The sequence below is a fragment of the Fundulus heteroclitus genome, chromosome 9 (genome assembly GCF_011125445.2).
Source record: "Fundulus heteroclitus isolate FHET01 chromosome 9, MU-UCD_Fhet_4.1, whole genome shotgun sequence".
Lineage (NCBI taxonomy): Eukaryota > Metazoa > Chordata > Actinopteri > Cyprinodontiformes > Fundulidae > Fundulus > Fundulus heteroclitus.
Genome location: NC_046369.1, coordinates 31,127,793 through 31,193,304, shown reverse-complemented (window position 1 = coordinate 31,193,304; position 65,512 = coordinate 31,127,793). Strand labels below are relative to the sequence as shown.

General features: G+C 41.7%; 3 protein-coding genes across 8 annotated transcripts; 2 read left to right on the top strand and 1 right to left on the bottom strand.

Annotated features, from left to right (window-relative positions):
* The first annotated feature begins 8,471 nt into the window (after nucleotides 1-8,471).
* On the top strand, nucleotides 8,472-12,525 carry srd5a3 (steroid 5 alpha-reductase 3). Its single transcript, XM_012855383.3, has 5 exons — nucleotides 8,472-8,745; nucleotides 8,879-9,030; nucleotides 9,101-9,286; nucleotides 9,370-9,495; nucleotides 12,177-12,525. Exons 1-5 carry the CDS (start codon nucleotides 8,522-8,524, stop codon nucleotides 12,434-12,436), a joined length of 948 nt encoding a protein of 315 aa, XP_012710837.2. The 5' UTR covers nucleotides 8,472-8,521; the 3' UTR covers nucleotides 12,437-12,525.
* Nucleotides 12,526-16,012: 3,487 nt separating this feature from the next.
* On the top strand, nucleotides 16,013-21,341 carry tmem165 (transmembrane protein 165). The gene is made up of 6 exons (XM_012855382.3): nucleotides 16,013-16,411; nucleotides 16,747-16,972; nucleotides 17,056-17,231; nucleotides 18,309-18,491; nucleotides 18,575-18,680; nucleotides 19,700-21,341. The coding sequence occupies exons 1-6, from the start codon at nucleotides 16,268-16,270 to the stop codon at nucleotides 19,774-19,776; spliced, it is 912 nt and encodes a 303-aa protein (XP_012710836.2). The 5' UTR covers nucleotides 16,013-16,267; the 3' UTR covers nucleotides 19,777-21,341.
* A 3,827-nt stretch (nucleotides 21,342-25,168) lies between these two features.
* clocka (clock circadian regulator a) lies at nucleotides 25,169-61,208 on the bottom strand. Of its 6 annotated transcripts, none has more exons than XM_021312200.2 (22): nucleotides 60,932-61,204; nucleotides 40,297-40,516; nucleotides 40,102-40,193; nucleotides 38,468-38,527; nucleotides 37,524-37,672; nucleotides 37,355-37,446; nucleotides 37,182-37,271; nucleotides 36,968-37,088; nucleotides 36,749-36,862; nucleotides 36,539-36,657; nucleotides 34,674-34,756; nucleotides 32,716-32,822; nucleotides 32,468-32,615; nucleotides 31,571-31,646; nucleotides 31,351-31,492; nucleotides 31,173-31,264; nucleotides 30,968-31,063; nucleotides 30,117-30,272; nucleotides 29,802-29,969; nucleotides 29,473-29,660; nucleotides 29,098-29,317; nucleotides 25,169-26,280 (listed from the first exon to the last, which is right to left on the bottom strand). In XM_021312200.2, exons 3-22 carry the CDS (start codon nucleotides 40,119-40,121, stop codon nucleotides 26,095-26,097), a joined length of 2,427 nt encoding a protein of 808 aa, XP_021167875.1. In that variant the 5' UTR covers nucleotides 40,122-40,193; nucleotides 40,297-40,516; nucleotides 60,932-61,204; the 3' UTR covers nucleotides 25,169-26,094. The 6 variants fall into 6 exon arrangements, with proteins under 6 accessions (XP_021167875.1, XP_012710832.1, XP_012710833.1 ...); XM_012855378.3 differs by having other exon boundaries at nucleotides 31,351-31,495; nucleotides 60,932-61,203; XM_012855379.3 differs by lacking the exon at nucleotides 60,932-61,204 and adding an exon at nucleotides 60,676-60,776 and having other exon boundaries at nucleotides 31,351-31,495.
* Nucleotides 61,209-65,512: the final 4,304 nt, after the last annotated feature.

The window sequence follows — 65,512 nt, the reverse complement described above, 5'->3', positions numbered from 1 at the left end:
AGTTTGAGCTATTTTGTAATGAACGCTCAAAAATTGCAGCCTCTGTGGTGGGTAACGCTGACAGAGATATACACCAAAGGAGTAAAAGCTGAAGGTGCAGCAAAAGTTGACCTTACAGAGTCTAAACTCACATGTGCTAAAGCTTAATATGCTGCTCTTTTCAAATTATTAAGTAAAAAAAAAAAAAAAAAAAAGTATTTTCCCCCACTTCACAATCATTTGGTACTTTGTATTGGTCTCTCTCATAACAAGACAATAAAATGCAGACAGTGTATGATACAACATGCAGAAGTGCCAAGAGTACATGCATTCAGATGGATTACCTGATTGGTATAAGAGGATTTTGAAGAAAGAAAAGGAACCGTCTCTTTTTCTAAGAAAAAAACATTAGGTCTTTCTGTTCTGTTCTGAAAATCGTAATTGTATATACATAAAAAAAGATATCACCATCCTATTTTACTCAATTCTGGTGTGTCAGTATAATACCGTATTCTGAGTTGAGAAAAGTAACTTGTGTTTTTATGAAAACTGTTTGCATCCAGTGGCTGCATTTTTTACAGTTTACACTTGCTCCCGACATGAGAAAAGTGATATCTGACAATTAGGAAGGAGACTTGGTGTTCAGGTGGAAAACTGGGCCTGTCCACATATTTTCTGGCTTGGTCACTTCAGCAGAGGCTGTCGACTAACCTGCCTATGCTACCCCATACCATCACTTCCTGGAGGACTAATCATGCCAAATTATGTTCTGGAAAAACCGATAACAGAAACATTTTCCCACTGTGTTTGCTTTCGTTCTTTCCTTTCAGCCTCATGTGATCGCTCTGACCTCTGGTCCAGACTCAGACAAGGAAAAATTTTTAAAAAAAGTACAATTTTATCTGAAGGCCTTAAAAAATACAATTCAGGACTTTAGAATGATTGTTTTTATGTTTAATTGTTTGTTTGAACACAATGAAAGATATAAAAAATAAAAAAAGACAACGGATTTGGAAAGAACAAAATTGTTAAAAACTGCCGTCTTCTCATTCAACGTCTTACTCCTCCTGTGAATTCTTCCATGAAAATTGGACCAGAAAATTGGAAAATTGAAAATTATAGAACATTAACCATTACCTGCACATAACTCCTCAATAAAAATATACGGACCAACATGAGGCGGCATTTAATACAGCAAGTCACAATCATCGTGGCTTGAATTAAATCCACAGGGATGTGAAGAGTGTGCTCTAAGACCTTTCTTTGATTCCCACAAGGAATCATTTTAGGCCTCATTCTCTTTAGATAAGGATTAATTTATTGTCCCACAGTGGGTAAATTCAGGTAGACAGTGGTAAACACGCAGACAGTTACACATAATTATTAGCCTGTTCATTAATCATCCTTCAGAGGTGTTTCCAGATCCTGGCCTTAGATGTCTGCTGGTGACATGCTTGGGCACATGTTAGGTAAAACTATGAAGCCAATACAGAACAACTTTAGAGAAAGCCGCTCTTGCTTTCGTCACAGCTGCCTTAAGTCCTGCATTAAATAATAATACTGCAGCGTGGGACAAAATGGATTTCTCGTTTGTTTATGATAGCACAAATACAAATAATTCAACTTGCAGGAGATCTAATGTCTCTATCTAAATATTTGATGAGCACCTCCTTCCTTTTCTGGTTACATTACATTAAGTTGCAGATCTTCTATTCTTTTAACCTTTTTTTTTTTGTTGCCCAGCTAGCTCTGTCTGTTAAAACTGAAATATTAATTTGGACACACTGCTCATTGTAAATTTATTCAAATCCTAGCGTTTTGGGGGAAAAAAAGGAATCAAAGTACAGTTAGTTCAGCAACAAATATGCATTCATGTCCACTTTTCATGCTGTCATTTGATCTAATTGTGAGTTTTTGTCAGGATTGGGTTTTTTTTCTTTTCTAGCTATAAACAATCTAATTAGCATACAAGTGCAGGTGGAAAATTTCGCATCTTCATCTTTGTTTTACATATATAGCGTTTTTTAGCAGAACCTTTAGAGATTTGCTATGGTGTTTTTTTTTTCTTTAACGGAAGAAAAGATTGATGAAAGACTGGATCAGCCTTTTTCTGGAAAGGAGGGTCCGTCGGAGAGTCGAATCTCGGATTCAGGAAGAGCAGTGTGGTTTTCGTCCTGGCCGTGGAACACTGGACCAGCTCTACACCCTCAGCAGGATTCTGGAGGGGGCATGGGAGTTTGCCCAACCAGTCTACATGTGCTTTGTGGATCTGGAGAAGGCATTCGACCGTGTCCCCCGAGGGATCCTGTGGGGGGTACTCCAGGAGTATGGAGTACCGGACCCTTTAATAAGGGCTGTCAGGTCTCTGTACGACCGGTGTCAGAGTCTGGTCCGCACTCCCGGCTGTAATTCGGACTCGTTTCCGGTGAGAGTTGGACTCCGCCAAGGTTGCCCTTTGTCACCGATTCTGTTCATAATTTTTATGGACAGAATTTCTAGGCGCAGCCAAGGTGTTGAGGGGATCCGCTTTGGTGGCCTTAGGATTGCGTCTCTGCTATTCGCGGATGACGTGGTCCTATTGGCTTCATCAGGGCGTGATCTACAGCTCTCACTGGAGCGGTTCGCAGCCGAGTGCGAAGCGGCCGGGATGAAAATCAGTGCCTCCAAATCCGAGACCATGGTCTTGAGCCAGAAAAGGGTAGAGTGCCTTCTCCGGGTTGGGGAGGATGTGCTGCCCCTAGTGGAGGAGTTCAAGTATCTTGGGGTCTTGTTCACCAATGAGGGGAAGATGGAGCGGGAGATCGACAGGCAGATTGGTGCAGCGTCTGCTGTGAAGCGGGCGCTGTACCGATCCGTTGTGGTGAAGAGAGAGCTGAGCCAAAAGGCGAAGCTCTCGATTTACCGGTCGATCTATGTTCCTACCCTCATCTATGGTCATGAGCTTTGGGTCGTGACCGAAAGAACGAGATCCCGGATACAAGCGGCTGAAATGAGTTTTCTCCGTAGTGTGTCTGGGCTCTCCCTTAGAGATAGGGTGAGGAGCTCAGTCATCCGGGGAGGACTCAGAGTAGAGCCGCTGCTCCTCCACGTCGAGAGGAGCCAGTTGAGGTGGCTCGGGCATCTGGTCAGGATGCCTCCTGGACGCATCCCTGGTGAGGTGTTCCGGGCACGTCCCACCGGGAGGAGGACCAAAGGAAGACCCAGGACACGCTGGAGGAACTATGTCTCCCGGCTGGCCTGGGAACGCCTTGGGATTCCTCCTGAGGAGCTGGCCCAAGTGGCTGGGGAGAGGGACGTCTGGGCCTCCCTACTGAAGCTGCTACCCCCGCGACCCGACCCCGGATAAGCGGAAGAAGACGGACGGACGGATGGATCAGCAAATTTAGGTAAGACGTTCTCCAGCCGGGGTGAAATGGAAGAATATCCACTGTTCATTCTGTGGTTTAACCGTAAAACAAATGATATATTTATTTAATCCAACGTCACAGCATAATTTCATACATTGTGAACTGTTCAACATTATTTACTGGGATTTCATCTGGCATACCAACACAAAGTAGAGCTTAATTGTGAAGTGGATGTGAAATTATACATGGATTTCACATTTTTCCACAAGTACTCTGAAAAGTGTGGGCCCGCCACCTTTATTCTATTACCCCTTACAAAAATCCAGTGAGATCAATTACCTGGCAATGTTAGTTGTCAGTTGATAAGAATCAGATGGTGTACAAGACTTGCTCATGACAGTGGAACTGTGGGGTATGTCTGTTTCATCCCAGCTAAAAAAAAAAAAAAAAAACTCACAACATGTTGCACTTTCATACCACGATTATTTGTACTGGGGAACTATTGCGTAAAATATTTATCATTATATATATGTTATATTCTTAATTAAAAGGATGTTTCCCTGTGTATATATTTCCAAAAGGTACACCAATTAACAGCTGCACTGTAGAGGGCTTTGGGAGAAACTTTGCCAATGCAGTTATACAAACTAGTATTAAAATAACATGTTGAAAAATTTTGTTTTGAAGGAGGTTTTGCATTTTTTCTCACCATTGATGGGTTTGTGCGTCTCATATCGCTGGTTCGGATTTTAAAGGTCAGAGTCCCACAATTCAGTGCAGAAAGAAAGGCCACAAAACATTTACTTGACGAAACACAAATAGGCTTAGCGAGGGAAACCAATTGTGTGAAACGTTTACATTGTTGAGAGAGAAACATTAAAGTGGGCACAGTGGAGATAGAATCAGGGAGAACAATACCGCTAAACTGCAAGTCTGCACCACTTTCATGGCAAATGGGTAAATAAAAAACACATACTAAGATAGTATTATTACTTTTAATAATAATACTATTATTAAAAGTACTAATCTGTGATAATGTCCCATTTGCATTAACGTAGTAGAAAATAAACATACATGTGTTGATTTCACTGATAGTTCTAGTGTAGTGCTCCTTGCTGGTGTGGAGGCTTTAAGCAGCTTTAAGTTTAAAAAAAAATATTAATTAGGAAACAATAGCACTTTGCTTCAAGGTATATGTGTGGCTATGTGTGTCTATACTTATTTCCTACAAAATAGGAATCCACTTGTGATAGACAGATAGAAAGTAAACATAGAAAAAATGTAATTGAGCCAATAATGAAACAATGTTATGTGTGTGTGTGTGTGTGTGTGTGTGTGTGTGTGTGTGTGTGTGTGTGTGTGTGTGTGTGTGTGTGTGTGTGTGTGTGTGTGTGTGTGTGTGTGTGTGTGTGAGAGAGAGAGAGAGAGAAAGAGAGAGAGAGAGAGAGAGAAAGAGAGAGAGAGAGAGAGAGAGAGAGAGAGAGAGAGAGATTTCTTGAAAACTCTAGATCTAAACTAGTTGTATCATGAGACAACTGCCTCTGATTGGCAGTTTTTAGTGTTTTTCAGAGATAAAGATATTTGGCTCAACTATTTTCAAGGGGAAATGTGAATTGGAGCTAGCTACCAACACCCCCAAAAGAAGAGTTGTTCAAGAATGGAGATGTTTGTTGCATCAGAAGCTTCCCAAAAATAAAAAAGAGTGGAAATCAGAAAGTGTCAAGAGCTCCCGCTACAAACTAAAGCAGACAACAAGCAACAATTGTTTCTGACTACTTCAGTTTTCCCTCCTGTTAGAGCTTGGATGTAGGAATGAGGTTTGATCTAATTTAACCATGTTCCATTTTCAAGTTCAAAAGCAGATATTGCTCCACCTATTTTTATATCAGGCTTATTGTCAAGAACCGGACTAAACTCACACGTATAACCGGCACTGCTGGAAAAATCATTGGTCTGCCCACACCCAGCCTTTCTGAACTCAATAATAAGGCCATCACACGCATTGCAATCTCAATAGCACAGGACTCTATTTTTCCAATGCAGGGGTGTCGCATCACACTGCCCTCAGGATGCAGATACAGGACATTAAGGTGCAGTGGGGCTCGTTTGGGGAAAAGCCTGATCCCCTCACCAACAGGCCCCATTGAGAATGTCATGTGTTGATATGTTGTGTCCTGGTCTGTATTTTCATGATGTATTCTGTGTCGTGGTGTTAAGTTGTTCCCTGTATTGTATAGTGACTGCTTTCAGATGTGGTAGGAGTCCAGGGGCTGGTGTATGAGAAAAAAATGTCCCATGTGGACGATAAAAAAGAAAAATATCAACTGGACTTAGTTGTTTTCACACTCAGTGACTCATCATACCACTATTAGCAATGAGAACAACCAAAGACATTATGTATCAAAGTATTGCGTTAAAGATTTATTATATTAACGTCTTCAGCAGTGAAAAGAAACATTACTACATTTTAATATGTAAAGCATAATGCATTTTGAGATCAGGGTCCAATTTAGAGGTTTGTCTAAATTTACACAGGAAAATGTCTACTTGTGAGTAAAAACATCCTTGAAGTGCATCCCAGCAAATTAAACGGCCACAAGGAATACAAACTGAAAGAATGAATGACACAACGCAACAAACTGACAATGTCCGAGCCCTCTCCCTAAAATGTCTCAGTGTGATGGTACCTGGAAAATGTGTTTATGAAAAGTTTGGGAACTACGATTGAAACAATCAGCACATCTTTGAGGGCCACATGAGGCCGGGTCCTGTTTTTTTGGCACAGCACAAAAAGAGAAAAGGACATTGGGGACATGAAAAAGGGGAGCGAACAGGAAACTGTCCACATTTCCTCAGACAGGATACCGTGCTCCTCCAAGAGGCATCCTGGAATCTGCTGTCTCAAAGGCCCCGCCAAGTTTTCTGCTCAAACAAACCAACCTTGAGGGTCGCATTGTTAAGAGGGAACACACATTGGTGAAACTGTGAGAACAAGCTCACCCGGAGCTGAGGTTGTAAATGATTTCCATTTATATGTTTGGTTAGGTGGATGTTACAAGATGTTTCTCACTCCCCACTTCACACACAGACACACATACACACACACACACACACACATCCTTGTTTAATGTACATAGTGAGGACCGTGCCTTGTCTTCCATAGACTTCCATTGATCTTCAAGCCTTTCTCTGGCCTAACCCTGACCCTAACCCTAACCTAAACCTAATTCACTCCATAGTGCTCAGCCTAACCCCTAGGCCAGAATAACTGACAACGGTCCTCAGTTTACTAGTAAAATGAGCAAAAAGTGTTTATCGCTCAGCTGCAAGTACAAGAACACACACACACGCACGCATGCACACAGATCCACTGATCAGTGGAATAAAAAGACAGTGACTTGGTTTGACCCATCCTACTGCTTGACAGACAGTCCTTGCTCCACTATCAGACTCTTCGATCGAAGTTGTGCTTGCATTCTGTGCAGCTGATCCACAACATTTCACCCTCATGTTAGAGCATTCGATGGTTTGCAGGAAAATTAAGCTATGTTCCCCTGTCCACTGTGATGTCATCAATGCAAATACGCACTAAGCAGAAAAAAGCAGTTCTTACATTATTGCACTATTTTTCCTGTATTGTGTCATAAAGCTGTGTTTTTATCATTGATGTACAAAAAGTTATTAATGGAGAAAAAACACAGCTGGGAGGTGTCTGAAATATTAACACTTTGGATTATCCAATGTTACTCGTATGAATACAGGGTGGGGGGGTCGGTTTTGATTAAAAATATATGTCAAAGACGGCAGAGAAAAAAACTACAGGAAGTAATACTTTTTTTAAGTTTATTTGAAGCCTTCTTCTCAAATGGGAAACTTCTCTTGATTTCTTCACCTTGTGAAATGTTAGGCTAAATGCATAACTGCACAGCCTCTGTTTTATAATTATACAACCCAAGCTGAAATTAAACTGTATTTACCGCTACTGTGACATTTACACCCTGAATAACAGGCAGTAAGATAACTTGATAAATGTTATCAGAAAACGCGACCACACCACAGCTTAGAGGAAAAAGGATTTGAACCTCAGGTTGGAAGATGCTTGAGAAAAAAAGATGAACTGAACTTCTCATGTTAAATCTCCATCAAGTCATGCACTCAGGGGACCGATGCCGTTGAGCAGAGCACATGCATCCTGGAAAAGTAAGTTCCCCGGTTCAAATCCCACAGATTGCCACTCTGGGTCCCTGAGCAAGATTCTTAGCCCCAGAATGCTACCCAGGCATCCTGCAGTGACAGGATGAAGAAAAAAGAGAGGGGTAAATGCAGAGATCAACTTTAACTGGAATGTAGAAAGATGCAATGACGAATAAAGATTACTATTATTATTCTTTGAAAGCAAATTTCAGTGCCTTGCAAAATTGTGCTCTGGTCAGATGAAACTGAACATTAACTTTTTGGGCTACATGCAAAACCTCGTCTGTGGAAAAAATTAACATTGCACACAAAGCGGAATACAGCATGCCTACAGTGACTGACGGCAGTGGCAGCTTCATGCTGTGGGGAATGCTTTTCTTCACCAGAGACAGGAAAGCTGGTCAAAGAGGATGGAAAGATTAATGCAGCTAAAAACAGGGAATACTGGAAGACGGTGAGTGGATGGGATGGTTTCGCTCAGAGCGAATTTGTGTATTAGTATATCCCTGTTAACGTGCCGCCCTAAATCCAAGTGGGAACTGCCAAGACTTGAAATTGATGTTCACAGGTGCTCCTCATTTAATATGACTATTATAATATAATATGAGTTATTTTTTTTAAAGAAAAATGGGCAAAGATGTCCCTCTGAAGATCTGCAAAGCTAGTGTAGACATATCCCCAAAACACATGCAGCTGTGTGCGCACAAACGTCAGATTAAGTTCTGCAAAAAAATTCAGACAATATGTGTTATTTCTGATCCCCTGAAATCGTACATCACAAACGGTTTCAATAAAAAATTAATTTTGTGGTTGGAATGTGACAAAATGTCAAAAGAAACTGTGTAAAACAATGTAAATTGCTGTTGAGTATCCAGTAGCAAGGGCGCCCTCTGGAGTCCCAAACTGGAGTGACAGCGGAACCAATGACACCACCTCCGTTTTCCACGCGGTCGCTTTTCTGCGTTGCACAAAACAATGCCCACGACCAGCTGAGCACAAGCATGACCTGGAGCTCAGTCAGCCTTAGTCTGCTCGACAGTTTCTGGTTATTTCTGGCTCTGTGTTTCCTTGTGGCTTTTGCCGCTCACAAAGCCTCAGCTCATCTGTCGCGAGGCTACCGGAAGTCCAGCTTGTTTACGTTGTTTCAGGATCTGATTCGCTACGGGAAAACCAAACAGAAGCTGCACCGAGCAGAGTGGCTGCGAGTGTTTGACGTCCCGAAACGGTAACAGTTTAAAAGCAAAACCGTGTTAATCACTTACTGGTGATGTTTTAATTGTTAATTTGCTGTATTAAATAATATCAGTGTTTCTAGTGAAATATCATTAGCTGCTAACCAGCCTGTGTTGCTCATCCAGGTGGTTCTGGCACTTTTACGCCATCTCTGTTTGCTGGAATGTTTTCCTGCTGCTGTCGTCTTTTGCCTTCCTCTACCAGCTGCAGTCTTACCCACCGTGGCTGACTGGGATGCTGGAGATGTTAACAGGTGTGCCCTCCTCCGGCGGCCAAGGTAAACGGACTCAGCTCTGTGAAAGCCTGTGTTTCCTGTCTGCTCCTCGCTGATGGCTCCCTCTCCGTAGCCCCGCAGCCGTCCACGGTCCTGGTGCAGCTGCTGCTGTGCGTCCACTCCCTCAGGAGGCTGCTGGAGTGTCTGTTTGTCAGCGTGTTTTCTGATGGGGCCATGCATCTGGTGCAGTATTTGTTCGGTCTGGGGTATTACGTTGTGCTGGGATTGACTGCGCTTTGCTCGGATCGCATGGCAGAAGGTGGGATTCTCTACTGATCCTCTGCGTATCCTGCCTCACGCTGTTCTGCCGTGGTGCTGTAAACGCTTCTGCTGCTTGTTTAGGTCCTGGCTCCTTTCGCTCTCAGTTGGATTGGATTCATCTGGCTGGGTTTGTCCTCTTCATCATGGCCTCTCTGCTGCAGCATCGGTCTATGGTCCTGCTGGCCAGACTTCGCAAAGGAAAGTCAGGTCAGTCTGTGAAGGAGTTTGTAACTCCAGAACTACAGACACATCTAAACAGATTGAAGAGACTTGTGGTGTCGGTTAAGCAGTCATACACTGCTGATCAAAATCTTAAAACCAGTTAAAACATTTAAATTATTTACTTTTTGCAGGGTTGGATCTTAAGAAGGTTCTATGTAGAGTTTCAAAATGCAAAAAGAAGAAATGGGAACAAGAGACTAAAAGTTGCGAGCAGGCAATTTATTGAAAACAACAATTTAGGCTGTTCATCAGCTGATCAAAAGTTTAAGACCACAACTGACTCAGTAATGAGGAGCTCCATCATTATTGTTGATCACTTCAGAAAGTCGTTTTGGCATGCATGATGCAAGCATTTCCAAAAGGCTAATGGTAATGTTGCTCTAAGCGGCGAAGACGGCTTCACGAAGGGCATCCGTTGTCTGGGACTGATGTCCATTTTTGTAAACTTCCGTTGGCATCCGTCCCCAAATGTTCTCTATTCGATTAACATCAGGGGAACATGCAGGGTGTTATTCTCCTGGGAAAATGTCTTGTTCATATGGGAATTGTAGCGTTGTCCAGCTAAAAAACCCAGTCATTGCCACACAGACGAGGACCCTCAGCCATGAGGGATGCCCGCTGGAACATCTCCACATAGCCAGCTGCTGTTTGATGCCCCTACACAACCTGGAGCTCCATTGTTCCATTGAAGGAAAAAGCCCCCCAAATCATGATGCCGCCCCTTCATGTACAGCTCTTTGAATCTTCTTGTTACTGAAAAGTGCTTTATAAATAAATTTGCCTTGTCCTCCACTGTGCCGCGTTGAAAACATCTCAAGTGGCATCTCCTTGTCATGCCAGTGATGTTGGAAGCCATCGGGACCATCAAGGTTACAAATTTGTTCTCGTCAGAGTATAAAACTTTCTTCCACCTGTGAATGTCCCGTGTTTGGTGCTGCCTTGCAAAGTCCAAACGGCCGATTATGTGGCATTGAAGGAGACGTGGCCTTGGAAGTTTCTTGTTTTTGAAGCTCTTCCTTCGCAGATACCGTCTGATGGTTATTGGCTGCAGTCAGCACCAGTAGGGGCTTTAACTTGGGACGAGGATGGTTCCGTGTCTTGACCGACAGCCATTCAGATCCTCCGGCTCCGCGCCAGTGAGATTGTTTTGGGTCTACCCCTTGATTTTTTTTGTTCCATAACCCCGAGGATCTTTTAAGAAATGCAAAATGACTGTCATACTGCGTCCAACCTCAGCACCGATGGCACGTTGTGAGAGGCCTTGTTTATGCAGCTCAGCAATCCTACCACGTTCAAAGACCGTAAACGTTTTTTCCTTTGCCACCAAGAGATCTTCACAGTGTGAATACTTTACAGGAAATGACCTGGAAACCAAATTTTTGGCTTTTAAAGGCTGTGGTCTTAAACATTTGATCAGCTGATGAACATCCTATTTAAACTAAATTGTTGTTTTTAGATTACCTGGTCACAACTTTTGGTCTCTTGCTCCCATTTCTTATTTTTTTCATTTTGAAGCTATACTTAGAACCTGGGAAATGTAAATAAATGCAAACTGGTCTTAAGATTTTTATCAGGAGTGTATGGCGTGTACACATAGTAGAAATCTGGCACCCATTTGTCTTGTTCGTTGCTTTGAGATTCCATTTGTTGTGAACTGAATTGAATAAATGAATCCAGTTATACTGATTTTGTTGCCCCGCACATCAAATCAAAAATGAAGGAGAGAAGCGGATTGATCCCGAGTCGACTGGCTCATTGCTGCGTCTCTTTTTGCGTCTGTTTCTAAAGGCTCCCACATACTCAGCCATACTGCGTCTACGCTAAAGCCCATGCGGATGTCCGCGGACTCTCAAGTACGCACGAGTGTGTGGGCGCCTTAAATTATCTCTGCGGCTCAGACTAAACCCCTGGCTGGTCCTTTGCCAGGAGCTGAGCCGTACTGTAAGCATCCACCAAAGATCAGAGAACTTGTCTTGAGTAGATCCACATTTAGTGAGAAACACACCAGGAATGTATTATCACAGCGCCTCATTTGTTCGGTAGACACCTGTAAATGAAGTCTGTGGAGTAAAATATTCATCAGCTGGTGCCTTCATTCAAACAGCCCCACCCGCTCTTTTAATACAAGACTGAAAGACGAAATATATTCATCATGCTTTCCAGCAGAATGTAGTTAGTTATTCAGTTCCTCAGATAGTATTAATACATTTATTAATAAGAATGAATCAAATTCCGGTTTGTTTATTTCAATCATAAGATTGGAAGACGTATTGAAGTTAAAACATAAGCCTGACAACAAAGACACGGTCGATGGCTTTGCGAAACATACCGCGCTGTCACAAGTAGGCGTAGGACAGCCTCCATGAATCTACATCCTCACTCTGCACTCCTACCCAGCCACTCTCACTCGCTGTTCACATTAAGGAGTGGGTGGAAAACAACGTAGCAACCATTATCAACACGAGAAAAGACGTGTTCTCACTCATTCACTACCAGAACTCCTATCTGGCTGTTGGCTGGAGAGATTTTACAATAGAGCTGACCTGAGTTATTCAAACTTTCAATTATCTCATGCAACTGCTTTGAGAAATTTCTGCGAAGTCTAAATGCACAACCTAAAATTGTAATAACTCTGTGATTTGAACCGTCTGTCTCTCCTTTTTTAGGAAGAGTAGAGACTCTGGCTCACACCGTGCCAGAGGGAGGCTGGTTCGAGCTGGTTTCATGCCCACATTACTTTGCTGAGCTGCTGATTTACATCTCACTGGGCTTCGTTCTGGGCGGACTCTCATTCACCTGGTGGCTCGTGGTCCTTTATGTGTTCTTCAACCAGGCACTGGCTGGACAGCTTTGTCACGACTTTTACATTAGCAAGTACGAGTCGTACCCAAAGCACAGAAGAGCATTTATACCTTTTGTGCTCTGAGCGGTCTGGAGCGCTAAATGGAGAGCATGCACTGATATTTAGAGAAAACACAAGAAATAAACCTTTGATTAGTGTTGTTGTTACAGTCAGAGCTTGTTCTTTACATAACATGAATGCTTTTATTTAATGCCAGCATATCTTTGCTTTTTACAGGATTCCATCATGTTAAGGTTCAAGTTCAAGCTTATTTATAGAGTCAAAGCAACTGGAAATAACCAAAGTCTTTTACATTAAAATAATAAAACACACAAGGCCATAAAAATCACTTAGCCATAAAGCATTACTACAATTGGGGGGATGGGTTCCTCTTTTATACTAAAATAGAACCAGATAAATTTGGAGCCTACCTACTATGCAGTTTAGGGGCTACAACTGTAGAAGCCGTTCAGAGAGATCTGGAGAACACATAAGTCTGCAGGAGATCAAACAGATGTACAGTAACTAGAAACAGGAAGCCAGTGAAGAGAAGATGACACTAGGAGTTATGTTCATGCTTTTGGGTCAAACTTTAGCAATAACTCACTTAGGTTTATGTCCCAAAGAGAGGCACATTCACAAAGTTAGAATATGAATCACTTTTCATATCCAGGGCCGGATTTAGGGTTAAGAATGTGAGCCTCTGGGCTGGAGCTGTATTTTGTCCTTGCCTAAACATCTTTCTCTAAAGCAATGAAAAAGAAAACAATAAATTGATAGATATATATTTTTTTAAATGCATCTTTTATGTGAATACATTAAATTGTAAGAAAAAGACTTTGTGTTTGTCCTTTTGTAATAAAAAAAAAGCTCCTTATAAAAATGGCACCATTTTTAGAAATACAATTATCCGTAGAAAAAATGATCTAAATTGTTAAAGTATCTATGCCAGCATTACATCTGCCGATCTGACATAGGGACTAAAATACACCGCACAAAAAGGGGAAGGTGTTTGAAGCTTCCTGTTGTTGCATAAGGTCCGACGTTTAGGTTTATGTCTGCCCCCGTGCTCTTCCAGAAAGGTTTTTAAGCAACAACCACTTTTTAATCATCTTTGGGTGGCAGTCCCAAAACTAATAACACAATTTCAAGAGTGTTGTTGAGGTATATAGCCATGATGGAAGTTGAAATTAAGGGCCAACAAAAATAGAAATATATTCCCCCTTAGCATTTTTAATCAAAACCAAATAATGTGTTATTCCATGTTTTTTAATGTTTTTTTACGCAAAAAATCAACTTATTTGGTATGTAAGCACATGATTCTTTTTATGCCAAAAAAAACACAAACATCTAACAGATGACAACGCCTCACTGTGATATGAACTGATCACTCTTCTTTGGAAAATATTGTGTTTGTAAAACATGAACTAATTAAAATATACAATATTAATTATAACTATTTTGAGCCCCACAGAACGGCAGGGCTCTAAGCTGCTAGCTCTGGTAAGACCTGCCAAGCTCAGACCCAGAACGCACCTTTTATATAAGATTTTATTAAAAAAAAGGCTCAAAGCTTCCCATATCTATAAGTGTGATGGTGCAACAGGGTCCAACGATATTAACTCCCTTGCTGAAAATGAAGAAACTAGAAGCTGTCCGAGCTTTAATGTCTAAAAAACAACCAAAAGGTGTTAGATTTCTAAAGAAGATGGAGCCTAAAGGAAGCATGTAAATGGAGAATAAAATTGGCCCAAGAACGGAGCTTTGGGGAACTCCAAAAAAGATGGTGCTCTGATGTGCCACAACCATTTTACTACCATGTCTGTTTGAACAGTGATCCAAACGAAAGGAAGGCAGCTGTGAGGTCTAAAAGCAACACCATGTTGGAGTCTCATGGATCACTAGCTCATCAAAGCTTTCTTATATGCATTGAATAAGTTGTAATTTCTATTTAATCTCCATACAGCAGCACACTGTGCTTGTTATTGTAACAATGCTTATTTTTTGGATTGGTCTCTCGTCAACAGACCTGCTTATTTGGAGATGTTCTTATACTTTGGAAGATTCTGTTGTTTGCATAGGATTACAAATTTTGAGAAAATGAATTTTAAAAATCAAGATACAACAACGGCATTTCCCCAATTCCACCAGTCGTTATTCTAATCAAGTATTTTAGGGTGAGTAGATCCAGACAGGATTGCATGCCAACTCTGTCTTCACACTACCTGGAAGTAACACCTACACCGGAGAGCTGTCAGCTCATTTGCACCCAGCGTTCACGTGAAACCGAGGAGTAAGCCGAGGACTCCGGCTCACATATCAGTGACGTGACATGTCTGTTCTGAAGTATGACTAAACGAGAAACGGGTCTTTCATAATAGACTAATGGAGCTGCAAAAACTTTATATTATTGCATCTTTACCAGATCCGTTTGCAAAATGGGTCTTATTTAAATGTTTTTTTCTTTAGTGATAAAGGTAAGTCATTTGTCACGCTAAAGCATCATATTCTCACAGAAGTCTTTAAATTCACTTTGAATAGACCATACAGATTTGTGGTATTTTTTTGCTGTCATGATAAAAGTATGTTGAATTTCAGCATTTCTTTGGGTATAAATCATACTCCATCCATCCATTTTCTAACACGTCTATCCCTTGTGGGGTTGCGCCTATCTCCAGCTGTCAACGGGCGACAGGCGGGGTACACCATGGACAGGTCGCCAGTCTGTTGCAGGGCAACACAGAGACAAACAACCAATCACGCACACACTAATTAACCTAACAGTCATGTTTTTTGGACTGTGAGAGGAAGTCGGAGTACCCGGCACAGGGAGAACATGCTAACTCCATGCAGATAGGCACAGGGCAAGGCTAGGACTTGAATCCAGGACCTTCTTGCTGCATGGCAACACTACCACTACCCACTGTTGTCATAGCCTTTAAAAATCAAATACTGATACAAAAAATGGTTGTCGAAAAGGGTATTTCACAAATGCTTTCAAGATTCATTGTGCTAAACAGTACACAATATTTGATCATATTTTGAACCCCAAATGCCACATTTATTGATGTTCCTATGGAACCAAAAGTGGAACAAAATACTTAAAATAGCAAAAAATAACGATCCTGACCATAATAACAGTTACTGATGTCTGTAGACCTCATTAGTTAGTTTATTTACATAATTTCTATACAGTGATTGCATATTCATTGGCAACCCATGATGTCATACTCTGAAACTTGTTTTATTGTTATTGTAATGGCTATACCTGAACATGACTTACATTCGCAAACACCAATATTGCTTTTATTTTCAATATGATTTTTTCTTAGTAATAATGCGTAAAAAGTAAACAACCTTTTAAGTTTATATTAAAAAAAATTATTCTTGCAGTCTTTGGTTAAATAGTGATGATGTCAATTTTATATTTGTGCTTTGAGAATTATTTTTTTTAACTAATTCACTTTATTATAATCATCATAAGCATTAGTTGCGTTGTTTCTCTTCTATAGAAAATCAGCCAACACTGATAAATACTTAACTTTTATCCCATTTAAGCTTTGTCTTCATCACTCACTTTTCACAAGTTCCCTTTAAATTTGAGCGAATACCGACAAAGAAACCGTCCAATCACCAAACTCTACGCTCAAGTCGTCGTGAAGTACGTAAGAGCGTCATCCTTCTCGCTGTCCAATCAGATGTCGGCTGGGCTAACTCAATCCGAGAGAGACATTGGAACTTCCTTTTTTTTTTAGTTGGCCCAGTTTCACCGTGACGTGTAAGACCGGGGAGTCCGTCAAACCGAGCACTTTGTCAAAATGAAGTTTGTTGGTGTTGTTCGCGGAGAAATTAAGTAAGTTCCGGGGGAAGAAGACAAGTCGCTCAGCTCGTGTTGGCTCGCTCTCGGTCGCAACAATGCCTGCGCTGGTGGGGAGAGGAGATGGAGGCGCTAGCGGACGTCTGCTGCTGTTGCCGATCGCCGCCGCGTTGTTGCTGTCGCTCGGAGTAGCTGCCATTCAGGAAGAGCAGAAGGCAGTCCAGGAGCAGCCCCAGCAGGAGGTAGGAAATGCACTTTATGATGATTTTGCCGGCGGATGTGAAAGGAAGGTTCTCTGAAACGGCTAGCGCCTCCGAGTTAATGCTAACCATGCTAACCAATAAATGTCAGCGTTTTCCGGGTGTCGGTGTTTCTGGAGCGGCCCGGTTCCTGCTATAGTTTCCAGTTAACGTCAACAAACACATTATTTAAAGAGCAGACGACTAAGGATTACGGTCCCACCGGTACGCATAGTTTGGCGTGTTTTGTTTACCGTGTGAGTGGATTTTTGACCCGCAGGATGGATTTTTCTCTCTATAAGCTCTGTAACCTGGCTGCTGTTATCTTTGATTCACAGAAAGCCTCCACTCCCCATCCCGTGGGACCGATCGTCACAGAGGATGGCTCCAACAAGAGGAACATGGGATTCATCCACGCCTTCGTGGCTTCTTTCTCAGTCATCATCGTCTCAGAGTTGGGAGACAAGACGTTCTTCATCGCAGCCATCATGGCCATGCGTTACAACCGCCTCACCGTGCTGGCAGGGGCCATGCTGGCTCTGGGGGTTATGACCTGTCTCTCGGGTTCGTCTTTTTAGCCTGCGCATGCCATAGAGTTGTCGTGTTGCTCTGTCTTTTTAAAAAGGTCCCGCCTTCTCTCTCTTCAGTGCTGTTCGGCTACGCCACCACCATCATCCCCCGGATCTACACGTACTACGTGTCCACCGCGCTGTTTGCCATCTTCGGGGTGCGCATGCTGAGAGAGGGGCTGAAAATGAGTCCAGATGAAGGGCAGGAGGAGCTCGAGGAGGTGCAAGCAGAGATCAAGAAGAAAGACGAAGAAGTGAGTACAAATTTGCCCGTTCAAGAGGACGCCAATTCCACAAGAGCGATGGGAACGTGAGGAATCGGTCGTCGATCTTCTTCTACACACAAATGAGCACACAGTCCTGCAGGCCGGTTCTCGGCGCTGAATGTATCCTTAGTGGTTGCTTGAGAGAAGCGTCTTTGCAGACGTTGACCTGGAAAACAGGTTTTGTGTCATTTGTTTCGTCAGTGCAGAGCAACGCAAGCTCATTCAGCTGAAGCCAGATAACTTAAAGGAGTCACAACCTGGTATTTTACATCCACAATCCTTCTGAAAATGTCTTTAATAGAAGTCTCTTACGCAATACGTAAAAAGTTACAGAAGGAACAACACTTGCCGACTTCACCGCAGATCAGTCCCTGAGCGTTGGAATCGGCCCTTTGTCCAAACGCAGGCTGGATGCCATCATCGCCTGGTATTGTCCCAAGTTAACGAAGACCGGGGTGTAAAATGTGACGCTCTTTATAGAAAGAGTTGCAGGGAGTCACCGGAACGTGGTTATAAGATGAACTTAATCCTCTGCTCCATGGTAGTTTGGTCCACAGAGACAGGAAAGCAGAAAATATTTGGACGTTTATTACGCTAGCGTCCGTCCACGAGTGACGTAGATCTAGGAGGAGCACCTAAATCTCGCTTTGTGGAGAGCGCGCTCTTGTGGGTCTTTCTGGTTTAAACAAAGAGTCCAAACACACACAAAAAAACACAAGTGACTTTCACACTCTGTATTTTCTGGAAGGTTTTAACTGAGGCCCGACACACAAGCTGTAACACGAAAGGGTCAGATTTCCAGGTGACGACTCCTATTAAATACTAATCAAGGCGTCCGCCGTTGTTCAACATTTCTGTGAAGATGGGTTGTTGTGTGCTTACGTTTGATAATTGTCTTGGTTTCTGGACCGTTCAGCAAAGCCTGCAGTTAAAAGCCTGAATGGGCCACTGACTATAGTGGAGGTGTGAGGTAGCGGCGTTCACATGCTCCAGACAAGGAAACCAAGGCTTTCACGTGATGTTTTGGTTCTGATCCTCTATCATCTAATATCTTTCTGTCTGCAGCTTCAGCGCTCAAAGCTGGCTAACGGCGCTCCAGACGTGGAGGCGGGAACAGGAACCTCCCTACCTCAGTCAAAGTGGCACAAACTCATTTCACCAATCTTCATCCAAGCCTTCACGCTCACCTTCCTGGCTGAGTGGGGGGACCGTTCTCAGCTCACCACCATTATTCTAGCTGCCAGAGAGGTTCGTCCCAGCGCACGGGTTAACACATTAATAATCTAGTGTTTCATTAGAAGAGTTTTATTCTTTATATGCTTAATTACCAGGATCCCTTTGGAGTCGCAGTAGGTGGCACGATTGGCCACTGTTTGTGTACAGGACTCGCCGTGATTGGAGGAAGAATGATTGCTCAGAAAATCTCCGTGAGGACAGGTGAGACGTTTTCTGTCACTTTAAGAGGCTGTGGTGCTTCCATCGTAATATTTCATTTTCTTATAATGCCCATGTAATTTTGTCTCGGCGCTCAGTTCTGCAGCAGTAAGCAGAAAATAAGCAGCTGGCTAGTATATAGTAGAGCGAACCATTTTTTTCCCCTCTCCTTTAATTTGTAAAGGCATTAGAAACCACGCTGTAACTAATAACACAGACTATGGTGGAGCTCGACTGAAGCTGACAAATACAGCAACAAAAAGTAGGAATCCGTTTCAGCCCGTTCTGCTAGAGTTGATCGCTAAAGAAAATAATCAGCTAAAGTACCAAAAAGGCTGAAGTTCTAATATAGGAAGACATTTGCAATGGCCCGATATTTGTTTACGCTCTGTTTTGCATGCGCCAGATCCATGTTTGTTATGAAACAAAATGTATTTAAGTATGGAATGATCCTTTCTCACCAATACGTTTCAGCTCATTGAAGAACTTTAGGCACCAAATTTTTTTTTTCACCAAGTTCTTGTACAATTGTTTCATATAAAAAGCTTTATGTTGAGAAAATCGTTAATTATTTATAAGTTAATATTGCCTATATCAGGTCGGCAACCTCTATTACCAAAGGAGCCGTTTTGCTCCATCGTCCACCAAAGAAAGGTTGTCTGGAGATGACATGGCTTACGAAGATTAAAAAGCTTAATCTTTATTTTTGTTTACCTTTTTAGAACAATAGATTTCTCTAAACAGAAGTGCAACATGTCGGCTTACTTAAAAAAAAAATGAAATGAAATGCTGAACTAGGCAGGCCCGTTTAGTTCTGAAATTGTTCTATTTTTAAAAGGAGAAAAAAAGCTTTGTTTAGTTTTTATTTTGTAATTTAGAGTGAATTGATCAGAAGTCTAATTTTCCTGTACATTTGGAGAAGTGAATAAACTCCACGGTGCACAGATTCAATCCATCGTCCATTTGAAAAAGTCTCTGGCCGTCCACCTAAAGCCATTTTTTTTTTTTTTTTGTTTCCACAGTTACCATCATCGGAGGGATTGTGTTCCTGGCGTTCGCCTTATCTGCCCTGTTCATCAAGCCAGAAGCTGGGTTTTAATTGGTGTGTGTGTGTGTGTGTGGGGGGGGGGGAAATGAAACTGTTCATTCTGTAAATAAGTGTAAGATATGGCTGATTTGCTGTAAAGAGACTTTGGTTTTGGACTCTGTCGTCCCATTAGCTGTTCTGGCCACGTTGATTATCAGTTATTTGGCTCATGGTGGTCCAGGCTCCTCATGTAGGAGACAACCCGACTTTCTAAGAAAAAAAAAAAAAAGGGAAGTCCATCTTCTGTTTAGCTCCTCGTCTGACCGGCTTTTGCTTTGCTCAACTTCTGCCTGCATCAGCCGAGTTCTTGGGAAAACAGGATTACATTCCCTCACGGGTTGAAACTTGCACCCATCACGCTGACAGGAGGTGCAGCATCTCACTCTCAACAAGATGTTTCAACCCCCTCAAAAGGCTCCGGATTCATGCCAGGACAGAAACTCCTTTCAGCCTCTCATATGGTCCGCTGGTGGAACAGGCGGCAGCCGGAAGAGGAAGAGTTCCTGCGCTCTCTGTGTCTCCAGCTGAACGTGACATGCAGGACTTTTCCCCACTCTGTAGTCTAAATGTAGGCGCTCAGCTCATAGCATGGTACAGTACAGACCCGGCGGAGCTCCTTCATGCCGTGTTCAGGTCTGCTGTAAAAATAAAGAACTGCAGAGTATCGGTGTTGATGCCACTAATGATGCTGTACTGTACTGTGTTGTGCAGAAAGCCATGAGTCTGTTGCTTTTAAATGTTTAGGAGAAGCTCTTTATATTTTAATATGAACCTGTTATTGACTGTTAACCAAATATTTGTGATAGATCTACCAGCTGCTTCATGTGAGCATTAGAGTTGGACTCTCTTATTTCTAGCTTCCACTAAAAGATGTTTTCTTTTGTTTTCCTGCTCCATAGTTCTAAGTTGACCTGCTGCAAATAAACTGCAGTAGAACAAAGGCACATATTGATGCCTTTTTCCCATCTTAAGATGTTTTATTAAAGGTGAAATATGAGCGTCTCTCATAGTATGACAAGGACCTGAATCACTTTAATACCTCTGGATCAGCTAAGCACAGTTTTTGTACAGTTTTTACATATTCGCTTGTGTTTCCAAACCAAGAAACTTCTCACAGATTCTTCTCCGGGCACGTTTTGTTTCCGATTGGTTCCCAGCACAGATAAAGTGAGCTGTTCCTGCTGGTAAAGGCCAGTCATCACCACCTCAGGTTGACTCTTCCTCTACTCTTGATACCACTTCCTGTGTGCATCACACACAGGAAGTAACAGAAAAGAAACGAATCCATCGGGTAAAGAATCCGACTGACCCACCAGAAATCCCTTACTACATCAACACAATGAAATTTGTCTTTTATTTAAAGTTGTGTATTTATTTAGGTTCATTTCTTTTTAGCCATTTCTTCGGTAGACAGAGTGGGAGGCTTCTGTGAGCTGGGTGTGAATTTTCTTTTCGTTGTCAATGAAGGGGCTTAAGTTGCGCTGTCAATATTTGACAGGCTCAACCCAGCTGTGAAATACTTCTGTTTGTCGTTTGATTTGATGAATCGTCAATAAACTTAGAATGATTCATAAAAAGGTCTCTCTCGTTTCTGGGGCGCATAACTTAATCCACATCCTGGAAACGGGACAGTGACGGTCTCAAAAAATGTGTTCCTCAATGCTTTGTGGTAGGCCTACATTATTTTCAGTTTCCATAAAAGATGTTGATAAAAACTTTACTGATGCGTGTCTCTGTCCTAATGCCAACGAGCTAGTTTATTGGCACGCAAACATTTCTACCCGGGTTAAGTTTTCATATTGAATTAGATTTTTCCTCCTCAAACTGAAGGCAACAATTCCTTATCCATTTAAGGCTACACAATATTTTTGTTTACAAATCAATAATGTTGCTCAGAACAACATAACAGACTATAGTGACATTTCCCATCAAACTCTTGTTATATGGGTGGGATCATTTTTGTCCATTCAAAGGTATAGGATGTAGGGAAATTATATTTTTCTACAACGCCACTTGGATGAGCAATTTAGATAAACTAAAACAGGACGTGCAGCTTAAACCTTCTGGTCTTTTTTTATTGTACTGTATAAAGCTCTCAGTTTATGCCACATCTTGTAAAAAGTAATAAACACCCACTATAGAAAATAACCTAAACAATAATTTTGTGTTTACATTGCTACTGGTGTAACTGGTGCTGATAATTTACACAGTCAGGGATATACCGGTAAGCACAACTAATTACTGCATATAGTTATTTTGGATTGGGAAAGCAAAATACACAACACTCCCACTCACCACGTTGGTGGCCAAAACGGATTCATGCCCACATTCCCAAATGCTCTAAAATGACTAGAGGTTACAATGTTCTTTCACTTTCAACAACTTATTTTTTTTTCTTCCAGATTTAAATAATAAAAAAAATAAAAACATAAGTTAAAAAAAGTTCATTCAGATTCAGAATTTTGACAATTTTATGTGCATGCACGTCAGATTAAAGGCTGTTGAGGATGGAAACCATAACATTTCTATCTTAGTTATATGTATTCTGCCTGGTTGATTTTTTTTATTTTATTTATTTGTTTGTTTATTATTGTAATTGCAACTTAAGGAAGGAGTTAAGGACTAATATTTATATATTTTGTGTATCAATACTTCTCTGTGCAGACACAGAAAAAAAACCTCTCACCTGGCTTATTTGTGGACAAATATGGCCGTTCTTGATTTTGTAGAACGCTATAAAATCACAAGTATATACCTATGTGTCTTTCACAGTAACAATTTCCTATTAATGAAATCCAAATTATGAACCAATTGCAGAGTTTTACCCTTTCATATACCAGTTAGGATACAACCATCTCTTCAGCGAGGAGTTGGGGAAGTAGCTCTGGTTTGTTTCTCCTGGATGTCACAATCAGAGCCATTAATACAACGGAGAAAGAATCTGATATTTTCCCATTTATAAAGGTTTGATTGCCACCGTCTTCTGCTTTGATCAGATGTTTTACATTAATCTTTATGTCTCTTGTCATATTGTCTTGTATTTTTGTTGCTCTCTTGTAGGCTAAATGAGAGCTTTATTTCTGTTCTTGGAGATCAAATAATGAGACATGTGATATTTTGTGATACAGAGCAATATGAAGCATAGAATTAAATGGTTTGTTCAGGGAATATTTAAATGTACCACAAGTTGTAATCAACTCATTGACAGATTTCATATGTGGATGACTAAAGTGCAGTCCATATTTTCTTCACACACACATATACACACACACACACATATATATATATATATATATATATATATATATATATATATATATATATATATATATATATATATATATATATATATATATTGTAACGTTGTTGTTGTTTTTTTCATTATGGAGAGACTAAAAGGTTTAGAAAAAATGAGAGCGAAGTTAAAGTGTTATAACTCAAGATAAACAGTAGGTGGCAGTAGTGGGATTTCCTAGACCTGAAAATCGTTTATAGGGGCCATATAAGAAATTAGTTATTTGCTGAATTTAATTTTAAAAACACATAGGATTTTTAATTTTATCATATGGTAAAGCTGTAACAGACAATATAACCAGGTTTTGCAGTTACGGTAAATGGCCATTTAAGTCGTAATTATTCCCATTTTCTCACATTGAAACCACAAAATAAAATCTATATTGTTGGGATAAATGGTAGATCTACACAAAACAGTCTGTTGTAACAGGACATTAACACTTGGTTATTTTGTTGTTTTGTTTTACAAATGAAAATCTGAAAGGTGTGACATGCATCTGTATTTGACTTCTTTGTTGGAAAGCTTCTCTTACTGAGAAAGACAGAGAACAGTTACTTTCTGTTTGTCACTTAAAACCATCCTGAGAGAATACATCAGCTGTAAAGCATCACATTACAAAATGGGTACATTTTTTTTTGTATGAATGAAACATTTTGAAATGGGCTCGACTTCTGCAAGAAAAGAAAAATCTCAGTTTTGGAACTAAAGTTAAACGTACGCTACATAACTAAAAGTATTCGGCCAGCAATCCAAATCACTGAGCTCAGGTGGGACTGTATTTCATCAGTTAAGGTTAGACTCCTTTAATCCAATGAAATCAACTCAATGTTACAGCAAACCAAGAGCCTTTGGACTATTTCATTCTTCAGAACAGCTTGGGTTGATAGCCCCTTCCTGCTTATAACCAACACTGGTGTCTGACCTCACAAATACAATTATTGAAGAATGATAAAAAAAAAAAAAAAAAAAAAAAAACATTTTTAAAAATCAACCCTCAAAGCTGCTACTGGTGCACACTGAACACAATGGATCAACGATGGAACTCACTCTAGTTCAAATGTGTGTGAAGACAAGACAGACAAGCCAACATATTAGGCAGTATAGTGTATATTATAGAACTAGTGGCACACTAACTTCAGGGGATGCTTTATGGTATCAGAAGACATCCTATAACAAAGGTGGAGCCCTTTGTGGCCATTCGCTAAGCTCATGGCATCCCTCCTCCTGGCAGAGGAGGCCACAGAGCTGTGAGCTACAAACCATCTGCTGGTGAATAAGATCAGGTGGTGAGGAGGCTGTCAGGATTAAGCCAGCAGAGCCAGAACGATTCCGGGTACCAAGAGGGGTCAGTAAAAGATTTCCATCCTCTAGGTCTCTAGGTCGTGTGAGTGAGTCTCAATGTCCTCGCCAGCCTGATGATTCAAACGCGTTCCAGACACTGACCACACTGCAAATGAAACCACGGTCTTCTGGGAAAAGGCACCAAGGGAATGGTTAAAGGGTCTGTTAATACTGAATCAGAACTGTGTTTATGCTGCCGTGTAAAGAAAAAAAAATGGCAGATAAAGTTCCAATATTTTTAATTTATGTGTCCTGGTGTATGTTTTCATGTATATGCTAACAGCTTTTGCTCATTTACAGACGTGCTAATTATCTCACGTTGGTTGAAGATTGCCCATAAACGTCAACTTCCAGCCTGTAACTGGTTTCTTTTCCAGCCTCGCCCCATATTTAGCGCCACCCCGTGTCCCATCAGCTCTGACCAGCTTCCCTCTCCATGCTGAATTAAAACATCCCCACAGCACGATTCTTGCAGGTAATCCAAAAAGGTCAATTTTGGACTCGTCTTATCAGACCACCTTCTCTTGTGTCCCCTACATGGCTAATAGTGCCAATGGTCGTCCTGTCAACAGATTCTCTCACCTGAGCTGCTGGTATCTGCAGCTCCTCTGAAGTGACCACAGGTTTCATGGCTGCTTCTCTGATTAACGCTCTCCCTGCCAGGTCTGTCAGTTTAGGTCGGTCATTAAGGTTTCGTGTAGTTAGATGATTGTGCAAACGTGTTTTGTAGGACATATTTCCATATGCAAAAATCAAAAGATCACAGGGTAGAATTTCCTTTTAAACATTTCTATATATTTTTTTTTTCAAATGTGGAACATAGCATCTTGAACAATTATACAGACACCAGAGATGGGAGATTGAAAGATCTTCAGAAAAGAAGTGAGACAAATAAATTAAGATATGACTGTGACGACAAAGCTTACTGCAGCTTTCATTTAGCTTCATCTTGGTAGTAGGTAGTTTTCATTTCATGAAAAAAAATGACAAAAAAAATGTGTCTGTCAGTCGGTTGATATAAACCGTGTGGAACATAAAATGTCAAGGATTAAAAAAAAAAAAAAAAAAAACGGGACACAATACAGAGCTTCAGCATTGTCTGCTAAGCAGACGCACAAACATCCCCGCGGGAGAGAGACAGTTGGAAAACATCAGCCACTGAGCATTTCAGATCTTTTTTCTTAGAATCCTTGAAAAAAAAAAAAAAAAAAAAAAAAAAAGCATATTCAAAGCTGCAAAGAAACACTATGCATTTCATGCATCATATAAAATATTAGGTCTTTCTGTTTCTGTATATTTACATTATATGTTACACATGATATACTGTACAGTTAAACTGCCATCTACACCACATTCATAAAAATATTTTCTGACCCATAATTATTTTCATAGAGAAAAACAGGAACAGCTAAATAAGACCATCCAAACCTCCGGCTGCTCTGCTCGAAGATGTTGAAGATAAAATCTTAACTCCATAGTGATGCAAAGCTAAAGGCGGAGTCACAGCGAGCCAGGCCCCTGTTCTGCTCAACTCTTCCTGTTCAGAGTTTTTTTATTTTTACAAACACCAGATCCTTGTTAGAAGAGTGGACAGCCACGCCCTCCTCCTCCCTCCATGTTCTCTGCAGAACTAATGATCACTCCTTTGTTTAAAGACTTCCATGCCTGACTTTGGTCAATCTGACTTCAGCCGGCTACTGCGGCTGAGTGGACGGGCGGTCGGACAGGCCGTCTGAGCGGTGAGCAGTCAGCTGCTGCTGCTGCTGTAACTGTTTCTGCTGCTGCTGGGCCGCCGCCGCGAAGGCGCTGTGCTGCTGCAGAGGGAACGGGGCCTGAAGGATCAGCTGGGTGGGCTGGCTTCCATGGAGGAACCGAGGAGTCTGGAGGGGCAACATTTCAGTTAGTGTGGCAGAGAAAGCTTTCTGTCGGCATTTAATGCAAGATGTTTGAGTAACATCTGAACAAAGTAGTTTGTAACCATCTCACCTGTTGGAGTTGAACAGTTGTTAACGGCTATATTAATGTTAATAAGCAGTGCTCGGATACATTCTTCTCACACCTTAAACTTTTACAGATTTTTTGGGATAGCAACAACAAAGCTTAATGTTTTGGCTTTTTTCTGACAGACAAACATAATGTAGCAAGAGATTGTGAAATGGAACATTTTAGTTACATCAGTGCTTAAAAGTGTGGTGTGTATTTGTTTTCGGACCCCTTTACTCTGATACCCCTAAATATAATCCATTGAATCCTTCAGAAGTCGACTATTTAGTAAACGCAGTCCGCCTGTGTAATCTCAGCAGGAACACAGCTGTGCTGTGAAGACCTCAGCAGCTATGTTTACATGCACAGATCGGATTGAAATGTATTCGGACTAAAGAAACAATATTAATTCAATTGTACCGTTTATATGGGCTCACAATCAATTAATCCTTTCATGAAGTGTGTTTATATGTAGCCTCGTGAGAAAATTTGGAGCCGTTCACCAAACGAATGTCCAATCAGCGTTGGCTTTGAGGCGGGTTGAGGTGTGACGCAACGAGGAGCGACAGTTCAGTCTAAAGAACATGGCGGCTTCAGCCGATGAAACTAGCGTTAGCGTGGCTATCGAGCAAGTTTTATCGGAATTACAGAGTATTTCTTTGCTGAGCTAACGAGCCTTTACCTGCAGCAGCAAGAGTAGCTTGGCTTGTGGTTGTGTTTTCGTCGTCACTCTGTTACGAGCGACGACGAATCTGATTGGTTTATTTGGCCCGTCTATCACCAACATAGGCCAATCAGCTAACCAGTATTTTCGCTCCTTCCCAAAATTACTTCAACGGAAGGTTTCCAGATGGATATGCGAAGCAAATCTATCTGGCGGAGTCAGGTAAGTTTATATGCACCTTTATTCAGAATAGAACCATTCTGACAAATATCACTTAAAAAAACATAGAAGAAGAACTTCTGTTTTTCTGAACAACACATAATAGTAAACAAAGCAGTATTATACGAGTTCATTTGTCTTTCAAACAGCCAGGATGGACCTGCACCAGGTTCTAATTACGGTTGAAACATTACTAAATATATAACAATTTTGAGCTTTTTATTTTACGAATAGAAAGGTTTATCGGGAGCTCCGACAGTTTTGCTTCCTGACGTATTTCCGCTACTCGCCAACGAAGAAATACGTCACGTTTTATACGTCGGGCGTACATGCGCACTCTGGTCAGTTTGCCACATTCAGAATAACTTGAACCTGACAAGCGTTTATATTCACGGATTATCAATCGGCATAAACCATCCCTCTCATTCGGATTACAATTTCACTCCGATTGAGCTCAATCCAATCACAACACTCCAATTGGCCTTTTATTCCAATTACAGTACTTTTGTCCATGTAAACGTTCTTTAGAGAAACTTAGTTAACAAACATCATCATGAAGATGAAGGAACACAGCAGACCGGTCAGGGAGAGAGTTGTAGAGATGCTTAAAGCAAGTTTAGAATAGAAAACCACACGAATGAAGCTCTGGGCATGGAACAAAGCGCTGTTCAATTAGCTTATGTTCAAAAATGGAAAGAGTACGGAAGACCTGCAAACCAACCAAGAGCTGGCCCTCCACCTGCACTGACCAGCTATTAGTAACCAGGGAAACAACCAAGAGGCTAATGGCAACTCTGGAGTAGATGCAGAGGTGAACCGCTCAGGTGAGCAACCCTGTTCCTTATCAAAGAGCAGCAGGAAGAAAGCCATTTTTGAAAGAAAACCATAATCCAGTTTGCATTTGTGGAAGAAGGCCGTCTCATCAGATGAGACCAACACCGAACGGTGCTGAAGGTGCTAAAGCTGGACGAGACACGCCCTCAAGACCTGTAGCTGTAATTGAAGTGAAAGGTGGTCCTACAAAATTCTGACTCCAATCCGGTGAATACAAATACACACCATACCTTCAGATTTTTGTTAAAAATATATAACAGAAAAACATCTAGAAATTTTAAGTTTCATTTGTCATTAGAATTATGGACTACTTGTGACGGTCTATTGGAAAAAATTCCCACAAGTGAAAATGAAGACGGAAATATTAACATGATGAAATGAGACAATGTTTGGAACGGCACTGTAAAAAATGTTGTCAGCTGGCTCATCTTTTATGAGATAATTTAAAACTAGGGCTAGATGATATTTCAGTAACGATATATAATCGATCGATAGACGTATATCAATGATAGAAAAAAATAGTCAATAAAAAGTTCAATACAATAACAGTTTTCCTTCCTTTTGCATTCTAGTCTTGTAGATTAATACTACAGTCATTACATCCTACCAACAAATCACAACACAGACCCAGGAACGCTCCGCACCAAGCTCCGCCTCCTTTAAAGAGTTCAGAGAGCACATGTTCTTCTTAATTTTTTAAAAACTTGCAGTTTTGGTAAAACGTTGGTTGAATAAAGGGTCGAGTTTGTATCTAAAAATGGGTCGCTAAGCAACAGCATAAAATGTCAAGGGCTGCACTTAAAATATATGTTTTGAATTTGTTGATAATTATCTATATCGATCAATATGATTTCTATTTTATCAATATGCTTTTTCTCTATATCGACCAGCCCTATCTAAAAGAGAGAAAAAGACGTGCGGCCCACTGATGAGTGATCATGCCATCTGAACTGAAATGTGAAGTGAACGATGACCCCAGCGGCGGTGCAGCGCATACCTGCAGGAACTGCGGCTGCTGCAGGGCCTGTCCTGCCTGCAGGGCTGCAACCTGGGACTGCTGCTCCTGCTGAGAAATGCTGATGGTCTGAGTCTGGCCCTGCTGAGGAGCGAAGGTCGTCACCACCTGACCCACAAACATGGTTGGGGGGACCATGACTGCCCCACATGGCATCTGTCCCGTGACCAGTTTAGTCAGCAGATGAGGAGCTGCAGGAAACCTGTGAAGCGGGAGCAGATCAGACAGTGTTAGCCTGAGCACAAGAAAACGGGCTCAGAATCGTTCTTGTCGCCACTGCAACTGGAATGGGAGCGATAATCCTAAGGACCGGCCGTAAAGAAGCAAAACTGACACCTTAACAAGCAGATTCGTCACCTTAACTGAGCAGCACGGTCCTGCGCAAACGTCGCCACAGCAGGCGTGCTGGGTCCGGTATTTTGTGCCAGGCTTGTGGAAATCTGGACCATGTTAGCTGGGCTTTGCTGCGGGATCATCATAGTACTGTAGATGGGTCCGGGGAGGGGATTTTGTTGAGGCTGCAGAGTGAGTGTCGAGTGCTGAGGCTAAAAAACGAAAGCGCCTGAATCAGTGACGCGAGTTAGAAATAAATTGATGGAAAGATCTTTAACAGTCATGGAAGGAGCAAAGGAGAATGAGTCGGAGGCTGTGTGTGAAATGCATTAAAGTTCTTAAGCTTATCGGACCTGTGAGAGCTGGGACTGGTTCTGGACTGCGTGCTGTTGCTGTATGCTGTTATGTAGAGGCGCTGCAGGGACCCCCTGGCCTTGCATGCCCAGTGACCCCCCCTGCTGGCCATAGGGAGTCTGAGCAGAGCTGAGGTTCAGTCCGTCGTCCGCTTTCTGTTGGAACATCTGAGACAAACATCTCAAATTCAGATATGAAATACAAATAAAAAGGTAGAACCATCATTCATGCATCCGAACAGCAAAATAATCACATCTAGCTGGTTTTACGTCTACTTATTTCCAGCAAACGTCTAAGCATCAATGAAGCAGCACCTGCAGACTCTGGCCCTGCACCCTCTGCAGCTCCACTTGGATCTGCCGCAGCTCATCCAGCTGCCGCTGGATGTTGTCCTCGATCACCCTGGTTTTCTTCTCCAGCTGCTCCTTCAGGTGCTGCATGGCTTCCAGCTGGTTGGAGTACTGCACCGACTGTCAAACACGTGGACAGAGAAACAATGCGGGGAGACCGAGGCGCTAAACGGCTGCTGGCTGCGCAGAGAGCAGACACGCTGCAAACCAGACGCATTCGCCCCTCAGGAACCGCTCCACGGTTCGTCACATCAGCACCACAAACTTTCAGCTATTATAATGGAATTTGATATCAGAGATAGACACACATTGTTATTGGCTTGGCTTAAAGGAACAATGTTTTGATCACCTGAATGAGGGTGAGAGTTAAGGTGAAGATTGGCTGGAATTAATCCTATTGCTGTATTGTAAGTTTTTGAGAGTTGGAACCTAAGGCCTCCTCCTCTGTTTAAGGTTGGTTTCTCTCTCTTAACGTTAAGAGAGAGATAACAAGTCCAGTTGCCTTGTTTTTTACTTTTTTTGGTACAACAGGTTTTTCTACTGTTTTACATAGAAGATTGGGACACCATTGCACAAACTGTTAACAAAATACATTGAAGTTTGTGGCTGTGGCATTAAAAACGTGGAGATGTTTAAGGAGCGTTGACTTATTCAAGACACTACACCGTATAATTCAGACTTTTCACCAGCACCTCAGTAGAGGCTCGCCTACATCTGAGCAGAAGCGAGAAGCTGAAGGATCAGAGAGAACCTCCATCTGCCCGGGTGACAGTAGGGTGCGCTCAGGTTCTGCACATGCGGCTGAAGTTTCTTACTTGGTTGTTGGGAAGCTGCTGCTGTTGCTGAGGCTGCTGCTGTGAAACCATGAAGGGCGCCACGTTCTGACCCGTGGTTTGTGAGCTCATTGACTGCTGTAGAAACACAACAGACACAAAAAAAACAGTCACCTAATATAACGTCCTGTAGCTCGGGTCGGACAAGGGCAAGGTAACTGGTACACTAGCTAATCTTTCTGCTGACCGGACTGCTGACAGACGATCTGCGCTGTGATGTCATTTCCACAGACTGTCGACCTGGTGTACTTCTGTCTCCCTGAATCTTCTTCTGCGATGCTGAAAGGGAAACAGGAGCAGATGAAGAGAAACGCATCCTCTCGGACACCTTGGGCGACGCTAAACGGCAGCGAGGAGGTGCTTACGAGCTGGGTCAGAAACAGCAGTAAGGGAGGATTTGTGTGAGCTGCGTGATGAGGCCGACGGGGTGCGGCTGTGGTTGAAACGCCCCAGGACTTCTTTCAGGCTGGGGGCGTTGGGTTGGGACTCGGAACCCGAATCCTGGGACTGCTGTTCCGAACCAGTCAGATGTTAATGCTCATCTTTATGTTTTAAAGAGTAGCACACGTTGAGCAAGCGGCTCACCTTGTCCGCTGTGAGCTCAGGGGGAGAGTCTTCAATTCCAAGCTCGCGCCGTTGTTCTGCTCGTACTTCAGCGTAGCTGTAGAGAACAGGCACTGGATGAAATCATATGTACCCCTGAGCTTAAGCACATTTTTTCTCACGTTACAACCACAAACTTTTCTGTATTTACTTGGGCTTTTAGCAGATAGAGCGCATCATTTTGAAATAAAAGAACAGTTTTACATATTTACTTCAGTTTTTCCACATAAAAACCTGAAAAGCTGTTTGTTTTAGGGAGTGTGTCCTGCTGGAAGGCGAAGCTCCGCCCCTAAAGTTGTCAGCCTCTAAAAGTTTTTTTTTTCTGTTTTTCAAGAATGCTCCGTATTTAGCTGCAAACGTTTTTTCAACCAATTGTGACAAACTTCCTCGTCTCTGCTGAAGAAAAATCATCTCCATGACTGTATATGAATTAACAGCATTTCTGTATTTAAATTGGATCTGTTGGTGTTGTAAAGTGCATTGAGACGACGTTTGCTGTGAATGGTCGCTACATAAATAAACCCTTTACACTATTTAAAACATTTATTACCAATTTTAATGGGTCCTTCCTGGTTAAATAAAGAACAAAACAAAAAAATTAATCTGATCTATTTGCAAATGGGCTGAACCAAATGGTTGCACAAACTAAAGTGGATCAGTACAGATGACATACTTTTCAGAATTGTTATTTGTGAAAACAAACTTTTGAAAAGCTCCCACTTTACCATTATACACTACCTTGTGTTGGTCTGTTGCATACAATCCCAGTAAAATACATTGAAAGGTTGTGGTTATAACATCATAAAATGAAAGTATTAATACATACATATGGGAATAATTATGGTTAATGAAATAAAAGCATGTTGCTCTGACACATACCTCACAACAGTGTGAGTGCAGACAATAAACTCAGGTCTGGAGTTCCACTGATGGTAAGTGATGTAGTAATGGGTCTGCAGCCAAATCCACTGCTGCCCTTTGGTGAGGAACCTGTAGTAGCAGGACTTTCCTTTCCCGTATTGCATCACTAAACAGGAGCAAAGAGATGACATTCGTTCTTTGAGCGCTTGAGAAGAAGCCAACAGGAGGCGATCAGGTTAGGAGGCTGCAGACAGAGGAGCACTCACAGTGCTCGTGACATTTGGCCAGGGTCTCCAGGTCATCTACGTGGTAGTAGTCATATCCCGAAGTACCCAGGACTTCAAATGGGAGGTACCCTATGATGGGTGGAGCTCTGGACAAACCAAGGCAGCATAAGTGTTTACTGGGATAAGTCATTCAGTAAACTTAACACTCAATCCAACAACTCACTATTGCTAGTTAGAGCCCATAATTCACACAGTCTTACAAACAGAAGTTTAGGCAAAAAAAATATGCCTTAGGGCGATGGGGGACACAGAACGGGGCAGAATATAAATTGTTTAGTCTTTACCAAGTTGTACAATTTTGTCAGATCTAACCTCAAGTGCTCAAAAACATAAAACATATTCCACCCTGCCATTCCACCCTTCAACAGAGAAGCCAAAATAGAGAAACTGCAAGAGGAGAAACTAAGTACGCCGCACGATTCAACAGCATGAAGAACCAACTTGTTGCTGTCAGACTAATGAGTGCAGGCGGCTCAGAGCTGCTTTTAGCTTTTAGGGGTGCATCAGAGAGCAGGCTGTTGTCTACGATGGCTTATTTTCTTCTTCTTCCTAAACTTTGATGTAGTTGACACACCACAGAGTGCTGACTGCTTTGTTACTCGTACATTTAGTATTTTTTTGATATATATATATATATATATATATATATATATATATATATATATATATATATATATATATATATATATATATAGACCAATTTACACAACTTGTGTTAAACAGAAAATGACTCAGAAAAACACAAAATTCAGTTCTATAGCCTTAAAGTTAAACTCTTTGGCAATCGGTGCATGAAAGGTCGTGCTGCAGATCCACGAGTAGACTTGTCATCTTCCGATGATGTGAAACTGGGTGAATCTCTTTTCAAATTATATAAATACCATGACTACATATTTCTCCGGCATTTTGCAAACATCTCATTATGTTTTTCTTTCTCTTTTGAAATGTTGAAACTATAAACAAACTATGTGAAAAGGTTGTTCTATCCTTTTCCCCTAAATCCTTCACATAGCACGAGGAGGCGCATGTTCAAATCTACTATCAATTTTTACTGTAGCCCGTTTAAATCTCCTTCCTGTAAAGTGTAAAAGATAATATGCTTAGAAATAAAAGTCCTGTCTTTTGACCATTTAACCTTTTTCACCATTGTGAGAGTTTTACATAAATTGGATGTGCTCAGGTGCTTTTAGTGGGTTATACAACCTCCGCAGACGGTAGTCACATCTACTGACCACCATTTAATCACGTCAATTCACTAGGCAGCAGCAGGCTGGATGCAGTTTTTCACACAGAGCTCCTCTGTTTTGGCTCTGACTTCAGTCAATAGATGACAGGTTGGGATCTGTTGGGTGCCTTTGTACATTTGAGGTTAGATTTAAATAATGTCAGCAGCTTGTAAAGACAATACCTTTCTTATGCCCCAGCAGGCAGTGCCATAACATTCATAAGAGCCCTTTCATTTTCACATGACTGTAATATACCAATAAATCTAAGCTGAGTAACTACAGTTGCTGGTGGTCAACATATTAGGAGTACGTAGAGTTAGAAAAAACAGATATACAAAAATAAAACTAGTTTTGGCAAAAAGCAACCAAGACGACTCAGCGTGAGGACGCACAGCCTGAATCGTGAGGCTGCGGCTGAACGGTTTTGGTGAGGTTTTTGTGCATCAGCTGCCGATGCATGAATCACTGTGGGGAAAATACTCGTGACTGATTGCAGGTCAGGTTGTCCCTACTGTTCTTTTACAAATTTAATTGTGTTCTCTGGAAACTCAGCATGTGCATGTATAAAAAAAATGGTTTCAAAAGTTTGTAAGCTAGGGAGAGGGGAAAAAGTGCCTCATGCACGGGACAATAACAGAAAACAGAATAAAAAAATAAATTCAGACCTACAGTGAGAATAAATAAATAAAAAATGTTTTTAAAAAATTATACCTGTGGTCCAAGAAGAGAAATTTCCACTCTAAACTATGCCTAGAGGTGAATTCCTCGTTAGGCTCCTCAACTGTACACATCTCCTGTTAGAGAGAAGAATAAATAGAAAGTTTCATCATCATCAAAATAACCCAATAAAGATGAAGACAGCAAAACAGACAACAATGCTCAATTTTGCCTTAAAGGAAACATATCATGCTTTTAAATCCTTTATTCTCACATTAAAATCATTCAGCTGCGGTCTATATAAAGAGGAACTGCAATGCTTGGTCTGAATTCCTCATTAACTTTACCGTTTAATTTTGAAGTCCTTCAGGTCGGACTTCAAAATTGCTCAGAGAAATAAAAATGCCCGATCTTGCTTAGTTGCTCCGCAGCAAATACTGTGACGTTATTGTTCAAAATACGTAAGAGAAAACAAAGAAAACTGAAGGACTTGAAAAATATTACGCAAAGCACATGGACAGACTACCTACAAAATGTCTGTATTCCTAGAGACTCCCGAGTAGACAACACATTTATTTAAAGGCTAAAAAAGTGGATTTTGCATGAAATGCCCCCTTCAAAACTTTATGAGAACATTTGGTGCATTTATTCCAAAAACATTAAAAGTGACAATATTAAAAGGAACTATACCTGAATTTATTTCATCTGGTTAAGGAAAATAATTTCTACGGAATGTATTATGAGTTAAAAGCCGTAATTTCATAACAATTGACTAATTGATTTAACCAGGATTTTTTTAGTAGGAATAAGCAGCAAACTGGGGACAAGTCAGGACAACTTTCTCTGCCAATGGCCAACGGCGTGCAGAGCCATTGATAAGCAGCAGCTCCTCCAGCCCGTGCACGACAGGGTATGTAAACAGAACAGCATGATGTGCATATAAGTGTTGACCATTCACATAGGAAAATATTATTTCTCAGAGATGTAGTCATTTTTGTCAAAGAAAACGAAGAAAAGTCCCTTGATGTTTCCCCCAGAGGATTGTGCACGAGCTGGAGGTGCGTGTTTAGTCTCGTACATGTCGACGGTTTGTCATTGGGGTAAAAACATCCTTTAAAAAAAAACTATGGCTGTATGCCAATAGAGTCAAAGTCCTGCAAACATAAGTAGTGCTCTTAAAAAAATCATTAAATAAAAAAAAGAAACAAACCTAAAATGGCATAGGCTAATTTAGGAAACCAGGGCAAGCAAACTGTCCTTAATCCTATTTTTAAATCATGTATGTTGACATGTATTCATGCTCTCATGGAAACAATTGAAAAACTAGTAAAACAAACTTTTTACCCCAAAAATAGCATTAGTTTGAGGTTTCCAAACATCAGAGGTTATAGTTGTCACAATATATATATATATATATATATATATATATATATATATATATATATATATATATATATATATATATATATATACTATCTGTAATTATGAGCTATATTAATAATGGATAAGGATATTGGCCCAAATTTTCATATCGGTGCACCAGTCTTAGAAATTATTTAAAAACTCTAAAACCTGATTTAGGTTTTTAACATCTTTAAACATTTGAATCAACAGGACGAACATTTTAAAAATCCAAAAGCCTGTTGTAGTTAGAAATAGAGGATTGAATATAAACTGATAAGTGGTAGATGCAGTTCAGAAGGCACTTCATCAGCATCACTTGTCTGGGTGAGGCAGATCAGCCACAGAGATTTGCTAAGCAGTTTCTCTGCATGGTCCACGCTGAACTGTTCCTTACAGCTCAATATAATCACACCCGTCAAACTAAACTGTCTCAGGCAACTTCTTCTTCTGGATCCCCCGCTGCAGTGACAGAGCAATAAACTGAACATGGGTGGAGTAGAAGAAACGATTCTCACCTTAAGGAACTGGGGTTTGGCAAGCCTTACAGTCGCAATAAGACACACTCTGTCCTCAAATGTCGAGTGAAGCGATCGCTGGATCACTCCTTCAAAACCATTTCTGTTACATTTAGGCACTGGTTACAAAAAGGAAGAAAAGTTCAACATAAATTTTTTTTAAAAAAAACATCGACACTGAAGGCAGCGACTTTGTGCAACACATCTTACCATTATTCAGGGATTTGAAGTTTCCGATGAACCTGACATATTCATACACGGGAGGTTCTTTGGGGTCGATTGTCCCTCGAAGCATATGGCAACAGAACTCAAGCTGATTCTTTGCTGATAAATATATTGAATAAAAGAGATAAAAAACATTTTCAAAACAATACTTCCAAGGAAAACATAGAATACTGAAAACAAACATTTGAACACAAGATAGCTTACTTTTTAGGTACTCCGGCGTTAGGGTCTCTCCTTCTGTGACATGTGAGGACAGAGCTTTGGACACATCAGAGTGCTCCCCAGAGGGCAGAAACTTTAAAAGGTTCTGATTCACCAGATCAGACTGAAACACAAAACGTGGCTCTTTAAGGTGTGCGATGTAAAAACCAAGAGAAATCAAGTAAAAAGCTAAAGCGTCTGAACAGGTAATACTCACAGGTAGGTGCTCCAGTAGAGAAGTCACATTCTCAGAAACATAGATTATATTCCCGTCAGCCATAATAGCGAGAAAAAATCCATCCAAGGCCTGAAAGATGAAACGTTTAGCTTTACTTAGCCAATTTTCTTTTCTATTAAAAGAATTGTTAAATCAGCACAAAGACATCTCACCTCTAGCATCAGCTGGGTGAACTCTTCATTACTTAGAAACAGAGGCTTCCAGTCTTGTCTGATCTCGCTTGATTCTGACTGTGCAGCGATTTCTGTTTGGGAGACACAACGTGCGGCTCAGAGAAACTCCCGGCTAAACAGTTTCCTCAGCATTCGACCCGCTTCTCACCTTTGTGTTTGTGCAGGAAGTCGATGCTTTTCTGCAAAATAGTAGACTTGTCTATCTTGCGAGTGTTGCCTGGCAACATGGTGCCCAACTCCTTAATGAGGACATTGAACTGGTCTCTGCGTTTCTTCTCAGACTTGTTACGGGACACACTGGTGATTCAAGAACAAGGACAATGAAAATTTTCAGCTTTATAACAACATTTCAACGACGTTTCAAGTAAAGCAGTCAAATCTGAGTCTACAGTTGTGACGCATGATATGAAGCTACATCCAAGCTATGATAATTGTGGCTCCAAATGATGCATCATAAAACCCCAGTAAATAGACAGTGAATTCTTATATTGTTCATTTGCATAAACTGTAATTCTTATTAGACATGAGAATTTATTTTAGTCTTTCAGAGAGCCAATCTCTAATTCACATCTCGATGCAGTGTTTTTCATTCTCCCATGAAAAGACATGGGGGAATGAAAAAGGCAAGCCTGTGTGTTAAAGTCTTAGGACATCTGCAAGTCTACCAACATGAGCTGTGAAACGTCTTAAGACAGTGTAGCTTCCAGCTTTAACATAAAAAAGATAAATCAATGTTCCGTGGGTCTAAATATGAGAAAATGGTTGGAATTTTGCGAATTTATAAAAATATGGTCATGTCTTTAAAGTATGCGTGCTGCTATTGATGTGCTCTAGTGCCACAGAGTGTAAACGCACAACAATGTGGTGAAGTTCACAGTGTTCTGCTGCATCGTGACTGGGTCCGTTCGTTTCGTTTGACATAACCTTCTTGTTTTTATTATATATACACAGTGTTTCCCCCAGCGTATTATAAGCCAGGCTTTACTCGCGCCCCCCCATTTCTTATATATTATCTGTGACATACTGGTGACCCCTTATCCATAGCCGTTACAACGACTGTCTGATGAAACAATAGTGTGATGGGGTTATTACCGTTTGGCTTTGTCCTTTTCATCCTCTTCCAATAACCCATCAAAAATGCTGCTGTCATCTCTGAAGAGTGGACAAAGCAGTAGTTTAAACACTTAAAAACAAAATTAACCTAAAAAGGGCTTTTCCGTTATAGTGGGGCACAACAACATATGATTATCATTAATAATATTTTAGTTTTCTAATGTAGATGGGGCGTTAATAGCAGCATAAGATACTGAAGTCTCATCTGTGCACAACACATCGGATCTTTAGAGTTTATGAACCAAGAGCTTAGACTCACATGTGGATCTTTTTGACAGAGAACTAGAGGTGAGCCATGCAGCACTAAGTCGTTACAGGCCACTCGCAATACACATTAAGGCCTTTTGTGCAAAAAGTTTTCACTAAACTTAATCAGCTCAGTAATCATTCTACACATACATTAGCCGACTTGTTGCAACAACAAACATGCGGATCCCAGTCCAGTGGAGAGGGTAACGATCTGCACTGGAACACCAGTTAGAGAAATCAGCGTTGAGTAGATCTCCAGCAATACTATCTTTGATATAATCAACATAAATGTATTTTTTCTTAAATACTCATTTCAGCCAAAAACATGAACTGAGCTGTTTTCGTCTTCCTAAGTTGGCACACAATAGGGCCGAACGATAATTCAATAAGAATTGATAGACGTGTGTGATGCGATAGAAAAACAAGGGCCAATAAAAGGTTTCTGTTGAAATGGAGGACCATCTATACTCTTTGCCCAGCGAGGGGGAAGAGAAAAAAGAAGCAATAACCTGGAGAAAATGAGAGTCTATATCGGCTAATGTTACCAGCTGGAGAGAATTCATGAGGGTGCAGGGATTTTAAAACAGATGAGGAGGTTGCAGGCTCTGTGCTGAACATTTAAGTTAATTCAATATAAATGAAGTTTACTTTTTGTCGTTATGTTAGAAACAGGGCAGTGTAGTACAGCTAGGGCTGGACGATAATTCAATAATGATAGATATCAATCGACAGACGTATATCGAATGTCAATAAAAAGTTCAATAGAATATCAGTTTTTCTTCCTCTTGCATTCTAGCCATGTAGGTTAATATTACAATCATTACATCCTCCCAACCAATCACAATCACAGACTCATAAATGAAGCCCCGCCCCCTTCAAAGAGTTCAGAGAGCATGCGTTCTTTTTTCTTTTTTAAAAACTTGTAGTTTGGGTAAAAAGTTGCTTGAATAAAGGGTTGAAATGTTTTGAATTACCTGATAATTATCAATATCGATCAATATGATTTCTATTTTATCGACATGCTTACGTCCAGCCCTAGCATACAATTTCAAACAGGAGCACTGCGAATACCCAGACTCTGAGTGCCTCTCCTATTTATCTAGTCTTTACGGGAAAGATAAAAAAAAAAACTTTTCCATATTATTAAAAATAATATCAAGCATTCTCCCAAGCATTGCACTGAGTTTGAAGTTTTAGTGTTGAGACAACTTTTATTTATTTATTTATTTATTTATATAAATGATCCTCAGAAGATTTAAAACCTTGATCAGGACCTCGCTGTGTAGAATAGTTGTACTGTTCGCTTCAAAATTAAAGCCACAATATTCTGTATAAAACATAAATATTAAGGAAATCCATCTTACCGGTCAATGCTCGAGGTCATTTTGTAACCGGTTCAGGGCTGCCGACTTGGAGTGTAGTCTTTTAATCGTGCGGTAGACATTTGTGAATGAACCTTTAGAAAAATAGAGCGACATAACCATTTACACTCTTGCCATAAAAATCTAAACCATTGCCAAACACAATGCAGTTGGGAAAAAGTAAAGTTGTGTCCTCACCAGAAATAAAGCCAGTCCTGTGAGAGGAAAGTGTGTATGGACGAGTGAAGAGTCTCGCTGGGTGGACTGTAACAGCGGTTGATGTCGGACTTGAGTCTTGGAGGAGAGTCGCTGAACGTTTCTACAACGAGGGAGCTGCACGTTTGTAAAAGGTCTTCAGTCAGATGAGTTTCTGTTCTCCTTTGGATGCAAGTGTTGTACATGGCAGCAACATCTGTTTCTGGAAGAGGAAAAGAGACCATGCATAAGATGAGATGTAAGCTCCAGGCATGCAACATCTCAGCTGGTAATGTTGGTGATTCAAAGATACATTACAGTGGACGGTTGAATGTGATCATTTGAAGTTTTAAAACTACACTGAGGCCTGAAAGTGAGCTGAATGATTTAGGAACAAAGTGCAGTTAAATTAATTTACAACAGCACTTCTTGACGTGCTTCTTTCTCATAGCTTTATGTATCTTGCAGTAAAGCAGCAATGAGTAAAGTTGGGTTTGCAATGATTGCAGCTTCATAGAGCTGGTGCAGTGTTAAAGAGACATTTAAGCAAAAAGAAGCAGTAAAAACGTACATAAAATGACACTGGCTTACATGTTACTTACATGTTAAAGCTTTAAAGCTAACCTGACGGACAAGGACTAGCCTCTGTATATGGAAGGCCTGGTCTAGTACCACAACACGCCTCATCCCGGAATGCAACATTTTAAACGATAAACAAAAAGCCACAGTTAAATTACTAGAATGTGTAATTGATAAAAAAAAAATCTATTAACTCAATTCAAGAACACATTCTGCAGAGACTCTTACATCTTAGTATTTGGATGATACTTGGTTTTAAAAAGAATGCCATGTTTAGTCCAAAAATATTTAAATTTAAAGTAATCTATTAAGTTCATCAACGTGTTTCGCCTAACTTGAGTACAAACATTTTCGAAGCAGCCAAGCCTGAGTGCCAACTTAAGTCTGAGAGAGAATCTATGGGGGGAACCACAGATTAGGGTGATGGCAAGGAGGCCTTCCAACCCCGTTAGCCTTAGAGCTGATCCCAAAGATTTGTTGTGAAAATACCAGAGGAAACCTTCTGAAAACAGGTCAGCAGTTATAGGGTGATTGCTGTAATGCCAGTAAACTGTTTTCTTTTGATAAAGATAATTTAACGTGAAAATATTTTATTCAATTTGAACGAAAATGTGTTTTTCAAAATTAATACTTTTTCATTTTTTTTATACATTTTGGAGAGCATTCTGTCTCTTTTCCTATCAAAAACATAATTCATGTTTGAAAAATTCAATCTAAATCTGCTAGGGGTACGTATATGAATTTGGAACTTATATAGTAGCAGTGTTTGAAAATTAGCTCATAAAAGCAAAAGTTGCGCTGTTAGTCTTTAAATGTTGGTGGAAAACAGAGAAGCTAGCTCACAGTGAAGCCATGAGTTCATGTAGTCCATACATGGCAGAGAAATAACAACATGTGTGACTAACACGTAAACTAGGCAGCTGGGCCTGAGGTTACTCAATGTTTGTATCTGCAGAGCAACGTTTTAATAACTGGAGATAATTCTGTCCATGAGTCATCAGGACTCAGTGCCCAAAAGAAGTGGGTTTTAATAACTATGCATTAGTGAACTGCAGAAGCGTGAAATGTCAACATTTAAGAAAAAAGGTATTTTTTCAGTTTGTTAAACAACTTCATGTTCTCCTACAGTTGGCTGGGAGCCGTTTCTCTCGGCTGAGCTTTTACTGTGACTAACACCATGTGCTCCCTTTCATCCTCTAAACTTGAAAACTGGCTCAGAGCTCTGTTTTTAACTGTGTTTCTCTCCTAGATGAAGCCACTAAAAGCAGCTGCTACTAGCATTTTGTTTTTACTTAACTCTTGCATAGAAAGTACTCCTGGATCAGTGCTTCAGTATTTGTTTTGAGCAAACGTGCTCTGCCTTTTTCAAACCCCCAATCGGTCATGGCAGATGTCTTTTCATACTGAGCCTGGTCCTGGTTCTGCTGGAGGCTTTTTGCTGTTAAAGGGGAGTTTTCCTCTCCACTGTCACTGCATGCATGCTCAATAGGGCATTCCTCAAATGACGTCAAAGTACTAAATTTAGAACAGCGCATGTGTCGTGGCCAGCTTGTGGTCGTACAAGCAAGGTGGTAACACTTGAATAGTTGTATGAGTCAAATAGTGAATATTGCCTCGACATACATATTATGGCAACAACAGAACACCGCTGCATTGGCATCTGCTGGAGTGACTCTCGATATGATGATCGTGACCATATGGAGTTTTTTCCATTGATTTAAGCCCAAAGGACTGCCGAGAAATGTGAGTGTTGGATACGGGAATCTGATCAAAGACACCTATGTGATCTCTATATTTTATCGGTGGTAAGGAACCAACATTTGAATGTCCAGACCTGATACCAGCTACTGCAGCTCCTGAGCAGGTAGTCTACGTTTATTTGGCTTTTTCTCAGTGGAATGAAAACATCCTACGATCCATGAGGGGTGTTCATGTGAGCTTCAGTGTTGCATAGTCTGCTTATCATCAGCAACTTTTCTCTAAAGTCATTTCCACTTTCGTCAGTTGCCGGTTGTGGTCTCTTGGGTTTGTGAAGTCACTTTTTTGGGTTTGGCTTTTTTTTTTTACCAGGGGACCCCTTTATCTGGTTATGGCGCCGCACAACAAGAGCTATTAGCAGGGCTCAACCCCTCCTCCCCCCATTCTCCACGACAACTATTTTACGAGCAGCAAAAGTCCAAGTGTGTATAAATACCAGCTAAATGCATGCATTTGTGATGATTAGAAGCAGCGTCTGTATTACAGTGTGTGTGTGTGTGTGTGTGTGTGTGTGTGTGTGTGTGTGTGTGTGTGTGTGTGTGTGTGTGTGTGTGTGTGTGTGTGGGGATGTTGAGTGCCTGATTACAGTGGGATGATTGACTTTGCAACTTTAAGTTTATTTTTGCAATAAGCCCTATAATAATTTTAAGCAATGTAATATATAAATTTTTTCTTATCAGCTGAAATTTGATTACGTTTGATCCCTTCGTCAGAGAGCCGTTTACCTCACATGCGGGTGGTTGTCAATGCTAGCTGACTGACTGTAAACACAGCTGGGCGGAGTGGAGGCGACATTTTCAAATACTGCTTTTTTTTAAAGTAAATTCTACAAATGACGACACAGAAAAGGGCTAAGACCAAGTCTTTAAAAGATGGCGAGCACGTTGCGCGTCACAAAACCAGAAAATAAGTAACGTGTGAGATCTGACATGGCACAAGAGCACCACAGTGACACAGGACCTAAAGTAACATGGCGTCGTTGATGAGGGTGAAGACAGCTAAACAGCAGGCTAAGTCGTTACTATATCTGACGTTTGTGCTGTTTCAAAGTGAGGAAACGCCAACAACGCTAAGCTCAAAGCTGTGAGCGGAGTCCTGCGTGGCCGAAGTCGTGCTTCAGGGTGTCGCCTTAACGTCAATCAGCCCGATAGCTCGTCTATTGCGGGTGTTAGCTTGTCACCGGATTACTGACAGGAGCTTGTTTACGTGCGCAACTTTTGCTGATGTGATTAAAATGTGTTGGGATTAAAAGAAAAGAAAGTATTCAGAAAGCACCGTTTATATGGGCTGAAAATCAAATAATTCGATCAAGCTTGCACCAAAGCTTTATTGAAAGTAGAAACTCCCTGACTTTAGCCGAGTTGTTGGATTTCCATAAAACAATCGCAGAAGGTTTTTATTTCTTCATGCGGTAAAAAACAACAATAAATGCAGAGGTGCGTTGGTTCTGACTGTTCTGAGCACACAGAACGGACCCACACCAGGTTCTGAGATGGTTGAGAACTCCTGCTGCTGCTGTTGAGAGAAAGGGAGGAAATTATGATCATCCATAACATGTTCTGTGCAGCACAGCGCTGCAGCCCCATCCTCCACATGCAGGCGCTGTAAGTTCATGAGTTAATGTTTAGATGGACGCTGGTAGGATTATGGATCATAAACCAGCCCTCTCAATCGGAATACAGTTTAATTCTGGTGGTAATAAATGTTGATCAAACTTTAAGTTTTAATTTGCTGACAACGTCTGAGTGAAGGTACTGTATGGGAGAGAGGAGCAGGGCTCTAAACTAACTTCTCAAGAATCAAGAGTCTTTATTGTTATGTAACCATAGAGAAATTTTAGTGAGACACTCAGAATGATAAGAGGCAGATCCAAATTAAAAACACTTACAGAAAAACAAACCATAAACATCACTAAAGGACACCTCCAAAAATGTAAAACCCTCAGAAGAAATACAAAGTATTAAATATCTTAACATCCTTTTTGACTCTTCGGATGTTTATTTTGTAAACATCCATGGAAGAAAAATACGTAGAAGGACAAATGAATAATGTACTATTTACGAAAAATGCAGCTTGTGCTGAAACTGTTTATTTCAGTCAGAAGTGGTGTTTTTGCTCTGGTTGTATCATTATACCCAATTATTTCCCTAGATGCATTAGTTCAAGGGTGAGATTCAACCAAACTGCATAGACCCCCAAGTTTTGCAGCTTCACTATTGTTAAGCCGCTGTTCATATAGCCAACATTGACTATTAAATGATTGACGTATAATCTAGTCAACATAAACAAAATTATTTATTACCTAATATTATTGTAACAGAACACCTAAGCAGTAACTTGTTTTATTAGCTCTTTCATTCCAAATGTTCCAAATGGAAATAAAACTTTTTTTTCTGTCCAATGAATCGATTATCGTAAAAGTTAATCGATTATTAAAATAATTGTTAGTTGCAGCCCTAGTATAATGGTTGGTTTCTAAAATCCTGTTAAAGTCACGTCAGATTGCGTTTTTGTCTTGCATCTGTATCGAGTGATACGTGCGTGCGTTGGTATGACAAAAGCTAACAGTTTGTCAAAGTCTTGAACAAGAGACAAAATTATCAAGGAGAGGAATAAGATTTATCATGACTTTCAGCTCTGCAGCGCTATTTTATTATACAGGTCTTGACTGTTGGTCCAGATCTGATGCATCTTATCTAAGATAACTGTTTTGTCAACACAAACGCCCTACTACACCGCAATATAACCATCACAAAAGATGGGGAGTGGTAGTAAAAAAACTTAGGTTCTCCGGACAAACGGAAGCAGGCAGGTCGACTCCGCGGTCTCAGGAGGAAAACAGCCGAGCTAATAGTTCACATTAGGATAAAACAAAACTAACTCAGGAAAACACCACATGCACGAAAATTATATAAAAACATCAGCAATATGGGCTGAAAATAAGAGATGAAAGGAAAATGGTAAACACTTTCACAGCAATATTCTCACTGCTGAGTGAGTGTTGTGCAACTGGAAGAGCGAGGCTTGTATAACCATGATGTCATCTGTGATTCACTGACCTGATGGCCCATTGACCTACTTTCCTCCTCCTCCTCCTCCGATCTAACTTAATTGCAACTCCACAGGCAACACCTTTTACTTTTCAGCAAAAAAACACAGCACTCTGTCAACATGAAAACCTTAGAGGCGCAGACTTTACCTGGCAAGAGCCTTCACACGTCCCGTGTTGCCTTTAAACCACGGGGCATACAGAGACTTCCTGGTGTCTCGAAGCCTCACCAGGAACAGATGGTCAGGTAAGTGGTGAAGATTTGCAGGAGGACGGAAATATTACACATCCGCAATCAAACGATTCCAAATAAACACGAAGAATCTAAAGAATATTCTCCTTCCTGAAAGACAACAACCGACTTATCTTTTTTTTTTCTTTTTTTTTTTTACTGCTCATAGAGCAATGTGGGAGGCTTCAAGTGTGTTTGCATGTATGTGGGTGTGTGCAAGCCTGCTCAGATTTAGGGCAGTAGAGCTCTAAGGATATGAGTCACAGCGAAGTGGATCTATGGCGCCTCGCGTCACGCACAGCGCCACACCCAGCATTGGGATGCCAGCGCAGCAACTGTGCCAACGGGCAACACCACAGCGACCAGCCTCGCTGCGCAGAGTAAAAATAACCTGGATGAATTCCTCCGCAGCCGATGGCCCCTCTGTCATGTAGTGAAAAATGAACAGATCACAGGGATCACCACTCTTTGTCACAAACTTGAGTCACTAGATATTAAATATTGGGACGCTGCAGTGGCACATGTCCTGCAAGCACATGGTTAGTTTTTGTCAGAGAACAGTCATTTTGGGTCATGTAGAAGAAGACCATTATTTGTACCCACACGATCATGAAACTTTGTTCTCTGCTAGGGAGGGCTGGCAGGCCACTGTAAAAGTATAACACAATAAAAAAATATATAATAACTTGGAACAGATGACAAGGATACTATGGCAGATTCAGCAGCCAGGCTGCGCTGTACTTTTGTGTGAAATAAAATGGTCCTTTTCCAAAACGCCACATCATTTTCACTTTTGTTGGCAAATCAATAATTGGGGCTTGATAAAACACCTTGTTCGGAGTGCAAGCCTAAATTATCAAATGAGTGTTAAAATGTGTCAAAGATAAAAAATAGAACCGTAATTTATATATTTATTTAAAGGAGCATAGTGTAGATTCCAGGATACTTCCAGACGTCTGCCCCCTCTGGCAACAAGTTGAAATGACACCCGTGTTGTGCACGTGCGTGGGAGAGGTGGAAAAGCACCTGCTGCTGCGACTGCCACGGGTCTTTTGTTTAGAGGCGTGATGTCTTCTGAGGTAAGAAAGCTATAAATATTCAAGTTAGCCCGTGTTCTCTCGCTTATGCATCAATTACGGCGGAGACTAAAAGTAGCCAGGGGAACGAGAGTGCCTACGTGCACGCACAGAGGATTCAGCTCAATCACTCTCCCATGAACTCAGCCTACAGAGGCAACTGCAGTAAATAGCAGATAACTCCATTGTAAGAGCATGGGATAGAAAATAAATAATATTTGACTTCAAAACTTGCACTATGCACCTTTAAATATGCCAGTAGTTCATTAAATACATCGTTAATTACATTGTTGCATAAATAAATGTGAAGATTTTTACATATGTATAATTATTTCAGTATTTATACAATGACTTTATGGTTTTTGTTGATGCATAGCACTATGAAACAACTGAAACTGTCTGGTTGGTTAAATCTTTATGTTCAGTCCCCTTCAGGCCAGTTTTCTTGACCACAACAGTTCTAGCCAGGCCCATGGACTTTGTGAGAGAGTCCGATTGGTGCCATTTTTGATGTGTTGCAACAGGGGACCACAAACTAATGTAATGAATATGCTTTTTGTAAATCAAACGCAAGTATTTCTTCATGGGATTTTATGTGACTATATATTAAGTAAACTGTATTTGTTTTGAATTAAAGTTACAGTTTAGTTCAGATAAGTAATAATTAAGGATTTACTTGTTTTATTGAATTGTAGTACATTTGGACCCTGATGAAAAAAAAGTTTACATTTTCACTTCAAAGCTGAATTGCAGAGAGAACTGTTTTTTGTTAGGTAGAACAGCAAGCCCCATGTTCTCTCCATGATCCACCATGATACCTGAGACCAGGGGATCTGGACTCTCAGTGAACCCAGGCATAACAAAACAAACCCAACACCAGCATCTGAAGCGTGACTCCCAACACGTGCTGATATGCATATTTGTCCAAGCACGTTTAGCTAGGAATATCCTGGATAATTAATTGCACTTATAACAACCAGCAATCAAAAAGATGTCTGCCAAGGAGATCACCGTTATGAACTCCCTCCTCCACTTTTTCTTTTAAAAGGTACATTACAAATGAGGTGAGAAGCAGTTTCAGCGTCTACACATCATTATGGCATCTATACACAGATGGTTAGTAATGTCATTCCCTAAGTTGAAAGCTAAACATCTTTCTTTGAAAAGACATCTGACAATGCTGTCTGTATCCGTTTCCTAAGTCAACAAATCCGCAACTTTATACTCTATCCTCAATACTGCTTAACTGTTTCACCAACCAAAGTGTTAACACTGGGCAGGCAGCTGTGTTTCCACTAACACACACACACACCTCTGCACGCCCAGAAACACTAGAGCAGCCTTTGTTTGGCATTTTGACTCGGCAGCCTACAGCCAGCAGCGGTGACTGGTGAACGCCCCTCCACTGCTGTTGGCTGCCTGTCTCAGAGGAGCAGGACCTCCGCCACGGGTGCCATCCTGATGCCAAGTGGGTCAGTGGAGTTCAGAAGGATGAGAGGCTGCACGGGACAAATCAATAACTGGGGGTCTAGAACCCCATGAGGCAATTATCAAAATGAAACTCATTTTTAACCACCAAACCGAGTCAAACACACAATGATCCCAACCAGAAAGGTACTCAATAAGAAATCAGCATCAGCATTTTTTTTTTAATATTGCATTCCCACAATACCCATACCCACAATGCACATACTGTATTTTTCGGGACTATGAGGCACGCTTTTTTTTTCAGTTTGGCCGATCCTGCAACTTAAAGTCAGGCGCGACTTTTATATCAAATTTAAATGGTAATTCATATTGACCAGCAAGAACCGAGGATAAAACATTACCGTTTGTAGCCACAAGCTCTCTGGGCTTGTGAAAACTATATCCTGCTCCTGTACCACTTAAAAATGAGTTGAAACATGAACTTATTGACAACAAACACTGAATACATGTTTCTATGTTGTTTCACTGTTTCAGTATACATTCACACAGGGGAGCGTTGCATGGTGCCAAACCCTGTTATTGGGCTGTCCTTGAAGCTAATAACAGCTAGCACTAGTTTACAGGTCTGTTATCCAGGCAGGTTACAACTTCGCTTTATAGCCCGTGTCGTACTGTTAGCTTAGCACCGTTGTGCTCAGTCTAATTTCAGTGTAATTTTGACAACTTTCACCATAACTGCCTGTTACGCTGAAATGCGCTGGATAAAAGCTTGCTGGTTGGAGTTGCTAATTTACCCCATTCATCCTCCCGGGTATGTTCCACGTAACTCAGCCAGTTGTGGATGCAGATGTGTAAATTGTTTCACCAGATTACATGTCAGTTTTGTCTTGGATTGTGTGAAATAAATGTCTAAATAAATGCGTATAGTCCGTGCCACTTATGTATGTCTTTTTCTTCTTTATAATGCATTTTGTGACTGATGTGACTTATATTGTTGTCTATGTTACTTGTAGTTGAATTTTATTTTTCTCTGTGCAATAGGTGGAACTCAGTAACATCCATTTTTATTTGTTGCAGGTCATTTTAAAAACAGTAAGAGCACATAGTGTAATGATTCTGGCACTGGAGCTGATCCTACAGACAATTAACACACCTGTTAACTATCCACCCCTTTGCAATCAACCTCTTCTGGCTCCACCTGTCTCCAGCTGCATATAAGCTCCGTCCTAGTCAGTCTCCAGTGCCAGATTGTCTCAAGCCACCTGTTAGAGCATTCCAGCGTTACTTATTCTGCCTGTCTGTGTCTGACCCGATTCTGTCCTCCGTCACCGAGCCTGCCTGTCCCCTTAAACTGTCTGTGCCTGTGGAAATTGGACCTGGATCTGGACCTGGATAATCTCTCTGGACTACCCCCTCTGTACCTCCGCTGGAATATTGGATTCCCCGTTACCGGACCCGGACTGCCCCTGGACAAACGCCTCTGGAAAGCCCCGCTCAGCCTGCCCGACTCTCGGCCGTTCAACGTCCTGGTTCTCCTCTCAGTCAGGTTAGTGATTCGGCTTGATCTCTCTGTCAAAGCCTATCGTTACCGGTCACTAACCTGTCTCTCTGCCTCCAGGGAGTTCCAGCCCATTAGCGTGAGCTGCGCGCCCAGAGAGCCGACGCCTGCTCACGGTCTTTTAATAAAGTTTGTTAAAACGTCACTGACCTGTCGTGGTAGAATCTTGGGTCCAAGTCTGATTCATGACAGCACAATCTGGCCAATAACATGGATCCTTCTCCCGACAGGCAGTGGCGCACAGGCATTGATAAATCCATTTCCCAGTTAGAAGTCGGGGTCGCCGAGATATTAAATCATCTCCGCGGCCAGGCAGTTCCGCCACCCGCGCTTCCGCAAACATCACCTCCTGCTGCCACGTCACGCCTGACGTCACGCCCCCCCGAACCGCGTCTTTCTCCGCCTGAGCCTTTTTGTGGCGATGCCAGTCAATGCCGGGCGTTTCTCACTCAATGTGAGATTGTTTTTGAGTTACAACAGTCCTCTTTCCCAACAGATAGAGCTAAAGTTGCTTATGTTATTTCCCTACTAGCTGGTAGGGCTAAGCTTTGGGGTACCTCTGAGTGGCAAAATGATTCCCACATTTGCCACTCATATCATGATTTTGCCTGTGAGCTCACAAGGGTATTCAGCCCAATTCTGCCCTGCAGAGAGTCCACAAGGGGGCTCTTGGCCTTAAGGCAGGGTCAAAGAACTGTCTCAGATTACATAATTGATTTCCATTTGTTAGCGGCTGAAAGTTTATGGAACGAGCATGCACTCATTGATGTGTTTTTAACGGGTCTGAATGATCGTATTAAAGATGAGCTCGCCACCCGTGATTTTCCTAAGTCCCTAAAGCAGCTAGAGGACTTGGCTTCTCGGATTGACCTCCGTTTGATGGAACGGCGAAGGGACCGCCGCTCAGTACCCCCGGCGCTCCTCACTTTGCCTTTTTGTTCCCCAGTCTCTCACTCACCTCAGGCTGAACCGGAGCCCATGCAACTGGGGAGGACTGCTCTGTCAAGGGGGGATCGACAACACAGGCAGCTACATGGTCTCTGTTTTTACTGCGGAGGTGAGGGGCACCATGTCCATTCATGCCCAGTCAAAGGGAAACACTCAGTGGGGCAGGGGAGGTCCCTACTGAGCCGCACCAGGGTCTCCGCCTCCTCAGACCTCCTCCTGTCCGCTACTCTTACTACCTCTGAGTCTCATAAGATATCTGTTTTTGTTGATTCTGGTGCAGACACGGAGTTCATGGATGAGACGTTTGCCCGTAAACTGAAGATTGCTCTTTTCCCCGGTCCATCCCCACATAGTGTCTATGCCCTGGACGGTCACACCCTCAATCATTCCCGTCTCATTACTGAGCCAGTGGAACTGCTGGTGGGAGGTAATCATATCGAGAGGCTGACATTTATGATTATTGATTCCCCTCAGGTGCCAGTCATTTTGGGTGCCACCTGGCTCAGAAAGCACAACCCCCAAATCGACTGGAGACGGGGCGAAGTAACAGGATGGGCCCCCTCCTGCTCTGAATCCTGCTTGTTCTCTGCGCAACCCCTCCTGGTATCGGCGGGTAAGGGAGAGGAGGCTTACCCAGACCTCACCAAGGTGCCTCACGAATACCGTGACCTTAGGGAGGTTTTTAATAAGGCCAAGGCTACGAGCCTTCCTCCTCACCGACCTTTTGACTGCGCTATCGACCTGTTGCCTGGTACTACTCCTCCCAGGGGTCGCCTCTACTCACTGTCTGCACCTGAGTCCCAAGCCATGAACGATTATATTTCTGAGTCTCTAAGGACGGGCATTATTCGTCCCTCTTCTTCACCAGCAGGCGCAGGCTTTTTTTTGTGGGGAAAAAGGATGGCTCACTCCGTCCTTGCATTGATTATAGGGGACTCAATGACATCTCGGTTAAGAACCGTTATCCTATTCCCCTAATGAATACAGCATTCGACCAGGTCCAAAAGGCCAAAGTTTTCACCAAGTTGGACCTGCGTAACGCATACCATTTGGTGCGTATTAAAGAGGGCGATGAATGGAAGACCGCTTTCAATACCCCAACCGGCCATTATGAATATCTGGTCATGCCGTTCGGTCTCACCAACGCCCCAGCTGTATTTCAGAATCTGGTCAACGAGGTTCTTCGGGATATGATTGGCCGTTTCGTGTTTGTATATTTGGACGACATCCTCATCTACTCCGAGAACCTCACCCTCCATAAACAACATGTCCGCTCCGTTCTTCTTCGCCTTCTGCAGAACCAGCTTTATGTCAAAGCTGAGAAGTGCGAGTTTCATACAACCTCCACCTCTTTCCTCGGTTACATATTGTCCCCTGGTCAGATGTCCATGGACCCAGCCAAGGTCCGAGCCGTCACAGAGTGGCCCACCCCGGTTGACCGTAAGCAGCTCCAGAGGTTTCTGGGGTTCGCTAATTTTTACAGAAGATTCATCCGCAATTACAGTAAAGTCGCTTCTCCTCTCCACGTCCTCACCTCTAGCAAAACCAAGTTTGCTTGGAACGAAGAGGCAGACAAGGCTTTCAAATATCTGAAGGAACTGTTCACCACTGCCCCGGTCCTCGTTACCCCCGACCCAGAGAGACAATTTATTGTGGAGGTTGATGCCTCTAGTTCTGGGGTTGGGGCCGTTCTCAGCCAGGAGTCCAGTGATAACCGCATTCACCCCTGTGCTTTTTTTTCTAGAAAGCTATCAATTTCCGAGCGCAATTACGATGTGGGCAACCGGGAACTTCTGGCAGTTAAACTGGCGCTCGAGGAATGGAGGCACTGGCTCGAGGGCTCCAAACTCCCGTTCCTGGTTTGGACGGACCACCGGAACTTGGAGTACCTGAAGACTGCTAAGAGGCTCAACCCCAGGCAAGCTAGGTGGGCCCTGTTCTTCGGCCGGTTTAACTTCTCCCTCTCCTACAGGCCAGGCTCCAAGAATGTGAAACCTGATAGCTTATCCAGGATGTTCGAGGCCAAGGAGGAGGATCACAACCAGGAACAAGGGTTCATTCTGCCAGACTCTGTGAGATGTGCCGCCACCCGCCTCGGCCTCGAGAGGGAGATCAAGGAGGCCATAGAATCCACTCAGATCCCCGAAGCCTGCCCTAAGGACAGACTCTTTGTCCCAGACCATCTTAGACAAAGGGTTCTCGACTTTTGTCATTGTTCCCGCTTGTATGGCCATCCTGGCATCACTAAGACCCTTCGCCTAGTCCGGTCCCAGTTCTGGTGGTCTTCCTTGACCAAGGATGTCAGAGAGTTCGTCTCTGCCTGCTCCCTCTGTAACCAGGCTAAAGTTCCCCGTCGCCCCCCAGCCGGTCTGCTCCGTTCTCTACCTGTCCCTTCCCGGCCGTGGTCCTGCCTTTCCATGGACTTTGTCACTGGCCTTCCACCCTCTGATGGCAACACAGTAATCCTCACAATTGTGGATCGGTTCTCTAAGATGGTCCATCTGGTCCCATTACCTAAGCTTCCCTCCGCCAAGGAAATGGGGTTAATCCTGGCAAAGGAGGTCTTTAGATTGCATGGTCTGCCGGCTGACATCGTATCAGACAGAGGTCCTCAGTTTGTAGCCCGATATTGGCGGGAGTTTTGTGCCATGCTGGGCATTTCCGTGAGCCTCTCCTCTGGATTCCACCCCCAAACGGACGGCCAAACGGAGAGAGTAAACCAAGAGGTCGAGACCAAGCTCCGTCTCTTTTGCCATTCTGACCCCACTAAATGGGCTCAGAACCTGCCTTGGGTGGAGCACGCCATTAACGTGTCACCCTCCAGCTCCACCGGTCTCTCCCCATTTTATGTGGTGTACGGTTTCCAACCGCCGGTGTTCTCCACTGAGGAGGTGGAGTCCCGGGTTCCGTCTGCCCGTTTGTCTGCCCTGAGGTGCCAGCGGGCCTGGAGAAGGGCTAGGAGAGCCATCATTGCTTCCTCCCAGGTCCAGGCCCGGGCCGCCAACCGTCGGCGGGTACCAGCCCCACAATACCAGGTGGGAGATAGGGTTTGGCTCTCCACGAGAGACCTTCCCCTAAAGGTGGAGAACAAGAAGTTGGCACCTCGGTTTATCGGGCCATTCTCCATCTCCAAAGTGGTGAACCCGGTGGCGGTCCGTCTCCGCCTTCCCCCATCAATGAGGGTCCACCCCACATTCCATGTGTCCCGTGTCAGACCTGTCAAGACATCAAGCCTTGCTCCCGCCTCCACCTCCCCTCCTCCCACCCGGTTAGTTGAGGGTTCCCCTGCTTACACTGTTAAGCGTATCCTGAAGTCCCGAAAGTGGGGCAGGGGTACCCAGTACCTTATTGACTGGGAAGGCTATGGACCGGAGGAGCGCCAGTGGGTCCCCTCTCGTCATATCCTAGACAAGTCTCTCATCAGGGATTTCCACAGAGCCCATCCTGACCAGCCTAGGGCGTCTGGAATCCGCCCTTGAGGGGGGGGCTCTGTAATGATTCTGGCACTGGAGCTGATCCTACAGACAATTAACACACCTGTTAACTATCCACCCCTTTGCAATCAACCTCTTCTGGCTCCACCTGTCTCCAGCTGCATATAAGCTCCGTCCTAGTCAGTCTCCAGTGCCAGATTGTCTCAAGCCACCTGTTAGAGCATTCCAGCGTTACTTATTCTGCCTGTCTGTGTCTGACCCGATTCTGTCCTCCGTCACCGAGCCTGCCTGTCCCCTTAAACTGTCTGTGCCTGTGGAAATTGGACCTGGATCTGGACCTGGATAATCTCTCTGGACTACCCCCTCTGTACCTCCGCTGGAATATTGGATTCCCCGTTACCGGACCCGGACTGCCCCTGGACAAACGCCTCTGGAAAGCCCCGCTCAGCCTGCCCGACTCTCGGCCGTTCAACGTCCTGGTTCTCCTCTCAGTCAGGTTAGTGATTCGGCTTGATCTCTCTGTCAAAGCCTATCGTTACCGGTCACTAACCTGTCTCTCTGCCTCCAGGGAGTTCCAGCCCATTAGCGTGAGCTGCGCGCCCAGAGAGCCGACGCCTGCTCACGGTCTTTTAATAAAGTTTGTTAAAACGTCACTGACCTGTCGTGGTAGAATCTTGGGTCCAAGTCTGATTCATGACACATAGTGCTACGCAGGGCACAATCTTACAGTAAACACCATTTATACTATGATTTGATGCTAGCTCTGTGAAAGCAATACATTTTCTAATCGACTTTTGGAAAATGGGGCGCTATGTGGCTCAGTTGGTAAAGCAGGCACACCATGAGCAGAGGCTATATTGCTCAACCCGGTTGTCCTGGGTTTGATTCATAGTCTCGAGCCACTTGCTGCATGTCTTCTTTACTCCTCTCCCTCTTTCCTGTCAGGTCACTGTTCAATAAAGGGTGCTAGTGTGAAAAAATATAAATGGAAAACAAAAAAGGTATATTTGTAAATTATTTATTTCAGAAGTGGGGAATGGAGTCACATGATTTGGACTCGAGTCATTGATCTTATGACTTTAGGCTTTATGACTTGAAAAAGTGTTCAGAAACTCGAGACTTGAATTGGACTTGAACCTGTTTGCTTCAAAAGACTTGATATTTAACTCTAAGTCTGAATATGAAGTTGTGCTGTTGCATTTTCCACTGAATATCCTAGAATAATATGGTTCAAAGGAGGACTGTTCTTAAAGCTAAGTTTAATTTTACTGTTTTGTAAGGTCAGTTGCACTGGTTTAATCACGTTTTGAGACAAATACTGATTTAAAAAGAACACATGCACTGTTATTTAGATTTAACATGTGTTTCAATATTGTTAAAGACTAGAAAACAACTTGAAATGAGAAAGTTCATAATTGGGACTTCACTTGAGAAATACCTGTTTTAATTTGAGGCCTTGGCTGTCTGTACTTGAGACTTGACTCGGGACTTGAGGATAAAGACTTGAGATTTACTTGGGACTTGCAAAACAGTGACTTGGTCCCACCTCTGATTTAGTTTTGTATATTGCTATTTATTTCTTTGCACTGTCAGTGCTGTATCTGTTGGGTTTTTTGGTTGCTATATTGCAACAGGTGAAGCAGCAGACACGGTAGTGAGAATGACTGTTTTTGACTCCAACTCTTCCATTTTAAAAAACTAGGTTGGTCTAGTAACTGTCCAATTTCAACTTTTGCCATTTCTTTTTAAAACCCAAGACGCAGAGACTAACATATGCTGCCTGATTAGGTCTTACCTGAGTTTAACAGTTTTGCGGCACATTTCCGTTTTTTTTTTTTTGTCAATCTTTGACCTGCAGATATAAACTTAACTCAAACTCAATTCTGATTTATCTCTAAGAGAATCCGCTTTCAAAACATTTTTATTCAAGCCTTCCCATCCTGAGCAGTCACTAAAATGTGGCCAGAGAGACACCCCACCATGTGTGCGAGAACATTCAATGTAAAGTTTTTTTAAATATGGAAAATACAGACAAAATTAGTAATAGTCAATATTTTAAACTGTGTAATTACTAATGGAAGAATAATGGCAACCAGTACAATAAGCATAGTTAGCATTTCTAACTGTAAATAAAAGACTCTGGGTGTGTTCCCTACCCTCACCTTAGCAAGAGCACGATCTCTTACCCCCATGCATTTTGGAGAAGGTAGACACACAATAGGAAGACTGATATAAATTCAACAAATGTCTTCTGATCAGAGATAGTAAAGCTCAAAAGTATGCATACCACTGACAGATTCAGACTTAAAAGCAACATGTTTCTCATGAAGTCAGAAGAAACATGAAGGCCACTGTCCCAAATTGAATTTTAAAAGAGAATCCATTGGGGTGATGGCAAGGAGGCTTACCGTCATCAAACACTTAGGAGCTCATCACAAAAGATTAATGGTCGAAAATACCAGAAGAAATATGAAGAAAGATTTTCAGCAATTATAAAAAGCTCTTGAAAGCTACCAGTCATGGCTTTCCCATTAATTATAAACTAGGGAATAAATTATGTCTGACATGTAAATTTGTTTGTACATAAAAACTGACTTTGTATTAAACTGTGTATTTTATTTCTAGTTAGAGACAAACCTCTTGGTTGAATGAAAATCATCTTACATCTAAATCTGTATTTTTTTTATTTTCTTTAACTCCTAACTGTCTCAGCCTGGCAGAAGGGAGCTCTAGTTTACTGTAATACTATTTCTTCCTTTAAATGTAATCCCAGTTAAACATGACAAACCCTACAAACGAATGCAAATTGCATTACTCAGTAAATTAAAATGCTGCTGTCTAAACCTCTAGGCAATATGGGCAAAGCAAAAGTGTGACTAGCCATGACACAACCAGCATGACATTTACTGGGCATCTCCGTAAACATCGGAGGAACAATAAGTAGACGGCCAAAAACAATGAAACGTCCACAGTTGACTATACCGGCTCTGTTAACAGTGCCATGTCTCAAAGTTCAGCCATACTTTAATGATCCCAGGGGGAAAGTTCAAGGTTAAGTTCACTTTGTTGTCATGCTGGTTAGAGGGAGTACAAAGATAACACAAGGTAAGCCCAGTACAAGGGTGATGCTAACACTGTGTCACAAAGTGCAGCTAATCCCTCAGTTGACTAAGGACAAAATAACATGTCATAAAACGCAACAACAACCTGACTTGAAAAGGAGGAAATAATCAATAACATCAAGCAGTGGCACGATTTATATTGTTCATGTGTTTGCCTGTGTGTATGCCTCCTCGGGGTGCTTCTTTAAGTCAGTTTCACTCCTGCCGTTAACACTTTGCGTCATTCTAAAAAGGCATGATGTTGAATTATTTCTGCGAGATATAGATTCAGGATTCTGCTCCCTCTAAAGCAGCTCACGCGATCGGGAAGCGGAAGCCGTCAGCTCCAACGTCCAATTATGCAAACTGCGATCATGTGAACCTCAGGAGAGCATAACAAAAGCAAAACTCATCAGCAGCTGAAACAGACAAGCAATACTAGTTATTCGTGACTATCAACATTTTTTTTTTTTTCTCGGTGCATGTGATCATGAAAAGCCGATAGCCTCTGCCGCTTCTTCAGGCGGGGTGAACATTTCGAAGGCTGTGGTGACTCAGTCAACATCCTTCTCAGATTCGTATTCATTATTTTCCACAACGACAGATTGTGAGGCAAAAATAGAACACAATGAAACATGGATGAATAGCAACTCTGTCACAGCGCATGACGAATTAGATCCAAACAGCTTAATTAGCCCAGACTGAGCACCCCTGCAACCACCAGTGCTATTCGCTGATTATTAAATGGCCAGCTCCTTCGCCTCATGACTGCTTGTTGTAGTCAGTTTTCTCCAGACTTGCAAGGCCTTCATACGGCAATCAGTGCAGAGGCGCTGGTATTACTGAATCAGAAGGAAAACATCTGGGCCATCCTGAGCCTCCAGCGGCACCCCAGAAACAGAAAAACGGCTCCGAGTCCCCGACGTTCTTCACACGCATCTCTCTGAGCGGCATTCAGAGCTAATCGGCTTCCCGGACAAAACCTTTTACAATAAAACACCTCGAGGGTTACCGTATGGCAATGTTTGCAACAGCCGCCTCAGATGCTGTGATTCAGTGTTTGAAAGTACAAAATTACAGATACAGTAGTTCACAACTTTTGTAATGACCTTTATAGTATTCCTTTAACCCAAAGGATTCCTAAGAGGTAAAATAAACTTTTATTACTGTGGCTTGCTTTAAAAAATGGTTATATTGTTATTTGATAAGTGGAATAACTAGGAATCAGGTAAAGCAAGCTTGAAACACTAGTGTCCAAAGTTGCTTTGTTCATTAAAGGAAGACAGTAGCCCGTTCAGGCAGAAGAGAAACTGAAAATTACTTTAGCCCTCACTGTCATTAGCTTGTTCTTGTTTACCACAGTCTCTTGATCTTAAGATACATGGAAGGGGTTTCCTGATGTCAACAGTGAGAAATAGCAATCCATCAGACATGTTTGTGTTTTTACATCGCCGTGATGTCACATTTTAGAGAAGTTATTAACCCACTTAAATATTAACCACTTAAATTGTGTGAAAATGAGAAACTGAACAAGGACCTACACACAATGGAGCAGACTTTAACTGTTAATTTGAACAATGCTTCTCTAGCACTGAATGGTTGACTTGTTGTTAAATAGATAATACTGTTTTTTCCCCCCATTTTTCTTGACTACCAAGAAATAACAGCTGACAAAGTCATAAAGTCAGACTTGTTATGTCTTTAAGAACAAGAAGATACCCTTAGCTCTCATAAAAATGTCAGTCTGACACAAACAAACCTGTGTGACAAAGGGACTTCTCTGCTTTTAAAGTAGCCGTCGCGTGATAAATTCCTCTGAGTTTAGGGAGGAATTACACCAGTAATAAATGGTTAACTAAACTCTTCTTGGCATATCTAATGTATTTATTCACAAAGTCAATCTCCAACAATATTTTAGCGTTTCCTTTAGTTCAAGGGCAGGCATAGTTAAAGCTGGTCATTTTCCCCACACACATGATTTTTAACCCACCCAGCACGTGCCTGACACGTAAGTTAACTAAGCAGCCGCTTAATGGCCCCTATGAGTGAGGCTTATTATTTTTCTTTGCATGAGTGACATATCAGTGACAATTAAGCAAAACAAAACTTGTGACCGTTTTAGAAATCAGTGTAATCAAACTGTAAAGACCTTCTTCCCAGTAAAATATTTAGTCGTTGTAGGTTAAAAGCTTCAGACATAGCCTAGCTGTTTTTAGGCGCAGCTGAACGCATCTGAAACATGAACAGCACCAGGATTGAGAAACTCTGCACCAAAGCATGTCACCAACCTTTAAAATTAAACTAAAATAATTAAATAATTGGTGCATTTATTGATAAAAAAAAACAGTGGGACTTCTTAGTTCTGACGCAATTCGGACTGTTTCAGTATCTAAAAAGGGCCCATTTCTAAACATGCACACTCCCTCTCCCTCCCCTCATTCAAACAATGACATCAAGGTATAAAGTCGATTAATGTATTGTGTTATATTATTATAACGTTCCAGTTGTAAATTATAATTACCATGATGTTACCAATGTATGATATTAACATTTAAATCTGGGTAACAAGAATTTGGGGGCGGGGGGTTAGTAACACTGAGGTAATTGAGGTCCAAAATCAACTGGTCTTGGGCCTCATACAGTTTTGGTGCGGCCTTGAACGCCTCATTCATCAGCAGGTGATGATTCTTTGGTCCTTGAGCAGCAGGTGATGTTCAAGGACCGAACAACAAACAGCTGCGCTGTCAACTACATGGGACGTGAACATTTAACTGTCTTTGGACAGACGCAAGTAGGACTTTATGCTGCAGAACAAAACAAAACCCGGAAAAAAATAGTTACTGTATTTTAATTGAACGGGCATGCCTTTAAAACACAGAATAAATGTAACTATTTCTATGAAATCGGACTGCTGGTAATGCAGTAGGTCACGCAAAGCTAGCTGAAGTATGGTCTGTCTGTAAGTTTCCGATATAGGTGCAGCAGATCTACCCGGTCATGCCTTGATGCCGGCCGGCAAAACCGGGAAGAGGCTGCTGGAAGGCTGCTGTCACCACCTAGCTTACCGCGCTAACGTCATCTACGGCAACAAAACAATGGCTCCATAGTTTATACAACACTGCGATGTGTGACACGCACACAACACGAAGCAGAGCGTTGACATAAATAGAGACATTTTACAAGTGGTAAAGAACTTCAACGCGTAACAATTTCCCGTACCTTTAACGCGTCCGCAGAAATGTGCCTGCTGTGCGCCAGTTAACCCAGTTTTAGCCGAAGCTAGCTAGCTAGCGAGCGTGCAGCATTAGATAAGAATGTGGGTCACCGGGCCTTCAGCCGGTCTCTGTTACTGAACGGGCGCAAGCTGCGCTGTCGCTGTTTTGTCGCTTCGAGCCTGTTAAAAGTGCACACCGCGCTCGTCGACGGCGATGTCACGGCCACGGGGTGGCTTCGGTCGTGGAACGGTGGCACTTACCTCCGCGGAGTCCAGACTTTCATCGGGATATCCCTGCACCCGCTGGCGCTGCTGGCGGTTGACTGCGCAGGCTGAGGAGGCAGACTGACTGGAGTTGGAACCGGAGCCAAAACGGCCCGCCGCTGTTCTCCAGAAAACGCACGCGCCCCTGCCGCGTAGACTCGCGCACAGCACCTCGACTTACTTCTGCCGCTTACAGTCTTTGTCGTTTAACATATATGGTACATGCTGTTGAAACGTAATCGTGTTTTCAGTCAGATTGACTGAAACCATTTCGTGACAGTTATATTGTTTTTCTACCTTTCTCGTCACTACTGTGAAAAATTGTAAGAAAAGACAACGTGGGTATTTTATTCTGTAAAGATTAGGGTCGTATTTAATTTAAGTTTTAATTATATATTTAACTTCGACAGAGTAGGGCAGTATTTTTTGGTCACCTGGTTGTTAAATTGTTGTATTTTGAGTGTTTACCTTCAGCGTGGTACCCATCACCATGGCAACAGACGAGGCGCGGAAAGCTGCAGTACTCTGCTTGACCACATCATTAAGTCGGTGGGAATAGTGGCGCTATTTCCCCACTTTTAATAGATTATAGAAACCAATGGGTAAAAGTCCGCCACTATAATATTTTTATTCTCCTTTAATTTACGAACTATTCCATCTTAGCCCTTAGGTTGTGCTCCGGTCAAATTTCACTGAAGATTATAGTTTAACTGTTCAGAATGACCTGAGATTCCACAGCTTTGTCCACAAAGATGATTTGAACGCTCAAAATAACTCTGATTGATTTGCATAATGTTAGACCTATGTGAGTTTTATAAAATTTTCGTACACTCTTAATGTTAGAAATAAACGGGGGAGACAAAAATCATTGTAAAAATAGAGCTCAGTTTTTACACTGTCAGATGGATACAGACACACACACACACACACACACACACCCAAGCACACGTACATGCATGCACAAACACCCACTTTGGGTCCCCCAGCAGCCATTGTCTGGTCCGGCGATTTTTCCAAAATGTCACGTCAAAAATTCCCAATCCTGTCACGGGTGATTTGCGTTGACAAGCGGGATAGAAGACCAGGCTGTTGTCAACAAGACAAACTGGCAGTGATCAGAGAAGTTTGGGACAAGTATCTGCCACTCATCTATAACCCATGTCCTAACGTCACTGTTGATGAGCGTCTTGTCGCTTTTAGGGGATGCTGAACTTTCAAGCATTGAAAGTTCATGCCAAGGAAGCCATCTAAATATGGCATATATACATGGGCAACATGCTATGACAGCACAAGTTATGTGCTTAGAAAATGCAGGTTTATACTGGGAAACCAGCAGACATTGATACTGAAAAGAACAAAGGGGAATGTGTGGTTGTGGAGATGACTGCAAGTGTCAAGAAACACAGCATAAGATATGATAATTTCTTCACCTCCTATGCTCTTGGTGTGGAGCTGCTCCCAAAAAGCTGACCATGGAGGGGACAATGGAAAGAAACAAGCCCAAGCTGCCTCCCACCTTACTTGCTACACAGAACAGGGATTGTTTTTTTTTTTTCACCAGATTTGCCTTCACCTGTTCTCTCATCGTTGTGTCCTACTGTCCAAAGAAAATAAAAAATAAAAACATTTAACACTGACGACATATCTGCACAGGGATGCAGCGGTGAGCACCAGCAGGGACAAGAAACTCAATGCCACCCTGGATTACAATAAGAGCAAAAGCAGAGTTGACAGCCACAAGGAGGTCAGTAGAGATTTCCACGTACTACTTCTCTATCATCAGTTTGTTTGAACTTTGTTTTCTTGAAGAACAAAATGTGCGTGCAACACAGTGAGTCTTATCTATTTGAATATGCAAACATGGTTTAGATGAGATGGTTAGATGTGATGCCTTGATGCACGATGCATCCCCTTTTTGCACCTTTGCAGGTCACTGGAATAAGCAATGTGTCAGATGTGTGTTTTTACAACGCATTTGTGGTATGGTTGGCAAATACAGGATGGAAGTACAGGAAATGTTTCAAGAGGAGGCTATTTCTAGAGGAGTTGAGGAAAGCCATGCTGACACCCCGCTTTAACAACAGCAACACCTTCCCCGAATGCCAACTTCTGCTACATTAGTAACAAAGATCCATGAGCAAGAAGCAAGACTACTCGCAGCAAGAAAGAGAGGCGATAAGAGGAAGAGGTGCAGTGTGTGTGCACCAAGAGATGTCAAATCAAGCGCAACATGCCATAAACACAATGCATATTTTTGCAAGAAACACTGCAACTTATGCTATTGTTCTTGTTAGTTGTTCATTTATGAAAACATTGGTCTTAGAGCATAGCAAAAACGTCAACTACAGTGTTGGGATAATTTTCTTTGCTTATAATTGAAATTTCATGGTCACTTTTTCCCGGGAACACAAGGTGTTACTTTTTGTGACTCTATAAAAAAAATCTAAATGGTTCAAATGAAGTGTCTTTGATAACTTTGATCCAAAGTACCCTATAATAAACCGTATACCATGTTTCATCAGATTTTTTCTCATACTCAAAACACTAAAAAAAAAATCATGTTTTTTAGAACTTGCTTTCAAGTGAATAAGATCAATTTTCAATAATTCTTGCAAATGGCAAAAAAAGAAAAAACATTTTAAACCCCTACTGTCCAAATAGTTTTTTTACACATCACCTCTGCTGAAGAGCAACGCATTTAGACCTTAAAATATGCATTTGACAAACACGTTATACCATGTACTGAGGGGGAAACTATAACAAACAAAATAAAGTTATTGCTACTAAATTAATTTGACCACATATTTTTTAAGCTCCCTAATACTTTTCAATGTAAATAAATGTATTAAAAGTTCCCTGTTCTTTGGTTAGACTGTGTTGCTGTCCCAGTCACTGTTTCTCCAGCTCTTCCTCTCGGAGGAAGTGGCTGAGAGGAAGGTGTTGTCCAAGTTCACATCCATCATGGACAACACCTTCCACCCCCTGCACCAGACTGTAGAGGAGCTGAGCAGCTCCTTTAGTGGCAGACTTAGACATCCTGTCTGTAAAAAGGAGCGCTACCGCAGGTCATTCATTCCTACTGCTACCAGACTATACAATGCTGCACTATAACTGTAACCACAATAGTAATAATAACTAATGTGCAATGACTAATGTGCAATAATCTAATTAATACACTGGGCCACAACCCATGCAATAATCCTGATGTAGTGATTTCTGCTGCTATCACCACCTGAACATATGTCAGTACACATGTATGTATGTATGTATGTACAAATGTATACACGAATGTATATGCACATATATACGTGTAGGTACGTATGTATGTAGGCGTATAGGTATATTTATACATACATACATATATATATATATATATATATATATATATATATATATATATATATATATATATATATATATATATATATATATATGTGTGTATATATATGTATATGTGTATATATATATGTATATATATATATATATATATATATATATATATATATATATATATATATATGTATGTATATATGTTTATATGCATATAGATCACTATGTATGTAAATAAGACATCATATGCCCATTCCTATTTCTTTTTGTATTTTTTTGTATCCTTTTTGATCCATTGTATGTATGAAGATTCACTGTATATAACTGAATGCGCCTTTCCTACTCTGCACCTTCTTGTATGAACCGATGTGGCAAGTGAATTTCTCCATTGTGAGATCAATAAAGCCTATCTTATCTTATCTTATCTTATCTTATCTTAACTCTCGACTCTCCAGATCCCACCCTACTTCCCTCTCATTTTTGTCAACAAACAGTTTTGATAAAACAACAAAATATTTTCATAGCACGGATTCAAATTAAATGAGAGAAATCAATTAACTCAATTATGCACAAACATACTTAGCATTATCTGTCAATATAACTGAGGCACACAAAAAAGCTTTCTGCAATACATAGTATTTTTGCATTTAAGCCAAAAAGTTCTATTTCAGTGTCATCTCAGTCCCCTGCATAGCTTGTGGCAAACCAAAGATGGGAATGGTTTTTGCTCCCTATCAACAGTTCAATAATTTTAGTTGTCTATAAAAGCCAGATTTATGTAGTGTGTGACCAACAGTGGTCCTGTCAACAGGTTCTCCCATTTGAGCCATGGATCTTTAACCTCCTATTGTTGAACTAAATACATGTATTTTTGCTGTTGCAAGCAACAAACAACAGAGAATGTTACATAATTTTATTTGTTTTTATCAAATGTCAAAGTTCTTAGGTAAATATCACTTTCAAGACAATCTTTTTTCATTTTTTTATTTTCTAAAGCCTGTTCTATTTTCCCATGCAGATCGTCCTGTTGTCCTCCACAGTGGACATGCTATAAAATTAAAATAAAAAATATATTTAAAACAATTTAAATTGTAATATGTTTTTTTAAGTCCAAATACATGGGAAATCACAAAAAAAAAAAAAGAAATTGTAAGACACTTTTTTTCTTTGGTTCTCAGGAGGTTAAAGCCACATTCCTACTTCTGTTATCAATGCTCTTCTTGCCCTGACTGTCAGTGGAGTCTTGAT

Bases quoted from the DNA above. Each gene is read 5' to 3' on its own strand.
- srd5a3 (XM_012855383.3), top strand. From the start codon at position 8,522: ATGACCTGGAGCTCAGTCAGCCTTAGTCTGCTCGACAGTTTCTGGTTA. The intron at 9,031-9,100 runs GTAAACGGACTC...CCCTCTCCGTAG, and splicing joins GCCCTCCTCCGGCGGCCAAG to CCCCGCAGCCGTCCACGGTC. The intron at 9,496-12,176 runs GTCAGTCTGTGA...CTCCTTTTTTAG, and splicing joins ACTTCGCAAAGGAAAGTCAG to GAAGAGTAGAGACTCTGGCT.
- tmem165 (XM_012855382.3), top strand. From the start codon at position 16,268: ATGCCTGCGCTGGTGGGGAGAGGAGATGGAGGCGCTAGCGGACGTCTG. The intron at 16,412-16,746 runs GTAGGAAATGCA...TTTGATTCACAG, and splicing joins AGGAGCAGCCCCAGCAGGAG to AAAGCCTCCACTCCCCATCC. The intron at 17,232-18,308 runs GTGAGTACAAAT...TTCTGTCTGCAG, and splicing joins TCAAGAAGAAAGACGAAGAA to CTTCAGCGCTCAAAGCTGGC.
- clocka (XM_012855378.3), bottom strand. From the start codon at position 40,121: ATGACCTCGAGCATTGACCG. The intron at 32,823-34,673 runs GTATAATTTTTT...TGGTTTGTCCAG, and splicing joins TTTCTCTTCTTGGACCACAG to AGCTCCACCCATCATAGGGT. The intron at 31,064-31,172 runs GTCAGCAGAAAG...GTGTTTCTACAG, and splicing joins GATCGTCTGTCAGCAGTCCG to CAGTCAATGAGCTCACAAAC.